Genomic DNA, 72,089 nt, shown 5'->3' with positions numbered 1-72,089 from the left:
TGGGGGAAAGAAACACAGTAGAAGAAGAATGGGTAGCTTTGAGAGATGAAATAGTGAAGGTAGCAGAGGATCAAGTAGGTAAAAAGACGGGGCCTAATAGATGTCCTTGGGTAACAGAAGAGATAATGAATTTAACTGATGAAAGGAGAAAATATAAAAATGCAGTAAATGAAGCAGGCAAAAAAGAATACAAAAGTCTCAAAAATGAGATCGACAGGAAGTGCAAAATGGCTAAGCAGGGATGGCTAGAGGAAAAATGTAAGGATGTAGAGGCGTATATACCTAGAGGTAAGATAGAGACTGCCTACAGTAAAATTAAAGAGATCTTTGGAGAAAATAGAAGCGCTTGCATTAATATCTAGAGCTCAGATGGAAACCCAGTTCTAAGCAAAGAAGGGAAAGCAGAAAGATGGAAGGAATATATAGAGGATGTATACAAGGGCGACGTTAAGGCCTCTGAGCACTTTGGGACTTAACGTCTATGGTCATCAGTCCCCTAGAACTTAGAACTACTTAAACCTAACTAACCTAAGGACATCACAAAACACCCAGTCATCACGAGGCAGAGAAAATCCCTGACCCCGCCGGGAATCGAACCCGGGCACCCGGGTGCGGGAAGCGAGAACGAAGGGCGACTTTCTTGAGGACAATATTATGGAAATGGAAGAGGATGTAGATGAAGATGATATGGGAGATATGATACTGTGTGAAGAGTTTGACAGAGCACTGAAAGACCTGAGTCGAAACAAGGCCCTGGGAGTAGACAACATTCCATTAGAAGTACTGATAGCCTTGGGAGACCCAGCCCTGACAAAACTCTACCATCAGGTGAGCAAGATGTATGAGACAGGTGAAATACCTTCAGACTTCAAGAATAATATAATAATTACAATCCCAAAGAAAGTGGGGGTTGACAGATGTGAAAATTACCGAACTATCAGTTTAATAAGCCACGGCTGCAAAATGCTAACATGAATTCTTGACAGACGAATGGAAAAACTGGTAGAAGCCGACCTCGGGGAAGATCTGCTTCGATTCCATAGAAATGTTGGAACACGTGAGGCAATACAGACCCTACGCCTTATCTTAGAAAATAGATTAAGGAAAGGCAAATCTACGTTGCTAGCATTTGTAGACAGAGAAAGTTTTTGACAATGTTGACTGGGATACTCTCTTTCAAATTCTGAAGGCGGCAGGTGTAAGATACGGGGAACGAAAGGCTATTTACAATTTGTACAGAAACCAGATGGCAGTTATAAGAGTCGAGGGGCATGAAAGGGAAACAGCGGTTGGGAAGGGAGTGAGACAGGGTTGTAGCCTATCCCTGATGTTATTCAATCTGTATACTGAGCAAGCAGCAAGGGAAACAAAAGAAAAATTCGGAGTAGGAATTAAAATCCATGGAGAAGAAATAAAAACTTTGAGGTTCGCCGATGACATTGTAATTCTGTCAGAGACAGCAAAGGACTTGGAAGAGCAGCTGAACGCAATGGACAGTGCCTTGAAAGGAGGATATAAGATGAACATCAACAAAAGCAAAACGAAGATATTGGAATGTACTCGAATTAAATCGGGTGATGATGCGGGAATTAGATTAGGAAATGAGACGCTTAAAATAGTAAGTGAGTTTTGCTATTTGGGGAGTAAAATAACTGATGATGGTCGAAGTAGAGAGGGTATAAAATGTAGACTGGTAATGGCAAGGAAAGCGTTTCTGAAGAAGAGAAATTTGTTGATATCGAGTATAGATTTAAGTGTCAGGAAGTCTTTTCTGAAAGTATTTATATGGAGTGTAGCCATGTATGCAAGTGAAACGTGGACAATAAATAGTTTAGACAAGAGGAGAATAGAAGCTTTCGACATGTGGTGCTACAGAAGAATGCTAAAGATTAGATGGGTAGATCACATAAGTAATGAAGAGGTATTGAATATAATTGGGGAGATGAGAAATTTGTGGCACAACTTGACTAGAAGAAGAGATCGGTTGGTAGGACACATTCTGAGGCATCAAGGGATCACCAATTTAGCATTGGAGGGCAGCGCGGAGGGAAAAAATCGAAGAGGGAGACCAAGAAATGAATAGACTAAACAGATTCAATAGGATGTAGGTTGCAGTAGGTACTGGGAGATGAAGAGGCTTGCACAGGACAGAGTAGCGTGAAGAGCTGCATAAGACTGCTAGACAAGTAAGCTTTTGTCCAAAAGGCCTTTTTCTGAATGATAGTGCAAACATATACACTCATTCATGCAAATGCAACTTACACACATATAATCATGGGCTTTGGCAGTCATTGTCCAATCCCAGATATTCCGTTGTTGTATAAATATTGCTTTATCTCTAGCAATTAATGTAAAAGTAATAATGATATATGTTGGTTAAGCACAGCCTATAGTATTTTTTTTTTAGTTGTAATAAGTGCCTATGCTGAGGCGAAAACGACAAGTTGGGCAGAAGAACTACACAGGAACGACAATTACATCAACAAGCAACCTCATAGGTGGAGTTTCAATATTTTCACTGAAATCCAAATCACGTTTTTATGAAATGCAGTCAACAGAGAACTTATTTTGGAATTATGAACAACTAAGTAGTATTACTCTGCATACGAAATCTGAAATTCAAGAGTATACATAGAAATACCTGGAAGTATTTATCTGAAATGTCTTACAACTCAGTCCTATGGTAGCCTAACAATGGTTTTCTGCTGTTGATAAATTTAAATCTTGTAAAGTACAGTAAATGACATGATGGACTTGTACAAGATAGTAGCCTAACCCAACCAATTCATCAATATATTTAAGCAGTGACTTTTGAGATGGACACATCGTTAAAACGGTTTGTAGAGGTTAAGTGTTTCCTCTGACTGTGTAAGATACTCAGTATTGTTCTGATTTGATTTGATCAGAAGCATGCAAAAATAATAGCAAAACTGAAGCTATGTTGTATGTTTTTGCATTAGCGGTACATTTTCTCTGTATGCAACGCTTTTATGATTGGAGTGGCCAAGATTCACTAGAATGTAGAGTACCTTCCAAAGTTCTCAGACACATCCAGTGTTTTTTTCTTTTCATTGCTAAGGCTGCAGCTTTAAGGTGTATTCTGCATAACACTGCTATGAAACGAACTGTTCTTGAAGCTTTCTTCACAAAAATTGGCATAGCTCATTAATTTTTGGATGAAAGTGATAAGAGAGTACATTTAGGAGCGCTTCTGGAAAGTGGTGTAGTGACAATTACTTTCTATTCAGCTGTCCTATGTGCTCACACCATTTTACTGATGTGGTTTGCATTTAAATGGTTTTACATGAGTCCGCTGTAGTCATTCATTTCTTAAATAACATCATTGTATTGCAATTTGTCGTTCTTAGTATTGAAAATAAAATGAAATTAAACATGTATAAGTCATATTAATTGTATTAGTTTAAAAACGATGTTGGGCACTGAATTGATATCATCATATGCAAATTTATGCATTTATTCAGAAAAGAAAGTTCATTATCCTTATTAATACGATGTACTGTTCCCCAGGCTGTCTATAATGCCGCTGCACTCTAAATACCAAAGGCTTATGCACAGTGCAAGTACTGTCACACCAGACTGTAACAAGATACCGATGCCCCTTTAATATAGCGGTCTGCTGTGAAAACTAACCAAAGCACTTTGTCTTCTTGAAGTGGATAGAACTATCAACAGTGCCTATGATGTGAAAAATCTTGTGAAACATGTCAGCTGTTTTCTGAGCACTGTGATGTACATTTATGTATCGCTGTCTTCCTTGACCTGAAGCAGTTGTGGCCCGGATTGCCGAAGGCACAAGCTAGTCATACAGAACGGCCGGTTCAAAAACGTGTGCAGCTGTCACTGAAGAGCAGAAAAGGATGTCATGAAGCGCTTCGGCAGTTTTGGGAACAATTGACCAACAGCCAGCCCCGTTATGGGGCAGCAAGGTTCTTTACACTTGATCTGTCGTTCCTGAAGAAGTTCATAACCCCACTTACAGCCCATGTCATTGTCATTGTCCAGTTAGGACTGTCTGGTGCAGGTAAGCTGCAGCACAAAGTCATTGGATGTACTTATTAAAATGGAGATAATTTGACAGTTATCATGTGTTGCAACTTCAAGTTGTTTCCATTGAATGTATTACATCAAGTCTTACATTTCTGCATTTGTTCTGACACTTAATTGATATTATAACTGTATGCATACTGCAGTCTACACCATTCAAAAGTATTATGTTTTCTGTTGCACTTTTATTTTTTATATTATGGTAGATTAGGTGTGTATACCTTAATGATTGCTGGTTGAACTCAGATCATTTTGTGTTAGGTTCCTTACATTCTGTTGCCCAGTCTATTTCATATGAGATTTGAATAGCCTTTATTCTATCAGATTTGAGTATTTTTATTGGTAGTTTTAATATATTTGATTTTATGAGTTATCAACGTTTATGGAAATATGTACACCATATTTGTATTTAATATATGATATGTTTACATATAGTACTCACACAAAAAGTTGATTAGTTTGCTAGATTCATAGTGGGACTCATAAGCTAGCATTTTACATTGCTTTAGACATCAGTAATCTATTGTTGTCACCACTGAAAATTTTTGAAATGTGGCATATTAGGAGCAATTGCATAAGTGTAAAATTTTGAATTTCGAATCCTCATCAGAGATGTGTTTAGAACAGCTAGTGCAGTTGCATAACATGCTTATTATTGAAGTAAATAAACGAGCTTACTACTGTTACTTATGGCTTAAGAGCTTCAAGTAAGATGTATGGAAAGAATCACTTCATGTGAGCATGTGCATTTAATCTGAACCACACTTTCTAAATATAAATCGACCACCATCACACTGAATTATTAAATTACATTCTACACAAGATGTATAAGTATTATGTATTTAATAAAAACTATCATTCACATTATCTCTCAAGATAGTTAAATCTTCACAATATGCTAATACCAGTTTTCACATTATCTCTCATGGTAGTCAAGTCTTTACAAAAGTTTGGAGAAAACTTACATTCACAAGCTCTGGAGTGAATAAAAACTGAACATTAAATTGTAGTATATATTATTAATAAAACTTTAAAAATTCAAACACTCTCCATTTCTCTTATGCTGTGCGACTATAATTGATAGTAGTGTACTTGTATGAAAACAGATCAAAGTTTCTGATGTAGCTAAATAATAAAGCTTACAATGTTTGCAAATATGTTCCATATGCAAAACATTTAAGTTGTTTTTTTTAAATGAAGTTGAATTGCACTGGGTGACTTTCCTATATGTACAGAAATTTCATATGCAGATACTACAGATATTTTTAAGACAATACTTCCTATTTTTTTCTCTCCATGTTTGACCAGTACTTAAGCAAGAACTTCTTATCAAAGATTTTTATTGAAAGGTAAGTATGGGGGCTGGTGCAGCCATCTGCAAGCAGATATCAGAACAAGCAACTATTTGGGAGACTTTCTGGTTTGTGTTGGCATTATGTTGTCATGTAATGGGGTACGAGGGTACATTGCCACTTTGACAATGGACTGGGGCATTTTGGATTCTCTAAAAGTGTGCTATGGTATTGTGATACAATGATTTCAGTACATTCCTGGAATGCAGATATGTACCTGAAACAAACAAAAAATTTATCTCAAACTATTTTTTATGTATCTGAAACAAACAAAATATTTATTTCGAGACTTTAGTTCTTGATAGATGTAATTAAAACTTTATGACTACAACCGTATTTGCTTGATGAGATTCAGCATTAGTGCCGTCAGCCAAGCACAGAGCAAGTATGGTGTTTCTAAGGCTATGACCCAAAGTTGCTTGATTCACTGCTGACAAATGAAACTTCTTGTGCATTTTGTTTCATTTGGGAAAAACCTGCCAGATAAAATCTTGGTGATGTGGTCATTTTATATATGAATTCCTCAGTTTGTGCTCTTTCCACTAGTCATTTGTGAGCTACAGAAATGTAGATGTAGCTCTTTAATTTGTAATTTATGTGAAAAGCGTGTACATACAACTTATCATTACCTAACAGCATTATCTGCATGTCATTTGATTTTTCTGAACTCAATGAAAAGTCACCCTGCACAATCGCTTATACACTCCTGGAAATGGAAAAAGGAACACATTGACACCGGTGTGTCAGACCCACCATACTTGCTCCGGACACTGCAAGAGGGCTGTACACGCAATGATCACACGCACGGCACAGCGGACACACCAGGAACCGCGGTGTTGGCCGTCGAATGGCCCTAGCTGCGCAGCATTTGTGCACCGCCGCCGTCAGTGTCAGCCAGTTTGCCGTGGCATACGGAGCTCCATCGCAGTCTTTAACACTGGTAGCATGCCGCGACAGCGTGGACGTGAACCGTATGTGCAGCTGACGGAGTTTGAGCGAGGGCGTATAGTGGGCATGCGGGAGGCCGGGTGGACGTACCGCCGAATTGCTCAACATGTGGGGCGTGAGGTCTCCACAGTACATCGATGTTGTCGCCAGTGGTCGGCGGAAGGTGCACGTGCCCGTCGACCTGGGACCGGACCGCAGCGACGCACGGATGCACGCCAAGACCGTAGGATCCTACGCAGTGCCGTAGGGGACCGCACTGCCACTTCCCAGCAAATTAGGGACACTGTTGCTCCTGGGGTATCGGCGAGGACCATTCGCAACCGTCTCCATGAAGCTGGGCTACGGTCCCGCACACTGTTAGGCCGTCTTCCGCTCACGCCCCAACATCGTGCAGCCCGCCTCCAGTGGTGTCGCGACAGGTGTGAATGGAGGGACGAATGGAGACGAGTCGTCTTCAGCGATGAGAGTCGCTTCTGCCTTGGTGCCAATGATGGTCGTATGCGTGTTTGGCGCCGTGCAGGTGAGCGCCACAATCAGGACTGCATACGACCGAGGCACACAGGGCCAACACCCGGCATCATGGTGTGGGGAGCGACCTCCTACACTGGCCGTACACCACTGGTGATCGTCGAGGGGACACTGAATAGTGCACAGTACATCCAAACCGTCATCGAACCCATCGTTCTACCATTCCTAGACCGGCAAGGGAACTTGCTGTTCCAACAGGACAATGCACGTCCGCATGTATCCCGTGCCACCCAACGTGCTCTAGAAGGTGTAAGTCAACTACCCTGGCCAGCAAGATCTCCGGATCTGACCCCCATTGAGCATGTTTGGGACTGGATTGAGCGTCGTCTCACGCGGTCTGCACGTCCAGCACGAACGCTGGTCCAACTGAGGCGCCAGGTGGAAATGGCATGGCAAGCCGTTCCATAGGACTACATCCAGCATCTCTACGATCGTCTCCATGGGAGAATAGCAGCCTGCATTGCTGCGAAAGGTGGATATACACTGTACTAGTGCTGACATTGTGCATGCTCTGTTGCCTGTGTCTATGTGCCTGTGGTTCTGTCAGTGTGATCAAGTGATGTATCTGACCCCAGGAATGTGTCAATAAAGTTTCCCCTTCCTGGGACAATGAATTCACGGTGTTCTTATTTCAATTTCCAGGAGTGTAGTAAGAATCCTATTCAATTAATTTGCTAGAAAATTCTAAATATTTATTTGGTTGTGCATTTACCTAATGTTTGTATTATTCTGGTGCTTAGTGACATCAGATTGGCCAAACTGGACGAGGATCACCAGGCATGTGGTGACGGCGGCCACACAACTCGTCAGTAGTGATTTGTCGATAGAGAAGAGTCCCGCAGCGCTGTAGGTGATACGTCTCGACTCCAGCTGGTGGGCGAACTTTTGGAGCCCCGTGTGGTGGTCACAGTGGCTAAATGGTGACAGTAACAGCAGCTTACTGACCAGCCGTTCCAAACGTTTCGTCTCCTGAACAACCACTTCGCAGCTGTAGACTATGCTGACTAACCGCAAAACTGACATAGCTTGCCACGGTAGGTACAACGATACAATATGCCATGTTGATTCCCCAACCCATGGTGCTCCCATGCCCAGCAAATGTGATGTCATCAAGTAAGCGTTTATTACAATGTGCACGAAACAGCATGTCATTTCCGTTACGTTCTGCACCCCATAAGCTGCATTCACGGTTCCAGCCACATCACGAAGAAGGAAATTTACGTGCTGAAAATAAACCCATGGAATACAGTCCTCAAATTTCAGCTTCATTTGGACATCAAATACAAGATTAGATCCAGTACCGGTTTCTAATCTCTGCCTGTACGGTAAAAGACTTGATTCTCCTGCACCTAGCTTCAAATCATGGCACTGAATGTAATCTCTCCAAGATATGGTGGGAAAAGACGAAATAAGGTAGTCGAGTTCATCTTCTGAAGGTATTCTGAACATCTCCAATAAATACTTATTTAACTGGCGGAATCTTCGGCGCAGTATCCAATTAAAGGTAAAAAATTGTAGGGTGGCCATATTCCTTGCAATATGACTGAAATATATAGGACACAGCAGATCTAGCTGATATCGGCGTTCTGTAAACCACATAACTGGACCGTATAACAGGGTGGGGTAACTGACAACCCCAACAGCCACTCGGCGCACTAATGAGTTAATAAGCATATATTCTGTCTCGGTATTGTCACACAGAAATGCATCTAGTGAATGTAATTTGGCGCAGAATATGTCAACGTGTCTCTGATGGAGGGCCGAGTTTCGTAGCACAATGGCAATGGCTGTAAAAACACCGAAAACCAGACTGCAGACGTGCATGTTTCTCACCAAGTTATTCCCGTTGATGTAAAGTTGCGGTATTGTTACACTTATTCCGTAGTATGCAGAGATCAGCAGCAACAATGCCACCAAAATACAATAGAATCTTCGGACAGTAGATACTGTGAACGTTGAAGTTTCTCTCGAAAAACTTAGCGGGGTAGTCGCAAGGAAGCAGCAGAAGTCAACGAAACGCCTCAGGTGTCTGAAAGCCATATGTTCGAGATCCATGGTTAGCGACGTTCCTTGAACTCAACTTCTGGCGCCCGAACGCCGACTGTACATTCTGCAATGGCACAAAGGAATAAGAATGCTGCTGTTACTTCGCATAACGAAAGTTAGACGCTATTCGGTGCATTAACAGAAACGCTTACAGAGCACACATTACCGTCAATAATTCTGTTTTGAAGTAACTATGTTCACTCGGAGAGGAGACTTGTAATATGCTGTAGTGCTATAATTCCTACGAAACTACTCCACAAATGTGACAGGAGCATGTACGTCATAACACGTTCGTTACTTGTCTCTGGAAACCGTTTCGAATGACATGCTGTTTTCGAAGGCCATATAATGTATTTTCAATCTATTCTGTCTACGTTGAAATGCCTTCTGACGACATGTCATACTTAAGTAATTGCTTCTCCCATATCCGCCGTCCGCACTCCCTTGTCAAATGGTTAGCTCCGCTGTTTTAAGATGGCGAGGTCGCGTATTTGATTCTTTCTTTCATGGACTGGCTGCCAGTTTTGTTCTAACCACTTTATCTCATCTTCATCGACACTCAAGCTGCGGAAAGGCCGTCAAATAAGAAAGATTTGCTTCAAGTACGTTACTAGCCCTTGTTACTTATTCTTGAGATCTATTCTGCTTGCATCACGTTATGGTAGTCAAATATTCAAAATTTAGTTGTAGTAACAGACAATTTTTTTAAAAATAGTAGAACTATAATTAGTTTTTGGTCAAAGAACTGTACATCAAATAACGGTAAAGGCGAAGTTTCAGTATATTGTTTTTCTTTTAACCGTAGTACTTCCGTTTAATTTTTGGAATTTTTAGCCAATCTACGTGAGGTATGTTTAGCTGTTTACTGCTTATAATTAATTAGCAACTTATATTCTTGTTTGGTTGTTATGTCACTGCCCAGCTGACAAACAGAAATTATGCGAAATGAAAGCAGCTGTCAAAAGGTGAATCAGAGATTCTTTTAACGAATTTGAAAGCAATATTTTATCTGCAGATTCTAAAAATAACCCCAAAAAATATTGGTCGTACGTAAAATCTATGAAAGCTACAAATAATTCAATACCTTCTCTTGCTGACAGTACGGGTAATTTAACGGAAGATGATAAACAGAAGGCCGAAATTTTAAAGCTAGCTTTCAAAAACTCGTTTACGGTAGAGGATTGCAGCACAATTCCTCCTTTCAATTATCGAACAAACGCAAGGATGGCTGACATAGTGTTTAGTGTATCTGGGATTGTAAAACAGTTTAGATCCTTAGACGCCAGGAAGGCATCTGGCCCACACGGAATTCCCGTAAGATTATATGTTGACTATGCTACAAATATAGCATGATTCTTATTCATCATCTATCAGAGATCGTTGGAAGAGCGGAATGTTCTAAGGACTGGAAGAAGCAGGTCATAGCAATCTATAAAAAGAGTAGAAAATCGGATGCACATAATTACCGGCCAATTTCACTTACGTCGATTTGTTGAAGAATCATGTAACATATTTTGTGTTCAGACATAATGACCTCTCAAGACTCTGAGAAGCTCATCTGCAGAAACCAGCACGGTTTTAAGAAACAGCGGTCATGCGAGACACAGCTGTCCCCCTTTGTGCATGATATACAATAGGCTCTAGATACCGGCTCCCAGGTTGATGATATAATTCTCGACTTTCGAAAGGCGTTCGACTCAGTTCCGCACTGTCGCTTGCTCCAAAAAGTGCGCGCTTACGGTCTATCCGATGACATACGCGGCTGAATATGTTTTCGAACAGACAGAAAGCATTATGTCGTCCTGAATGGGGTAACTTCAACACAAACAAGCGTAACTTCAAGTGTGCTGCAGGGCAGCGTAATAGGTCCTCTGCTTTTTACGATTTACATGAACGATCAGGTTGATGGTATTGACAGCGGCATTTGACTGTTTGCCGATGATGCTGTAGTGTATAGGAAAGTATTATCACGCGAAAGTAGTGTACAAATCAATGAGGATTTGCAGAAAATAAGTGCGTGGTGTAATGACTGGTAGTTCTCTCAATATTAGTAAATGTAACCTTCTGCGTATAACGAGGCGAAAATCCCCATTGATATACGAGCACAAAATAAATGCCCAGTCTTTTGAAGCGGTAACATCGGTCAAGTATTTGGGTGTCACTATTCGAAATGATCTCAAATGGAATGATCAGATTACACACGTAACGGGCAAGGCGAACTCTAGATTGCGGTTTATTGGTAGAATCCTGAAGCGATGCAGTTCTTCAACAAAGTAAATTGCTTACAGTACGTTAGTTCGTCCAGTCTTAGAGTATTGTTCGTCTGTATGGGATCCTTACCAGTTGGGTCTGATTAAAGGGATTGAGAAGGTCCAAAGAAGAGCAGCAAGATTCATGACTGGTACATTTATCCACCGCGAGAGCGTTACAAATCTCATTGAAAGTTCGAAGTGGGACACACTTGCAGATAGGCGACGCGCTAAACGGAAGGGGCTGCTCACTAAATTCCGAAATCCGATCTTCGCTGAGGATGTAGAGCGTATATTATTACCATCAACTTTCAAATTGCGCAATGATCACCATTCACTATTCAAAGATAAGGGAAATTAGAGCTCGTACTGAGGCGATCAGACTGTCGTCTTTCCGTCGCGCGATTCGGAAGTGGAACAGAAGGGGGCGGGGGGGGGGGGGGGAATATGACTTTGGCGCGAACTGTGCCCTCCGCCACACACCGCTTGGTGGCTTGCGGAGTATATATATGTAGACGTAGATGTAGATGTTAAAGGTAGAAGATCGGGCAAACATGGATAGCGCGAACAATATCAATTAATCTTCAGCCCATAGTTGAGAATATTGAACCTACTCTTCACGTCAATAAAAACAGCTGGAAATATTCCTAGAATACAAACACTGGGTGTATTTTTGTCTGCAGTCCTCAGACGATGTTGCAATAAAACGCATTACACTTACTGAACAGGATAATTTGAGTCACAAACCATTTTCACAAAGTATTCAACCAAGTAAATTTGTGAACGGCAAGCCAGAAGGGTGAAAGACATTTTTGATGGAGAAGAGAACATTTTAATGCAATTAAAGTTTTGAAAAACTTAGTGTTTCTCTGAAATGAAAACCAAATTGACTAATGAAGTAAGTGAAATAAAACAACCTGTATATTCGCTTTCTGAAATTGTTCGACAGTTGTCTCAGTAGGTTGCTAATTTGTCTCTTGAGCAAAAGAAAAAGATTAGTGAACAGTCTGCACAGCATAAAGATCAATTTTGTGCCAAACGTGCGACTTGGAAATCTATAAAGGGTGTGCAAATTGCTAAAGACGTAGACAAAAATTTTCAGGTCGTAGTTAACCACTTTTCAGTGGGAAAAGGTCGTTCAGAAAACATGAGTTACGCGAAATTAGAGTACAAATAAAAGAGGTAAGTGAAGAATTACACAATGTTAGGGATAGTTGCATATGATGATCAGTCCAATAGTGCACAAATGTGAACGGATGTATGTGTCTGTGCCATTGTCAGAGTGCATGTAGAATGAGCGATCATCCTCCGCCGTTAGTTTGTAACCTCAAGTGTATTGTGGAGTGTGGGCAGCGTTGAGTTACACAACTATCTCCATGGAAGAGAAGTTACTCAAACACAGGCAATATCAGATTTTTCCCAGGATAAGAAAAGCATGTACACTGTCTTATTTATCCAAGGATTGCGTGGTATACTACCTTGTTAATGCAATGGTCATCAAAAGATACGCTTCGCCGTATCATTCATAATGATTATGCTTTCTAGGCAACCAAACGATGCAAGTCTTTTTTCACTTGTGAGGTATTAGAAAAAACGTTTCTGGCCAAATGTTGTTTAAGTGTCACACAATAATGTTTCAGGAGAAAGCTCTTTAATCCAGAACAATGGAAGTTCCAACAAGGAAATTTACGAATAGTTAAACTCGAAACTGGGAGGAACTCGTGTCACATTATGTTGTTTAAGAATCCTAAAAGCAACGTTGGCCAAAAGCTGATTTATGTATTAGAGGTTAAGTTCGGAGATTTCATATCAATTCTGGACTCTGTAGATTTTATACATGAAGATACTAAAGAAACAATTACATATGCTTCAGATGAAGTCGTCGTTGCTCGAACGATCAGCGTCATAAATAAAATGCATCCTGTGACTCTAGCACTGTTCGCAGCGAAACACTTTCGAATCAAGGGAATCAGCATAAAGGCAACGGCTGTGCAATAGACTGAAAGAAAAACATCAAGAACGACAGGGCCACCCCGGTTTTATACCATCAAATAATAATGACGGCCAGAATAATCAACAAGAGTGGCAGAATGGCAATCATGTGAGAAAACAGCCACAAGTAATTACTCATTTAGTCAATGATAGTAATCGTTTGAACTGGCCCTGCAGGACAAAACTAAAAAGACTGAACGTGTTCCCAAAATGCCGGTCATGGACTGGAGTAGAAGCTGTATTGGAATTCTAAACATATTACACACAGTACGACAGCGGTACCGACAGCCAGAAGTTGGAATGCTCCGATATTAACCGATGCAATACCTATTATTCAGCTGCAAACCTACCTATCACTATCACCTTAGACATCGGCTCTGCTGTCAATTTTGTCTTGACAGATTTATCCAAATTAATATGTGAAAGACTAGAAGTACCTACCTCTCCTGTGAATAATTGTTGAGAAATTGGAGCTGTTGGCACCTGGCCGAGAAACGTGAGTGCTCAGACCCACTGTAATGTACTACTAGGAAACATAGCGATAGGGTGCAGATTCCCAATTGTAGATAGTTGGGCCGTAGCCAGCATAACCGGCCGTGGTTTCCTCAGAGAAAGGTCGCTTGACTTAACGTTTCCTTGAGCAAGTCCTATTTTATGGTCCACAGCGCCGGGATTTTTTCGGGCGTCAAAGTTAAATGGATAGCTCATCACATTTGTACAGCTACTAAGCGGCAGCCTGTGCCTACAATATTTCCTAGTACCAAGAAGCAAGGAGAGTGTATGATTTCATATTCAAGCTATTTAAGAGCGGACCAATGGTCATATTGGCTTGATTTCTTGTTATAATATGTTGATGTGCCTGAAAGAAAGCCCAGAGTAATGTTTGGATGATTGTATCACCTTAATATAGCGCTGCTCAAGATTTTCTGTCATAACTCACATCTCATGCTGAACAAAAAGACTTGCAGGAAATACAGAGATTGAAAGGATGCTATAATGGGACATCGTTGCGCTGTTCAACAGCCCATACTGTAGCCCACTGTTAATGGTGCTGAAACTCAATGGCAATTTTGGATTGATCTTGATTGCAAGGGTCATTAATGAAATAACTGTGCCTCTCCAAACTCGCCCAGAAAACTTAAAAAATCTGATACAAAAATGTGTTGTCTGATGCAGATGACTAGCACTTATCTAAATTATATGTACTGGCAATATAATCAGGAAAATGTACAGCATTTATGCATGCCAGGAGGATCTACAATTTCAAAGTGTTGCCTTTTGGTCTCAACATGACCTCAGGTTCATTCATAGCAGCACTTAGTACTGTATTTGGATGTAAGATTCGGGACCTACCTTCACGGTTCCCAGATTAAAATCAACACAGACGTGGACAGAACACATCGCTCTGCTACAGAATGCCCTAGATAAGTTCTTGCAGGCAGAAATCCAACGAGGAGCATGAAATGACTACAGTTCTTGACCATCTAATGACAAAAAAACATATACTACAATATAGTGAAAAAGAACAGTGCTGTAGCAAATTTTCGACCTCCCCACATGAGGGAACAGTTAAAAGGATCTTTTGGCCTTGTATCGTTCTATAGGAGGTTCGTTGATGGTCAGCTTCTCAATCCACAACCACTTAGAAATGTATTAAGAAAGAGTGAAAGAAATGAATGTGTAAATGTAGTCCCACATATGCTAAAAATTGCAGTGTTTTCGGAGAAAAAAGCCCGTCAAGCCTTTGTTACTTTGACAGATATAGCCTGCCAATAAGATATGACATTGACAAAGGTTTATATGGCATAGAGAAGTTCGAGGTTGGCAATGAAGTCTAAATCAGAAAACTTTGTCGCATCACTAAATCCATACAAATCATAAAATCGAATTCATCTGAGTAGGACTTACGCTCTAAGGGCACCACAAAAACTTAACTACCTTATATATAGATAACAGTAATAACAATTTGTTTTGGCACAATAGCTTGATGTAAGTCTTTCTGTTGGACTTCACTGTAGCTAATTGTGTGTCCTTAACCATCCCCAGTTATCCAACTGGAGAAAGGGGACCTATAGTTTAACATGGAATCAGGACAATGTGTTGTTCCTTGCGACTTCTCACATAGTCGACGGTGAAGGCTAGGTTTAAAAGAAGACTAAACCCACGTTGTTTGACCAAGATTCGATACCGCGATCTTTCCGTTGCAACGCACGAGCATTAACACTGGACCACCAGGCCCGACTAAATGTCTATATATTTATAATGAGTGAATTCACAAATATCGAAATATGTTACGTAAATGGCTGAATCTTTTGATTTATTGACTCACAAACTCAAACTTATACATCGCAAATGCACCGTAGGCCTTACTGTGAGAAGTAAATATCAAACTGATGCCTCAGCCCGTTCCTGAGAAAAAGGGGGAAACAGACAAACAGACAGACAGACGGACAACAAATGGGAAAAACAAGAATTTAATGTCATATAATTAAAAATTAATGTTTTCTCGATTTTTCCTCTACTTGTACAATGAAACATCTCTTCTCGTGAAATTTATTGAGTCCAGATCAACGGGAAGTTACTAATATAGAATTTGATGGGTGAGTTTATGAGTATCGAAACACGTGACATAAATGGCCATATCTTTTCGTTGCACTAATTTAGAAGCGTAAATGTTTTACAACGGTAATGCACAGTACACTACAGTATGCAACATAAATTTCAGCTTGATGCATTTACCCATTCCCGAGAAAAACAGTCGGACAGGCATACAGGCTGATGGACAACAAAGTGATTTCACAAGGGTTCCCTCTCTCAGACTGAGACAAGGAACCCAAAAAAGTGGACTTACATTTGCACATATTTTCAACATCTTCAACATCTCCTGCTTAATGACTGCGCACATTTCAACCAAAATTGATACCTATATCACTTACTGTCCGGAAAGAATTGCTGTGGCTGTTAAGATCCACCTAGCCTTGAAAACGTTTGGGGGGAAAAAGAAGTGTAGCCCAAGACGAGCGAATATCCAGACTTCATTCATCTATTATCTGAGAGTAAGAGCAGTTAGTGACTTGCAATGAACCTTACACATGAATTCAAACCTTTACGAAAGTTTTTTTCATTGACAACCACTCAGAGCGAAGGAAAGAAAAACATAATCCCTTAGCACATTTTCTCTGTTCATGCAGTAAAACCGTCGCATCCTGCATGACGTTTTAATTCATTACTTTTTTAATACTGATGGTCTTCGCAACAAACCTTGGAGACGGTATTTGCATACACCACTGAATATCACTGTACTACACATAGTTCAGCGGTTCTAGGCGCTTCAGTCTGGAACCGCGCTGCTGCTACGGTCGCATGTTCGAATCCCGCCTTGGGCATGGATGTGTGTGATGTCAGATAAGTTACGTTTAAGTAGTTCTAAGTCTATGGAATTGATGACCTCAGATGTTAAGTCCGATAGTGCTCAGAGCCATTTGAATCATATACTTCATGAGATGTGACGCATCACACGTGACTTTTAAATTTATTACTTTTTTTGCTGCTAAAGCTATTCGCAACACATTATGTGGACAGTATCATAACATGCCGCCGAATGTAATTACAAAATTGTATCATGGTATCACTTACAGTTCACGAGACTTGCGTCATAAACACTGAATGCGTAAAAAACTGCCACATCATGCAGGGTGTTTAAATTTATAACTTTCTTGCAACAAATTCCATTCACAAAACATTTAGCTGCTGCTGGACAGAGACAGGGACAGAGAGAACAGGAGGAGGAGATGACTGGGGAGAGAGGGGAGGAGAAGATGGACAGAGGGGGGCAGGAGGAGATTGACAAAAAGAGGGGGTCAGTATTCCACAACGTTCACTATCTGGGTCTCATAGTCCCTTCATGTCCTTTCACGTTGTGCAGTTGTCATCCTCTCTTCTTTCGTATTTCGGCTCTCCGTCCGCCCATTACTCCATCATTTCCTGGTCTTCCTTCGCCATTCGCATCAATCTCGATTGCAGCACACACAGGCCTCTCTGTAACATACATCTAAGACATCTCCACATTATTCAATTCTACTCACCTTTATTTACCACTGTTTCATCACGTCGAATCTCTCTTTATTAATCACACTGCTTCACGTCGCTTCTCTCCTTAAATATCACCTTTATCCACTACTATTTATCACGTCGCTTCTCTCTCTACCATCTTTATCCGCTCATTAATCATCACGTCGTTTCTGCTTGATCCTTATTCATATGACAAAAAATACATACATACACCACTCTGTCGACTCCTGTTCATGACTCATTCGACCAGTCTATTCCGTCATACTTCCTGACATCCCGCCTGAAAATTCTTATGTTCGATTTGACCCTGCACAACGTTACACACAACAAATAATTACACTATCTACCATAACTTGCCTACTTTCGATCTATCGTTAACTTTTCCATAATTTGATGTTATAAATGTGATGAAGCCCACGCGATCGTTTTCCTTTGATTGTCTCAATCAGTACAGCATTTTCATGGAAAATCCGCCTCACTCTGAATGATCCACTTTACACAGTAAAGAATTTGCTAGTTAGGAATCTGTGCTTACATGAAAATTAAATGTGTGCAGAGAATATACAAACTGGGAGAAAGGGACAGCACAAGTTCAAAAATGGTTCAAATGGCTCTGAGCACTATGCGACTTAACTTCTGAGGTCATCAGTCACCTAGAACTTAGAACTAATTAAACCTAACTAACCTAAGAACATCACACACATCCATGCCCGAGGCAGGATTCGAACCTGCGACCGTAGCGGTCACGCGGTTCCAGACTGAAGCGCCTTTAACCGCACGGCCACACCGGCCGGGACAGCACAAGTGTTAGGAACTTTGGTGCCAGTGGCCTCTTTTCCTAACACCAGATTCCGAACAACCATACGCAGCACTTCATTATAACTGTCACCACGACAATGCCATACTATAGATCAGATGGCATCTAATCTAAAAACTTCAATCACATTGCTGATGTTACCTGGAACAGCAGTGTAAATGTACCCCATGCCATACAGATCACAATGTTGACTTTTTACATTACGTGTTAAGTACCTGCAATAGTCAAATCGCACTCTTTAAACTGGACTCATTGGCATTATTACATAACATTTTAAGCAACTGGTTTTTGAGGAATGATTCCTTTTACTTTAGTATTCCAAATAAAAATTTGCAAATTTTGCTCTGAGAGACCAGCCTAACAGATTCCATTACTAGTGTTTTATTCTATGATCAGAAGTATGGTATTTGCACACCTACATGTCAGTAGAGTACGTCTGCTACATAGACAATTTTCACTGCCAGCGGCAAGTGTTTTAAGGCAACATGCTAAGGGCTAATATGTTGGATTAGTTTCTCCTATCCATCAATCCATTATGACAAGAAAGAAATGCCAGGATTCCATGCTCTCCTGTCATTCTGATAGTTTCTGCCGTTCCTATCCTCGACACTGTCTGACCTATGAGTCGTGTCTCCATTCACGATGTTGCTCTCATTACCCAATTCTTGTAACAAGTGCTGAAATGACGCAGAATCGTCTAAGCCTCTGCCTGCTATCGCTATATCTCTGCGCATTTTCACCGGCAACTTCGTTATACAGATCCTAATGAGCTCCCCAGGTTCGTATGTCACATCCAAATACCTATTTTGACTCAGCAGTTCCTGATAGCACGCCACTGGATCTCTTATACCAACTTCGTTACATTTTGGCATCATCAATATGCTTTGCTTAACCTGCTACGTTCACCCCAGAATCACTCTTCTCCGTGGTGACTACACTTTTCGACTGCAACCTAGTTACTACGGACATTACGCAAAATAAATAAATAAATATACAACTATCTTCCAGCCAAGTGGCGTTGCTGGATAGACGGCTGACTCACCTTGCTTCACTCTCAGAGTATTATAGTTTGAATCAAGCGTCTCACGGAAACATAACACGCAAAGTAATATGAAGAACATATTCGTCACAGACGCGAGTCCTCAACTGATACCATGGACGAGTACTTCTCTTTATCCTTTGTCTCATACACAGATTGAGACTCACACAGTACTCACCACGTGGAAGTACTCGTCTCTAATTTCAAGTCCTGCACACGCCATTTCTTAAATATTTCCAACTTATAGTACACACGTCAGTAATTCAGCTTAACTTTAGCACTCGGAAGTATTTCAACTTATTGCTACACGTGGTTTCATTGTGACCGTTGGTCATTTCCGAAGATTACTACGATCCCCTTAATATTACCTGCCTGACATTTAATTCTCCCCACAAAAGTTCCTGAAATAGAGAAATTATTATTCCAAACTACTCTTAAGTATTCCACAAGCATACCATTCTCTCCACTCTTTTGTCTTTACGGAGCACACCTAAGACAGGTCTTACCAACACAAGATCCAGCGCCAGAGTGCTGAAACATGGCCGTTCTTCAGGTCATCTCGCACCTCTGCCGAAGTGGGGCAGCACTTGCTACCGTATTGGTCAGCCACATTTCTGGCGCTCAAAACTCAGGTAAATTGCTTCTCTATGGTTCCAACAAAGGTGACCAAAGAACCGTCTCAAAGATGATCATATATTGCACATTCACTATCTGCGGTTAGCAGACGACCATACATTCATTCATTTCGCAGATCTCACCAAATTGGATGTAGAGATTTATTTTGTGAGAGTGCACATGTGATCAATTAAATAAATAAATTGTCATTCTTTCCTACACTGGTATCCGGCCTCGGTTTATTAAGTGAAATTGAGTTATTATTACAAAAAATATGTTTTTCTGATAAGAATAACGAAGAATGTTGTACCTATTTTCAATGTCAGGCGGTACTGTACCCTTTCAAAGTAACTTCAGTAGCAGGGTTTTGTACACCACAGGCTGCATTGATATCTCTAGTCAGATTGTAAAGAGTATCAAGTACCTTCAGTAGCTCGTCGAACTGACTACAGTTATCGCATTTCCACATCATCTCTACAAGTGAAGCCGCATTTCATTTCAGATGTATTTCTGTTCTTTTCCCGCATGATAATTTACGTGAATCTGCTATAGTTGTCTCATCGTGTATATGGAATACAGTATTTCTCCAAAAGATGTTCATCAGTGGTGATATCATGCAATCAAGCTCACCCTCTGTGGATATGTTAAGCATCTGGAGTATATATGTATTGTAAGAGGTCCGGGCAGATGTAATTTCGATGTATTGCTCATGCGCTGCCTGCGATATGCAAGGTATAAGAGAATCTCTGACCAGAGAGCAGTGTTGACTGCAGTACGAACTGTGTAGCTGTAGCAGTAAGTTGTAGCTAGTCTGCAGTCTGCTCTGGTCTGGTCTGGTGTATCGTGTTGGCTGGGCCGGTCGCGGTGCAGCGATGCCGGAGCCTGAGTATTATTGTATAAGGTAAAAAGCAGCCTCGCGCATATGTAGTAATGTCATCTCAAGTCCCATGTAAATGTTTTAAAAATCTAGTAATAATAATCCTTCTCATATAAAGTAATTTTTAACAACCATTCATTTCAATTTAAAGAATTTACTTATTTCTCCCATCCATGATCATCCCGACTGTTGCAAAAGAAAAATCAGTTGCTTCCTTTCATAAATGACAAATCTATCGGCCAGCATTGCACAGGGCTGTGCCAGAAAACATTATTTTAAGAGCAGATATATATGCGTTATCCGGCGACTTCATTGAGGTAACAATTTTTCTCTTTTTTTATTCAAAATGATCTTTCAGAGCCATGACGCAGCACTGCTGATGTCCAAAATTTACCAGGTTATATTCACAGTCAATTATTGAAAAGTTATAAGTGAGTGACAATTTAATTGAGAGGTTAGTCACATTGTATTATCAATTCAGTTGTTTAAATCATCTGCGTAGTATAACGTCAAAGGCAAAAAACTGCGGGATCACCATACTTCTTGAGACATAACACAAATGCATTGTTGTTATGGGCACAAAAATGTAACGATCGCTCCAACTAGCAATCGACACATAACAGTGGCAGTAGCAATGTATCCATTTTCGATTTTTCTTATACAGAAATGCGTCAGCCAATAAAAGTTTGCTGACTAACATGTCGACGTGCCCTTGTCTCAAAACTGAGCTTCATAACTCTGTGATAACTGCACTGCCAGAACTAGATTGCAGACCTGTAAAATACTTTAGAAGACCTTCCGTCTTGTAAACTTCTTGTGTCTATACACGTAATTCATGAAGTATTATAATGAGCAGCAGTAGAACCAAAACAATACTGCACGATTTTCCAGTCGTGGACACATGAAGTTTCCCATTCCTCTTTCTGAAGGTAAGAGGCGCAGTGCCAAAAATGTTGCTTAAAACAAGAAGAAACCGAAGTTTCACATAAATGTCTCTTCTGTTTCGAGAAACGTTCTTTGTAGCGAGTGACGGATTGTAGCAGCATTGTTAGGAAACAATGCTCCAGTTACTTTCTTAAATATTGCTCGACAGTTTAATTTGAACACCGACAAAGGACCACAGAAAATGTGTATCCAACACTGCTTATACGGGTACCAAAATAATTTACGGTAATACTAAGGACTTTTATTATTGCCAGTTTGCTTCACATCCTGTTGAAAAAATTTAGCAAGCCTGACACCGAAACGAACAGTACACAAGGATGGATCGTTTGAAACTCTGTCACTCAGTTCTGTCCAGAAAGCCTGTTACAATTTGAGTACATACAATTCAACAGCGTATTAATTCAAACAAAACGCAGTGTAATGGATTAGAACAGGATATTTTACAATGTTTCTTCTCAGAACAGCGTTGTAAAAAATTGAATTACCTAGAAAGGTGCCGATTTAGTTAGTAGAAATGTGACTTGTATTCTGTACAAATGTACATGGGGAAAGGTACAGATTTATTTCAACAAATGGTTATTACTCCTCGAAGCGACACACGCATACACGCACACACACGCACACACACACATAGCACACAAACACATAAATACACAGACATGGAGAGAGGGGGGGGGGGGGAGAAAGAGAGAGAGAGCGAGCGAGAGAGAGGCAGAGGAGGAGGCGGGGGGTGTCTAAACGTCCCGTCTACGACGAAGTCATTAGAAACGCCTCGCATCTGCCTATATCGATCTGGGGAATTCAGGAAAAGCCTTTGCCACCCAGGGCTAGGCGTGGAATCCCACTGTTCGTGAATGTACTTGTAGAGTGCTAAATACTGTAACTACACACTCGGTGCTTGTAGGGGTGAGGGAGCGAGAGAGATAGATACTGCGACATAAATCATGGAGTGTAACTCGTAAACCAATAACTAAGCCTTCATACCTCACCCAAAGCGAAGTTATTCAAGTATTCATTACATTTCCGCTATTGTAACTCCTATATTACCTACTGAGTCGAGGTAAATCGGTCACGGACTGTGCGGCTGGTCCCGGCGAAGGTTCGAATCCTCCCTCGGGCATGGGTGTGTGTGTGTTTGTCCTCAGGATAATTTAGGTTAAGTAGTGTGCAAGCTTAGGGACTGATGACCTTAGCAGTTAAGTCTCATAAAGTTTCACACACATTTGAACATTTTGAGGAAAATCGCTGCAAAATTTTCCTTAACTAATCGTAAAAAGTGTTTGAACTGTTCCTTTATTCCAGAAGCAGTTGGGTTTCAATATATGGTAACCGATTTGTCCCTGAGTTTCATCACTTACATAATATTCTGTCTCTCAGTATTCCTACATTCCATCTTCCCTATCATCAGATGTGATTACTGCGTTGGAGACGACGATGCCACATACTCTGGTGAGACAGCATTACGAGCACATGGCAGACTTTGAAAGAGGCCTAAATGTGGGACTTTGTTTGTCCAGCTGGGCGAGTGATGCGACATCGAGATTGATGGGACATTCAAGTGTGACAGTGAACCTCCGTTGGAGAGCATGGGAACATGACGGAGGGAACACAGGTCGTCAAGATTGTGGGCAACGCCGTCTAACAGTCACAAGGAAAAACTGTACCAGGCACATCTGCACCTACCATCCGAAAACAAGCAATGGACACGCTGCAGCATCCTGTGTTACTCAACACCACTGGCGGAGACTGGTGGCAGCTCTGTTACGGAGTTATCGTCCCATGCAACGCAACACAAACGGCTGCATTTGGAGTAGTGGCCTGGCCAGGAAGCACGGACTGCTGGCTGGCGAATGACGTCGCATTGTGTTCAGCACTGAACCGCCGTTCTGTACCATCCAGCATAACCATCGATGGCGATTCTGGCTGCAGCCTGGGGAGAGGCCACATTATTTAATTGTTTTGGAGAGTCATGGTGGTGTTATTCTTGGCGTCTATGTTGTGAGGAACCATCGCGTATGAATTCTGGTCACAGCTGGCAGTAACCGAGGACACTCTGATGGTACAACAATACGTCACCGACCTCCTGCTTCCTCGAGTGTTACCTCTCATTCGACAATGTAATATAGTCATTTTTCAGCAGGACCAGTGTCCCTAAGAATTGTCCGTGTGATGTTGTGTACTCCCATGGCCAGTAAGATCCCTACATTTGTTCCCAACAGAACATTGGAGGGACGAGTTCAAATTTTCAAATCTCAGCTCCATCACATGGCTAGTATCTGGAATATTATATGCCCACTCAACCTGTGAAGTATCATTTCGTTTCCTACCGCCTCCCTCTCCACTTCCACCTAATGAGAGCTTAACTTTTCCGTCAGGTGGTGTATTCTTGTAACGGAATAGCTCTTTCTCCGCGTGGTAGGTGGATTCGGCAATATATGAGGCACATCTCATTGTGGCTGGTTTACATCAAACCAAATAAAGCTTTTGCAGAATCTGAACAACAAACCAAAGACTGTACAAATGGAAGTATTTCATGTAATGTTATAGGGAGGATAAACCCCGCCGGCCGGAGTGGCCGTGCGGTTCTAGGCGCTTCAGTTTGGAACCGCGTGACCGCTACGGTCGCAGGTTCGAATCCTGCCTCGGGCATGGATGTGTGTGATGTCCTTAGGTTAGTTAGGTTTAAGTAGTTTTAAGTTCTAGGGGACTGATGACCTCAGATGTTAAGTTCCATAGCGCTCGGAGCCATTTGATAAACGCCCTCACAAGGAAGAAGTGAGATCTGTCCCCTGTCCTCTAACAATACGTGACACACCAACAGTACACTCAGTTTCTACAACCAGAAAGTCTGCAACGGTCTGACATTCCTTAGACATTCTCCCCTCTGTGGGCTACAGATTTTAGTTTAGACATTGTTTTGGGAATCGGTATTTAAGGAAGACATAGAGGATTAAATCAGAAAAACATTTTTAAAAATAGCTTCTTATTTCTCTTCTTCTCAACCCGTAGATTGGTCTACAGTAGTTCTTATTCTCTATTTTCCCCTTATGCTGTCAGCTTCATATCTTGTTTTACCTGACTAATGTACGAATGATCTTTCTCATGAATATTTCCCAGACATTTGTCCTTCTATTAATTTAACGATGAAGGGAACTTTCAGTCCCTCATTTTCTTCATTGTAAGCAACCACGGTCTTTCCTCCGCTACGTTGTTGAAGACTTCTTCACTGGTCATTCTCCTTATGAAATATTTGGAACTCTTTACAAACACTGTGCTTCGAAATGCTGCAGCCTTTTATGTTCTGGATCCCCTACTGTCAACGTCTCCGAGCTGTAAAGAGCAGTACTCCAAGCTAACGTTTTCCATACTGTTTCCTGGTATTATTTTTTGAGAATTAGTAACTTCTGCTCGTTGAATAGTGTTTTAGCTCTTTGAATTCTGCAATATTGTTGCACTGTTTTAATTTGGAACAAGGCATGAAATCTAGCTCAGACATGTCTCGATGATGTCGCCACCGCCAAAGATACATCTTTGCCTTTCCACTTTGCCACTGGTCACTGTTAGTGGCGCGGCCTTGCAAGTGTAGTACTGTTGGAGCTGAGCCTGTAAGGCCTCACTTGAACCAAGATGCAGCCAACCGCATTCTTATAACATAAGCTGTTAGGAACTGATGCTTGACGTAAGTTAATTTGGAATTCACACCTTCTTACTGGGCAACTCAACATCAGAACTAACTGTAACTACTAATGCTACTAACAGACTGTGCCACTATCCTCATATACCAATTCCTTATCCGTGCCATCCAAATTCTCCTAATTTCTGTCCCTTGAAATCTCAAAAAGACATGCATTCCCTTTCGTACCCGTCTACCTGCCCCAGTACACAAACTCATCCATTTCCCACAGCTTCTTCTCACCTTGAAGCAACTCCAGACCCAATGCATTAACGAAGCACCCAGTAATAGTAACAACTATTCAGGCGACTAATCAACAATTCATTTTTCGTGTTGCGGCACTGCACCCATATCGCATATTCCACGCGTCTTCATGCTTTACCCATCCCCTCCAGTGGGAATATCAATCAGCTCGTATACTCAATGATGCAGTCTGTCCTGAAATATTCTCTGCCTTAACGTCGTAGTCAACAATGCCCTACCTCATTCAATCCTTCCGTTCTCTCCCTTCTCCATCATCTCCCACTCCGCCCCCTACCGGTAACTATAATACGCTTCTTGCAGTTCTACGTGACCCCATTGTAGTATTCACCATTCTACCTCCTTAATGATGACACCTAAATATATTTTAACAATTATTTAACATTATTTAATGTTGTCATATCATAAAAAGCTTCAACAATGGATTTTTTTAAATATATTTTATATCATTTCTGTAATGTAATCCAAAATTTGTTATACACGTAGAACCTCCGACTATAGAGTAGTTTTACTGTCGCTAGCCCAGTGGATTTTGCTCGGCTGCATGTCCTGAGCTTAGTGGCTCTTCCCCTGTAGTTCCAAAGCGTCGACATAACAGTTTTTATAGTAAGGATGTAAGAATAAATTCCCAGTTTGACTTGGATGTATCTGGTCAAGCGTTGTCGAGAGACTGGTGTGCCATTACTCGTCTTCCGCTACGATCTATGAACTGAGACACGAAGTTGAGGTACGCTGGAATGGCGCACCTTTATCTGTTATGAAAGCCCAGTTCGTCTCGGTGCTCAGCCGGGTCAGAGCCGCTGTTGCTGACAGAGAGAGCAGATTTTTGTACTAAATTTCATACTCTGTGTACCCCTAAATTACCTACGGTTTTAATTATGTATTCTCCATAGTATTAGTATACCATATTCGTACAATAAGAGCAATTACGTTTTTCGATTTCTTTCTTGGTGCTGAATTTTCATAACCGGTAGTGTAAAATGCGTGCAATTTTATGGTCTCCGGACTTCCTATTTTCCATGTTCCACTTCCACACAGTTCCATGCAACAAACAAATATTTACAGAAGTTTCTTCCATATTTCCATACCAATAATTATCAACAGAAGAGAGTTAGTGGCCATTAATGTAAAACAGTCAGTAATACTGGAGCCACAGAGCCGCCATCTTGCCCATATTCAAAAGAATCCAGACGGTCTTAGTTTTTGCGCCATATTCAAAAGTATGTACCAAGAAAGATATTATAGAAACGATGTAAATTGCTGTATTGGCACATCTGCAATACGTAAGCTTCACCATTAGCATCACACACACACACACACACACACAAGCACACACATCACACATACACACAAAGTCGACAGGGTGGGGGCAAAGACGGTCAGTTGACAGGGTGGGGGCAATAATGGTCAGTTTACAGGGCGACCCTCATTATCCCTCCTGGGAGATTCTGATCATTTTACAGGCTGAGTACCGTAAGTCCAGATGCTACTGGCGCAGTGGGTCAGTCTAGATACTATGAATAACCCCATTACATCAAGTATGTATCTATCTCAACAAAATTGAGGTAAATTCTCCAGACATCAACATTGTTACACTAACTGTGACATATTGCCTGATAAATCAGCAACTAAGCTTACTGAGAAGAGTTCTGGACAGTTGCATCTTGTTCCAACAAGCAAAAGTGATTAGTTATCTAGTTGAGGTTTATTGACGTCAGCAAGTAAAAACGTCTTCCAACAAGCAAAACTATTAGTCAGATTCATGACGCCAGTTATAAAGGTAAGTAAATTATTTATAGCATCACAAATCATGCCACCTTAAGTGTGACATCATCATTAGAGTACACATGTGTCACAATCGAATATGGTGGACTCCAAGATGGTGCTATACATCTGAATGGCCAGTTAAATACTGATCTGTGTTTGGCTGTATACCACTTCCGTGACATCGTGGATTTCAACATCTTGGACTGTGACATCATCCAGTCAAGGTCAGTGCCTTGATGACATCATAGTAAAGTAAATGCGATGTGCGGTGTCAAGGAGAGGCTGCTGACAGTGCAAGTGACGTCATGAATGTGACTAAGCGTATTGCTTGGTGGAACAAGTCTTGACTTCCTGACATCGATAAATCAACTTGCTGACTAATCTCTTCTGCTATATGGAACAATTCACATATCACGGGAATGACTCTTAACTTGCTTTGTCAGGAATGTATGGAGAAATTCTTACAATTGGGTGCTCTATTAGCCAATTTTGCAATAACATAGCGACGTATGTGGTTAATTTCTTACAAATTTTGCTATAACATGTTGATGTATGGAGACAAAAGCTTCATGTAGTCTCCAGTGTGCAGTAGTATGCATTAGAGGCAAACATTACGAATGTTTTCTACTGCCACAGCCCTTACACAAGCATGCGGTCTCTGTAATGTTCGGACAACTTTGAAAAGTAGCTGTAAAGCATAGGAAATCTCATTTCTTATCTGTAAGAGCGTGCATTCCTACTGTTCGCTATGCTATTTCATTTGAGTCCCATGTAGTTTCCCCTGCATAACAATGCGATTTAGCATTATCAGCAAAAGATGATGAACATTTTGTACTACAAGATAAAGTTAACATCCCAGCTTAGGGTCACTATAATGTTTGGTTGCCTTGGTTTCAGGCAAATTAAGACGACTTTTTGACAAATTTGGATGTGCAAATAACACTGTGTATTTTGGTACAGATATCAAACTACACTCCTGGAAATGGAAAAAAGAACACATTGACACCGGTGTGTCAGACCCACCATACTTGCTCCGGACACTGCGAGAGGGCTGTACAAGCAATGATCACACGCACGGCACAGCGGACACACCAGGAACCGCGGTGTTGGCCGTCGAATGGCGCTAGCTGCGCAGCATTTGTGCACCGCCGCCGTCAGTGTCAGCCAGTTTGCCGTGGCATACGGAGCTCCATCGCAGTCTTTAACACTGGTAGCATGCCGCGACAGCGTGGACGTGAACCGTATGTGCAGTTGACGGACTTTGAGCGAGGGCGTATAGTGGGCATGCGGGAGGCCGTTTGGACGTACCGCCGAATTGCTCAACACGTGGGGCGTGAGGTCTCCACAGTACATCGATGTTGTCGCCAGTGGTCGGCGGAAGGTGCACGTGCCCGTCGACCTGGGACCGGACCGCAGCGACGCACGGATGCACGCCAAGACCGTAGGATCCTACGCAGTGCCGTAGGGGACCGCACCGCCTCTTCCCAGCAAATTAGGGACACTGTTGCTCCTGGGGTATCGGCGAGGACCATTCGCAACCGTCTCCATGAAGCTGGGCTACGGTCCCGCACACCGTTAGGCCGTCTTCCGCTCACGCCCCAACATCGTGCAGCCCGCCTCCAGTGGTGTCGCGACAGGCGTGAATGGAGGGACGAATGGAGACGTGTCGTCTTCAGCGATGAGAGTCGCTTCTGCCTTGGTGCCAATTATGGTCGTATGCGTGTTTGGCGCCGTGCAGGTGAGCGCCACAATCAGGACTGCATACTACCGAGGCACACAGGGCCAACACCCGGCATCATGGTGCGGGGAGCGATCTCCTACACTGGCCGTACACCACTGGTGATCGTCGAGGGGACACTGAATAGTGCACGGTACATCCAAACCGTCATCGAACCCATCGTTCTACAATTCCTAGACCGGCAAGGGAACTTGCTGTTCCAACAGGACAATGCACGTCCGCATGTATCCCGTGCCACCCAACGTGCTCTAGAAGGTGTAAGTCAACTACCCTGGCCAGCAAGATCTCCGGATCTGTCCCCCATTGAGCATGTTTGGGACTGGATGAAGCGTCGTCTCACGCGGCCTGCACGTCCAGCACGAACGCTGGTCCAACTGAGCCGCCAGGTGGAAATGGCATGGCAAGCCGTTCCACAGGACTACATCCAGCATCTCTACGATCGTCTCCATGGGAGAATAGCAGCCTGCATTGCTGCGAAAGGTGGATATACACTGTACTAGTGCCGACATTGTGCATGCTCTGTTGCCTGTGTCTATGTGCCTGTGGTTCTGTCAGTGTGATCATGTGATGTATCTGACCCCAGGAATGTGTCAATAAAGTTTCCCTTTCCTGGGACAATGAATTCACGGTGTTCTTATTTCAATTTCCAGGAGTGTATTTTGTTTAGTAACTGTATTTAAAGCTGTAGTTAGATTGGCAATAGTGCCCATGTTTGCTTTCTAATGTTGTAGAACCAATGGTTATGTATTTTGGTTTCTTTTACGTGTGGTACAAAGACTGCATTAAGCTTGTCAACTGACATTGAATCTATACCAGTAGTGCCAATAAGTTAGCAATTTCTATTTTTATGACTAATACATACAATTTAGATATGGAAATAATTAATTTGGGCGTAAATTGTGCCTTGTAAAGTGTGATATGTATATCGAATTTTAGTCATTAACAAGTGCTGTCTAACCTGTGACCTTTATCTATAGTGCCAATGTATCCCCCAAGTGTATTATTTAATTTTGCAGAAAAATTAAGTTATGACTGTATTGCCACATGTTTGTTGTATGCGAAATCTTATGTACTTTGACAAATAACACAATTTTAGTTTGGTACAAAGCTCAAATTTTCGATTTTCGTTCATGATCGGAGAACTGAAATTGATCTTCTGTACACTAAGCAGAGATCGAAATGATTAACCTGCAAATTAATGATATAAACATTATGTGTGAGCATGCACATGCTTTTCTGTGTGTGTGTGTGTGTGTGTGTGTGTGTGTGTGTGTGTCTATGTGTGTGTATTTTGCTCACAAGAAGCTTACATAGTTCACAGGTAGACATATTACAAATTACCCACTTTACATATATTCGTTTTCGGTAAATACTTTCTAACATGGCGCAAATAATTCAGATCACTGTATACTTTTTAATATGGCCAAGTTGGCGACTGTGGCTACTCTATGACTGGCTGTTACTCTTCAGAAGCCTGTAAATTACTGGGATGCGAATGGCTGTCGCATTGTAATGGCCATGACGTTCCAAGAAATGGGGTGTGACTTTCTGGAGTGTGAATGACGTCAGAAGTAAGAGGGAGTGGCTGCCTACCTGATCACGACAATGTCACTTACAAGGAGGTTGCGGCTTGTAAATCGTTTGCACCTGGCATGTGTCCAAGCCATACTAGCACTTGTACCTGACGTCAGTTCTATTGCAGGTTTTAGTGTCACATGCGAATTATATTCTGCTAGTGAGTTGCTGTCCTAATGAGAATAAAGTTGCTATTCTTCCACCTATAACCAAGAGTCACTTTTGTATTATGTTTGTGTATGCTTAATCAGTAATATACCTTGTGGCTCACACACGCCGTCCTCAATTGACGTTAATTAATTCAGGATATCACAGATGCCGAAAGTTTGCGTGAGAAGAGCAGTAAAGCGGACTCCACATCAACGTAAGACGAGAGCTTGGAAACAAACGTTTTATAGCTACAAGCGGTCCTACATCTCGTCGCTAGAAAACTTGCTCACTGTAGAACGGATGCTGGTTTCGAATCCTGGGCCCGAGAAAGGTGTCTGTGTAGAAGAATCATTGTCCCTGACCAAAAACACACGCACAAGGGTGAAAGCATATTAATTATCTGTTTCAAGGTATATCAACGCATGACAGCTAATTTATTAACTCCCCCGTGTAGTCTCTACCCAGAGATGTCACTGGGTTTAGCTTACCTATGGAATAGTTTGCACGAGAAGACATCATGCAAACACTTCCGAAAACCTCATGCTCTGTTCACATAACCTTTCTGTATGTCTAATACAGTGTTTCGCGTTGCTTTGCGCATTCTCATGTCTTTGATCATTACTGATGTTTCAGAGGGTGATTCTCACTTCAAGGGCAAGAGGGTACCCCAGACTTCAGCCCGCTTCTATTGACTTCTGCTGATGACGTGAACGAGATGTCGCGCTAGGACTCGAATCTGTTGAAATGGGTTTGAAATCGTCCACATATAGGATACGAATAGGACAAGTTCGGTATCCTTCCCTATTCATGGTTCAAATGGCTCTGAGCACTATGGTACTTAACATCTGAGGTCATCAGTCCCTTAGAACTCAGAACTACTTAACCTAACTAACCTAAGGACATCACACACATCGATGCCCGAGGCAGGATTCGAACCTGCGACCGTAGCGGTCGCGCGGTTCCACACTGAAGCGCCTAGAACCGCTTGACCACACTGGCCGGCCCCTATTCAAACAGCTGTAGCCACGAACGTTTGGAAAGTGCACGTAGTGATTGCAGTCGAACCAGGGACGACTGTATTCTACGTATCTCTGTATTGAACTGGGGACCTAGAAACGACGGAGAGGCTTCGTCTCCGCCATAGTCCTCAGTGGTACACAACCCCACAACAGGCTACAGCAGTCCACTCACCCCACCGCCGCCCCACACCGAACCTAGGGTTATTGTGCGGTTCGGCCCACAGTGGACCCCCACGGGAACGTCTCATTCCAGACGAGTGTAACGCCAATGCTTGCGCGGTAGGGGGAACCAGCCCGCATTCGCCGAGGCAGATGGAAAACCGCCTTAAAAACCATCCACAGACTGGCCGGCACACCCGCCGGGCGGATTCGTGCCGGGGACCGGCGCGCCTTCCCTCTCGGGAAGCAGTGCGTTAGACCGCGCGGCTAGCCGAGCGAGCATGACTGTATTAATATTCACAGTGCGTCCTGCAGACTTGATCTTGAGCGTTGCTGTTGCAAATTATGGATTGATCAGAAAAGATAGTGAATGACGTATAGTTAATAGCAAGACTGGAGATCATAAGAGTAGTATTGTTGTTGCTAATAGTTGAAGCACTGTCTGTCATCTACCTGAAACACTGTCTGAATTCCATTGTCAAAATACTCGTGTATTTAAAATTTTGTAGACACAATATTTTGAGTCAGTATCATGATTGGAAATCGAAGGCAACTGCAGATTAGCCTACTGCCCTTTGATTATAGTGACTACTTCCCTCGTGAAAGCAGAAGATCAAATAGCTCTTGAAGCCCAAAATCTAAAAATCAGGTGTATATATAACGACAGAAATTGCTGTTCATTTTTGGAAAACGCTATTGATGAACCAGAGAAAAGCAGGTGGCAATAGTGAGACTTTTACAGCCAGCGTTTCGTGATCCATGGTCCATACTATCTTTTAAAATATCATTGTTTTGCGCATGATGAAGTCCATATTCAACACAAAGCCAACGAATGTTCACAGTCAAGTTTCATTGACTCAGTAAGTTCAAACATTTTGCATTGACGCGTTTTCTCACTAGCAAGTTTGGCTCTGCGTTGATCTGTTCTCTCTATGTTGAATGGCTGGACCAGTTAGGTGAGTTCATTCTCACAGTCACAGTAGTTTCTAAAAAAAAAACAGCGAAGTGTTTCTACAATCTTCCTTCGTTATTAGCGTGATAAAATAATTTAAGTCTATGAAATACAATGTTGCAAAATGAACACTGAGACACACTTGTTTAAGAACTGCTTTTCAGATTCAATACTTTAATTATCTAGGAAATTAATAAACAATGTTGTACATTTGAAAGTTTTCCAATGACTGTCGTCGTCTAATTTGGTAACTATTAATATGGAAGCCCAAGTGTTGTTCCAGTAGCCGGCATATGTTTTAGTCTCAATAATATGAACGCAGAAGGTAAAAAGCATCGTGTATTTGTTGCGATTACTATATTAGCGTATGGTAAGATAACTGTCACCAGAAGGCGATGACGAGGTCACTTCTACCATTTATAAAACACACCCATGATTTACACAACATTTATTGCTTCTCCATTTGAATCCGCTGTCTACACAAAGCACTGTAGCTACAGCTATCATTACATTTACGCAATGAGTTTCATTGTGTGCAAAACTTATGTTACAAGAAGAGACCAGGATATGGATATATTTCTGGCAGATAGCCACACTCAAATTCATCGTTATTTTCCCATATGGTCTTCTGTTTACTACTACTAAAGTTCTCAGTACTCCGCAAACACCTCTTCGATATCAAAGTAATTTAGTCAGAGTACTTAATGCGCATGCGAAATCGATACCTCCTTCATCAGGTGATGTGTATCAGTTTAGTGCCCTGAAGAGCCTCAGACATTTGCCTGTAAGGTGTCACAATGAAAGTTTCCGCCGTTGGGAGGAACGCCGAGGAAAAAATTCATCAGGCAATATGGTTCTCTCTTTTGTTCTGTAAGGCAGTTGGAACTAATCCACTTTTCTTTGACAAAAGATCCAGAAAATTTGTTGTTTCCTTAACAGGGCGGCTGTACTGTATTTTTCTATGCATTTTGTACATTGTCTTTGCTCTGTGCGCTGTACTTACGAAAGTGACAGAAACTCGTTTGAGTTTCGAAGACCTGGAAAGTTATACTGACGCCTGCAATAAGCTTTTCGCAGCGTCTGCCGCTGTGATCTCCATCGCGCGTTGTTGTGCCTTGAAACAAAAACGCATTGACGTGCTCTGTGCCACAATTGTTTCTGTGGACAAATTTTTGTACGAACGGCCCATGGCGGAGTACGAGTTCGCTGCGGTACGTCTCCAGAGGAGTCTACTGCTGGTGGTCGTTTCAATAGCTGGGATCGGTGGATATTCACTGTGGGTAACTTTAGGGCAGACGTTTTTTGACATTCTGATGTTAAGTTACTTTGTGTACCTAGTTAGAAACACTGTGACTGTACAATTTTACAGCCTAAACATTGCCCTGAAGAGAAGATTCCGAAAGTTGAATGAATATTTACTTCAAATATTTAGTATACACGCAGAAGACGAATTTGCTCAGAAACTGTCATTCAGGCTGAATTGTCAATCTCATTACAATGTGATACAGAATAGGGACGAATGTTTCTTGGCCAGTGTCACAGAATATTTCAATGTTCATAGGCAAATCGGCAGTACAGATCAGGCACAGCACAGTCTCAAGGTGTTAGGGAATGCAGAAAATATTACGCTTCTAAGAAACCTGCGTGATGCACACTACCTTCTGTGTGATTTAGCCGATACTGTTAACGCTGCGTACAGCAAACAGAACCTCGTAGAATTAGTCAGTTGTTTTATTAGCATTGTGAATCACCTGTACATGACTGTTGTTGTCTCGCTCGATTTGAAGCCGCTCTTTCACGACACCTCGAGAGGGTGCACCGTGCTGATGTACTTGCTGTGGTCTGGGATGAACACGTGGCGCATCGTCAGCATGACGTGCAGCAGCGACGCGGTCATCCACGAAGCTGCGCGCACGGCTCAGCTGGTGCACAAGCTGCAGCTGCTGCTGCCGCGAGGTGGAGGCACTGGCTGTCTCGAGGAGCTGCTGCTGTTCTCCCAGCAGCTGTCGCAAAGAAAGCTCAGCTACAGCGCTGCCAGGTTCGTCTCTCTCAACACGTCGCTGCTGAAGAACTTCGTGGGCGCTGTCACCGCGTATGTTATCATTCTCGTGCAGTTCAGTCTCTCAGATGCGAAGCAGCAGCAGAACCTGGGAGGTGAATGCCTATGTTAATGAAATTTGGAGTTCTCTAGAGGTTAATACCAGTAACATTAAATATAAGTTCGAGGTATTGTAAAGTGAGCCTCACATAACGAATTCGTGACCTATCATCTCTTGTCTGTAAACGTCATCTAACTATACTTCTGATCATCAGATATGGGATTCTTTTCTCAGTTTCTTCCTCAAAATACACTCCACATCCTCTCCAACTTTGTCCGTATAGTTTTTTACTCCCTGTAGATGATATCTACTACACGTATACTACTTCGTCATTATCTTAATATTTGTTCTTTCGATATCTAACGTATATTAGATGAAAAAACTGGCAATGATACGAGGGGGGTTCAATAATGACTGTGTGGACGATGTGACTTATTCTACACCTTATTTTAGATCTATGTGACGATGCTGTGTGATTATATTTATATGTTTTGACGATGCCATTACGGCCCTATCACTTTAGGACATGGTGTAGAAAAGATCTGACGATGGTCATTATGGACTGAAACCGGTCATCGTCAAAAGAAGTGATATTGTGATCAAAGACTGGAATAAAAAACATTTCACAGTATTGGATCACTGTTCGTATACGCGATTATGTCGCAGCTGGTTACACTTACTATGTGCCTACATGTATAATTTGATGTTAATAGCTACATAATAATGTTTTGTGGTTTGAAGATTGTAGTGAAGTGTAAAGGTTTGTGTCATGTTGATAAGATTTACTACTTTATATCAAGTAATGTGTAGTATACATTATACTTAGTGCAGAGGCTAAAAATTGTTTTTGATTACGGTCAAACACGCAGATGTGTGATTATTAGAGCACTTATTTTATAATATACTCTATAGATCTTATAATTAAATTTCCCTTGAGACATTTGAATCTTATCTGTATCTTCGATAATGATGGAAGCTGAAGAAATGAATTAAAATTCGTGCCATGGCTGGGACTTCAACCTGGGTCTCCTTGCTTATTAAGCAGGAACGCTAGCCATTACATCATCTCTGCATTTTTGCAGCCTTCATCATTCTAGTATATAACATACTCCTTTCGTGTATTGAGTAATCCCTTACCTGGATACACTTTGTGGCAGAATTACTTCATAATTTATGAATGAAAAGCTCAAAATTGTATTTTCAGTACAGTAATGATTTTTTACCAGTTTTTACCTTACAAAGCCATTACCAGATTTTAACTGACTCTTTTTGTCAAAAATGGCAGAAAATACTTAGAAAACAGTAGTGTATCGGTGGGCAAGGAGACTCGCTTTGCTCTTCAACCATCTGCTGGAGGTCCTGAAAGACAAGCATATACCTGTTTCATGCAAGATGTTAGAAGTCCCATCCTCTCTTATTAATGACATTATCACCTTTATCAAAAATGTCATCATAATCACGTCACAAGCCACACTTCCCCCCCCCCCTCCTCCTTTCTGAATCCCCCTCCACTTTCCAGTCAGTATCAGTACAGTATGCAAGTGAGGCAGGCAGCTACATGAATTGTGTAAAAATGGCGCATTTTGAAGACATTTAGTATTTCGAAAAAAAATATGTAAGCTTCTCATAAACTGACATTATGATCAGAAATATTTGCCTCTCAACTGCAAAACTCTTTCTCTCTCTCTCTCTCTCTCTCTCTCTCTCTCTCTCTCTCTCACACACACACACACACACACACACACACACACACATACAAAACATACACAAACACTAACAAACACATAAAGTGCACAATGTTACATCTCTGTAAATACTGTACCACCTAACCATTAAATTTCATTTCACATCTCTGTACACATAATATTTCTACATGTGCTCATCATCATCTCTCTGATTTATGCACCTCTGTAAATTTCTTCTATCTCTCTTTAATACTTGTTTTAATAAGGCAATAACTTTATATTACAGATGAAATGAAAAGTGTTTCCGCAGCAGTTGACATCTAAGTAACTGACACCCGTTGCACTATAAGAACAATTCTTGGCTTGATAAGTTTCAAGGTTTTCGCCATAAAATTTTCTCATATGTATGTACAAAATATTTCCACATCTGTCTCATTAAATTTCATCTCTCATATGTGGCCACATAACATAAAAACAAATGTTTCCACATATGCATCATTATCATCAACACAGTATATTACATAGTGAATGAAAATAAAATACGCCAAACAAAAAATGCTAGAGATATGAATCGGATTAAAAAAATTTCATATGATATATCACCGTGACTTCAGCTCATATTACAAATCATTTGACATTTTATGATGTCATACATAGTGAAAACATTTGAATTTGATATACATCCTATTTTATCTTCAACACTTTTAGGCATCATTTATTGTAAACAGTAGGTTGTTGTCATTTGAAGACATATTTGAGATATCTCCATTAGACAGCCAAGTTTTGACTGCTGCATCTGCCTTAATAAAACCGAAACGCTGTGGAATTGCATTTTGTGGGCAGACTATATACAATATCACATATATTCAATGTAATGATCTACTGGGTTTTTATAATCAAACAGAAACAATTCACTGTAAAAATACATCCAGACCTATTATACACTCCACAAACAATGAAACTTTGAATCTGTAAAACACTCTCCCTTAGGCAAGTGTGGGATTTTGACATTCACTTTTGAAAAGGCATTTAGATCACAATCAAAACCAATGACTCTATATGTGAGAAATAAAACCTCTTCCAAATTAAACAAGGAGCCACAACAATCTTCTTTCAGAAATCTAACATTAGTATCAATTATAGTTCCACAAACCTTTCTGAATAAGATCTTACTTCTTTATGTGCACAGATTTTTCTACTAGGCACATGTTAAAAAAATTACATGTCACTATTTTCTAAATCGACTGTGTTCTTGTTGTTCACTCAACATGATAATCAGACACATTGTGCTGCTGTTGAGAAAGTCAAGTTCACAAGTTCACCAACACAGATGGTCGACATTTTTGATGGCAGATATATTCTGCAGGTCTTTCAGATGAACCAGAACCACGCGCCAAATTTGGTGTTGATGTGTACGGCATTTAACATCGGGTGGTGGTGGTGGTCATGCTACTGCTACTACTGCTACCTCATTATAAAAACCAATAGGCAGTTTGCACTGGAAAGTGCAAACTGCACTTCAGCTGAAGCCTGGGTGCTTCAAGTAATGCAACATGCAAGCTGAGGAATCTCTTCTGTCTTGTACTGTAACAAGTAATTGATTGGAAAATACAAGAAAATATACAGATTCTATTACTAGTAATATGCAGAGCATGAAGTACTCACATTTTGCGAAGAAATTGATGGATAATGACAGTGACTACAATGACATCTCTGATACTGTAGTAACAACAAAAATTACTACATCGCGTATTTCAGTGTTTGTAACACGCCACCATGACAAGTCAGCAATTTCCAATACACAAAAGAATGTGATTAGTGAGAATTAGTCAGCAAGTTCCATATTGTTGGTAAAGCATCATATTTTAAGGTTTCACACCTTTGCAAGGAACATAATCTTGGAAGAATGCAACCTCTGAAATACACACATAATCAAGGAAACTCAGTCTCAGATGTGCATGTTGAATCTCAGAAACAGGAAACATATGCACATATGCAAGGAAATCTGCATTTCTGTGCTATGGCTGACAACCGTTTCCTTTTTCCCGATCTGTAACTCACTAGTAATAATCCAAGACGCCATGCATCTCAAGCATCCACAAAATTCATAAGCAGTTGCTCACACCCTCTGCAGTAAGATATACGTTACAGCTGAGCAGTGTACACCACAGTCTGGTAAGATGCAATATTGCTGCTACAAGTCGGCCTGTATTTTCAATTCTCCTGTGAAATCGAATACGATCCCTAGTTCTCTATACCCAGAACTACTCCATCATCACAAAGACTGCGAAGGTCTGTCTGTAAACTGACTTTGCCTCTGATCCATACATTCTACATACCTGTATGAAGGGAGATGGCATTTATCTGTGATTAATTGTGCCAAATTGATGCAAGCAAATGATAGACTCTGAAGGTGAAGCTTTAATATATTTTATAAACAATATGAATTCAGGGATTACCCTGTCATGTGTATTCAGTATACAACTGCTCGCAATGCATCGTTACAACTACAATCCACATGTCATTTTCTGTGTCAACTGAAACATTTATACTTAAAGTTTACAGTAGATAGATGAACATCTGCATAAAGTGTTCAATTTTTTACGCTGGTAAGTCACGTCTACATTGCATGCATCAAAGAGATGCATTCACACTTCATGTAAAGTATTTAAGTGTGAGCACCGACACTTAGGTCTGCAACAGAGCTGGTGGTGGCAGCACCTATTGATGGTGCTACAAGTGCTGCAGATCAGCATCAGTGTGCTATAGTGCATCTGAACTTAAAGTCTGCTACTACTGACACTCAGAGAGAGGCAGCATGAGCAATGATGCTGGTGGCAACAGCAGTGACAGTGTGGGTGTGGACTGCTCCCCCTCTCCATTTGTGTAATGTTTGTTTAAATAAAGACATAAATACTGCTATATTTTCCTAGTATAACACAAGTGGTCAGCTGGAAATTAAGAGGTCAACTTAGGTGAAGCAATATGTGTGAATCTGGGGGATGGAAGCTACCGTCTTGAATTCTGTAAGTGACATGACTGCAGTAAACATCCATATGTGTCTAATTGAATAATGGTTTGGGGAAAACTAGTTAAGTAGGTCATCAAGCAAGCTCAGACTGGTTACTGCCTGTAGGGTGACAAATGTGGTAATGTATGCATAGACTCAGACTGGTAGGAAATAAACATCTCTATCGAACTAGCATACCTGGACCTTCAGGTGTGGACTGCTCCCCCTCTCCATTTGTGTAGTGTTTGTTTAAATAAAGACATAAATACTACTATCTTTTCCTAGTATAACACAAGTGGTCAGCTCGAAAATAAGAGGTCAGCTTAGGAGAAGCAATATGTGTGAATCTGGGAGATGGCAGCGACCGTCTTGAATTCTGTAAGTGACATGACTGCAGTAAACATCCATATGTGTCTAATTGAATAATGGTGTGGGCAAAACTAGTTAAGTAGGTCATCAAGCAAGCTCAGACTGGTTACTGCCTGTAGGGTGACAAATGTGGTAATGTATGCATAGACTCAGACTGGTAGGAAATAAACATCTCTATCGAACTAGCATACCTGGACCTGCAGGTGAAACTAATACCATTTGTCCTGTCTGCAAATAGCATACCATGCAGGCTTAGGCTAGCATGAGGACTGAGGAAAACACAAAAATGTGTCAACAATACACACCGCACCAGCATCCCTGGTCAGCCATCTTAGACCATCTTCTTGAATTCTGATGTCACAGCGTCTTTGCCAGTATGCAGAGGTAGTCATCTCGGATTCTGACGTCATTCAAGCCATGCTAGTAGCCATATCAGCTTACATCAGTATCACAAGTCATCCATCATGGATTTCCATCTTTGATTTCAAGAGGACACTGCACAACTTTTGGAGTTTTTGTATTTCCTACCTGAGGCAGGATTCGAACCTGCGACCGTAGCGGTGGAGCGGTTCCGGACTGAAGAGCCTAGAACCGCTCGGCCACAGCGGCCGGCGTGCTGTTCTTTCTCAGCCCAGATTTCCCACTTCAATCTGTTTGGCCCACTGAAGGATGCAATCCGCAGGGAGAGGTACGTGAATAATGGGGAGGTTATTCATGCAGCAAGGTAGAGTGATACATTGCGGGCATACAGGTACCCACAGTAAGGCGGCGTAAGATCACCGCATTGAATGATGTTGAAAAATGGGATTTTGCAGACAAAGGAGTGAGGAATAATGTGGTATATCGGAATCCTGAATACAAGCAACCTGCTTTCAGAGAAAAATGTATTGCATTATTTACTGAATGTCCCTCGTAATTCACTGTGATAGACTTTCATTTTGCTGTCACATAATATCAATGAATCTGAATAATTCTCACATACTATTTCAAACAGATGTAGTAAATTTAGATTTTTGACTCCAGGAAGGTCTTTCACCACCAGAAATTTCTCTCATTACTTATAGACAAAATTCCGTCGCAGCTTCTGTGGCAAATTAGCTGCATCTAATCAAATGTGTAATACAATGGAGGGCTATATAGACACTAAACTGTTGGATGAGAAAATATGCCAGTTACTTCGAAAAAAAAACCACCATTGCTTATAAAGCCTGCAAGTTGTTCATTCACCTACAATGACAATTTTCGAATTTATATCTATTCAGTTAACATGTACAGTATCTAAAATAATAACGCCACGTTTGGAGAAAGATTTTGTATCTTCTTGGAAAAAATATGGAATACTGACAAGATTAGTGTACTGCAATTTTGAGAAGAATATTTTCTCTTCTTCATTTTTCCATTTATATGTTGTATTTCATTCAAGTCATTTCCCTACCGTCCTTCAACTCTGGCTGCAATTTCAGCCGGAAAATTTTTGGGCTAAAACGTGCATGATACAAGGATAAAGAACGGTCCTCAAAGGCCTTTACGGTGGCAGGCCCGAATAAAACCTTGGTTAATAAGAAGCATCATTTCGAATAAAACAATCGAGGTTTCGACAGCTGAGTCCGCCATCGTCATCAGGAGCAAAAAACCACTGACTGCCAGGTCTGGGACAGTTTTCCGATAATTTAAATTAAACAGCAACGTCTGGACCTTTCCACAGATGGCCTGAGTGACACATGTGCAGGAAGGCGAGTTGGCCAAACGCTTTCGGGTGCTACCGACGAAAGACGCCTCGTGAATCGGCGCAAGTATCGAAGCCAGCTGTCGATGCAAGGCCCCGGGAGTAGACAACATTCCATTAGAAATACAGACAGCCTTGGGAGAGCCAGTCCTGACAGAACTCTACCATCTGTGGAGCAAAATGTATGAAACAGGCGAAATACCCTCAGACTTCAAGAAGAATATAATAATTCCAATCCCAAAGAAAGCAGGCGTTGACAGATGTGAAAATTGCCGAACTATCGGTTTAATATGTCACGTCTGCAAAATACTAACGCGAATTCTTTACAGACGAATGGAAAAACTGGTAGAAGCCGACCTCGGGGAAGATCAGTTTGGATTCCGTAGAAATGTTGGAACACGTGAGGCAATACTGACCCTACGACTTATCTTACATAATAGCTTATGGAAAGGCAAACCTACGTTTCTAGCATTTGTAGAGAAAGCTTTTGACAATGTTGACTGGAATACTCTCTTTAAAATTCTGAAGGTGGCAGGGGTAAAATACAGGGAGCGAAAAGCTATTTACAATTTGTACAGAAACCAGATGGCAGTTATAAGAGTCGAGGGACATGAAAGGGAAGCAGTGATGGGAAGGGAGTAAGACAGGGTTGTAGCCTCTCCCCGATGTTATTCAATCTGTATATTGAGCAAGCAGTAAAGGAAACAAAAGAAAAATTCGGAGTAGGAATTAAAATCCATGGAGAAGAAATAAAACTTTGAGGTTCCCCGATGACACTGTAATTCTGTCAGAGACAGCAAAGGACGTGGAAGAGCAGTTGAACGGAATGGACAGTGTCTTGAAAGGAAGATATAAGATGAATATCAACAAAAGCAAAAGGAGGATAATGTAATGTAGTCGAATTAAATCGGTTGATGCTGAGGGAATTAGATTAGGAAATAAGACGCTTAAAGTAGTAAATGAGTTTTGCCGTTTGGGGAGCAAACAAACTGATAATGGTTGAAGTAGAGAGGATATAAAATGTAGACTGGCAATGGCAAGGAAAGCGTTTCTGAAGAAGAGAAATTTGTGAACTTCAAGTAAAGATTTAAGTGTCAGGAAGTCGTTTGTGAAAGTATTTGTATGGAGTGTAGCCATGTATGGAAGTGGAACATGGACGATAAATAGTTTGGACAAGAAGAGTATAGAAGCTTTCGAAATGCGGTGCTACAGAAGAATGCTGAAGATTAGATGGGTAGATCACATAACTAATGAGGAGGTATTGAATAGAATTGGGGAGAATAGGAGTTTGTGGCACAAATGACTAGAAGAAGGGATCGGTTGGTAGGACATGTTCTGAGGCATCAAGGGATCACCAATTTAGTATTGGAGGGCACCCTGGAGGGTAAAAATCGTAGAGGGAGACCAGGAGATGAATACACTAAGCAGATTCAGAAGGATGTAGGCTGCAGTAGGTACTGGGAGATGAAGAAGCTTGCACAGGATAGAGTAGCATGGAGAGCTGCATCAAACCAGTCTTAGGACTGAAGACCACAACAACAACAACTGTGGGGCAAGCAAAATAGGACGCATGTTGCAGCAATGTGGACCGAGACCAGAGTTTCTACCCGCCTCGACGGTCATGAAAGACGACATAGGTCTTCGAGTTCCTCGCGTGGGTGGCGTCCCCTGTGAATGAGGTAGCATCTACATAGCTCACACTACTCGTACTGTTGCTGACCATTGCACTGAGTTTGAAAATCCAGCCCTAGCTGAACTTTTCTTGGAAAACGAACACGAAATACAAGTCGAAAAGACAGCCGTAGCTCAGTTGTCATCATATTGGGATCCCGTCATGAAGCAGGGAGCCGATATTAGTATCAAGTGCAACAATTTTAACTGAGATCACCTGTGTACGCTTATTACGGCATGAGGACGTGATTTGCTTATCGAGGGAAACCAAATACGGATACTCGACATCTGTATGGGGGCGGGAAGGACGGTTCAAAAGTGGCGCAGCTCTCACAACCTGACGTTAAGGGTCACGCAGCGGGTCAAGCTGCTGCGATCTGTCCACCTCTCCTTCCCGTTAAGCGACACTTCGGCCTTCTCTGGAAGGGTCGAAGTGCTGCTATCGAATCTACATTATCGGAACTCCTTCCCAGCCCTAGCAGTCAATGGTGTTTTGCTCGTGATGATAATGACGACGGACATAGCTATCGACAGGTTGAGTGTTTTATTTGAAGTGACGTGGCTTGCAAAGCGAGAAAATTTTACTAATCATCTGAACAGTTAAAATCGCTGAAACCTTGCATGCAATAACTACTATTATGTGATAAAAAAAATCAAAATTACTCGAACATGGATACTTCCAAATTATACAGGGTGAGTCACCTAACGTTACCGCTGGATATATTTCGTAAACCACATCAAATACTGACGAACCGATTCCACAGACCGAACGTGAGGAGAGGGCTAGTGTAATTGGTTAATACAAACCATAAAACAATGCACGGAAGTATGTTTTTTAACACAAACCTACGTTTTTTTTAAAATGGAACCACGTTAGTTTTGTTAGCACATCTGAACATATAAACAAATACGTAATCAGTGCCGTTTGTTGCATTGTAAAATGTTAATTACATCCGGAGATATTGTAACCTAAAGTTGACGCTTGAGTACCACTCCTCCGCTGTTCGATCGTGTGTATCGGAGAGCACCAAATTACGTAGGAATCTGCCAACGTTGCTCGAAAATGTCCCACTGGAAACGCGTCGACGTATGTGGTATCAGCATGATGGTGCACCTGCACATTCCGCAATTAACACTAGGCTGACCCTTGACAGGATGGTCGACGGGCGTTTCATAGGACGTGGAGGACGCATAAATTGGCCAGCCCGTTCTCCTGATCTTACACCTCTGGTCTTCTTTCTGTGGGGTACGTTAAAGGAGAATGTGTACCGTGATGTGCCTACAACCCCAGAGGATATGGAACAACGTATTGTGGCAGCCTGCGGCGACGTTACACCAGATGTACTGCGGCTTGTACGACATTCATTACGCCAGAGATTGCAATTGTGTGCAGCAAATGATGGCCACCACATTGAACATCTATTGGCCTGACATATCGGGACACACTCTATTCCACTCCTTAATTGAAAACGGAAACCACGTGTGGACGTGTACCTCACCCCTCATGGTAATGTACATGTGCGTCAGTGAAAAAGACCAATAAAATGGTGTTAGCATGTGAACGTAGTGTGCTGTTCCAGTCTCTTGTGTACCTAAGGTCCATCACCGTTCCTTTTGGATCCCTACGTAATTCGGTGCTCTCCGATACACACGATCGAACAGCGGAGGAGTGGTACTCAAGCGTCAACTTTAGGTTACAATATCTCCGGATGTAATTAACATTTTACAATGCAACAAACGGCACTGATTACGTATTTGTTTATATGTTCAGATGTGCTAACAAAACTATCGGGGTTCCATTTAAAAAAACATAGGTTTGTGTTAAAAAACATACTTCCGTGCATTTTTTTACGGTTTGTATTAACCAATTACACTAGCCCCTCTCCTCACGTTCGGTCTGTGGAATCGATTCGTTAGTATTTGATGTGGTTTACGAAATATATCCGGTGGTAATGTTAGGTGACTCACCCTGTATAATGCAGTGTGCACCAAAACTGCACTGATAAACTTCCAGAGATGGTAGTGTGGACCATAACAACAACAAAAGTCCAGTAAACATGGGCATAATAATGTACACCCTAAGAGGTATCAGCACATGTTCATTAGAAGTGTTTCACATTAGCCAAGATGAACAAGATATCCTCTTCAGAGCACATGTTTACGGGGCATATTTCTCTTGTCTTGGTCCATACGATTTCTCAAAATAATAAAACCATAGAGCTCTCAGTAGAAGCTCTGAAGGTATGTATTTCAGAGCCCATTACTGGAATTTTTTTCTTATTTTGGTCCATACTGCCACCTCTAAAGGATTTTCGGTGGAGTTCTGGTTAACTCTGTGTATTCCGTGAGGAAGTTTCACAACAGAGTGCTCTGCGTTCCATAGCGAAAGATTCGTCCTGGAAACAATAATAACGACGTTTTCCCTGGTCCATTCTGATTTTCTTCCGCATGCAGTTATGTCTCATTAGTGACTCTCTGTCACTGCAGGAGTGTATGACAGCCAGCCATACAACTGAGTTTTTGTGTGGCTCTTGCTAATAATTCAAATGGTTCAAATGGCTCTGAGCGCTATGGGACTTAACATCTATGGTCATCAGTCCCCTAGAACTTAGAACTACTTAAACCTAACTAACCTAAGGACAGCACACAACACCCAGCCATCACGAGGCAGAGAAAATCCCTGACGCCGCCGGGAATCGAACCCGGGAACCCGGGCGTGGGAAGCGAGAACGCTACCGCACGACCACGAGATGCGGGCGCTAATAATTCCATCATAATAAATACAGTAAATTAAACAAAGTTGCAGTGGCAGGAAAACATTGTTCCAGTGTCAAGATTTCTATGTTAAATGTTTCCATTATGTTTGCCTTTTTCATCATTCAATTTAAGTCGTTGAAAGCTCTTTACGGAAGGCAGTTGGCGCATTGTGCCCTAGGAGGAGTGTGGAAATGCGTTAGTCGCCATTCCTATCTCTACAGTGTACTACAAAGTAGCTGTGAGGATGAACACAGAAAGGAACATTTACCAGCAGATGTGGTTTCTCCTTGCAAAGTGTAAAATCTTTAGTACTGCTGCTCTTTCAGTCACCCAAAACAGTACAAAACTTATGTCAACCACTGCCGGGTTCTTCAATGTTTCACTGGCTCTACTGATTTCAGTTCTTGGATGTTGGGGAGTAACTGTACAAATGCGACAAGCTTACGAAACACTGAACATCCTTTTTAAGTACGCAAACATTTGTAATCTGATTCTTGGATGTATCGCAGCCTTTACGTCACTGATACGGAGCTCGTTTCTGAGACAGACGCAAGTCAATATCGTGCTCACAAAACCACTTGCAGTAGATGCATTCCTGTACATGGATGCTGAAAAGGAATACTTTGCCATTACTGCTGCAGTGCTTTGTGGAACAATTTGCCCGACCCTTCACACAACTTCTTTGTACGTTTTCTCTGTCTTTCGTTCTCAGAGTCAGTACCACTTTTATTTGTCAATACCGATATGTTTCTGCCACGTCCCAAGGAATATGGTCATTTAACGTGTTAATGTGCAGAAGATTCCAGCAGCGGAATGGATACATTCTACAGATTCTTGACGTGCGAACAGAGGATGAGCTTGTCTACATGATTACACCATTGTTGAGCATTTCCGCGACAGCTGAAGTTCCACACAGTTTTCTCACGAAATATTCGCTGTTTGCTCTCATAGAATACCGCACAAAGAAGGAGTAGTTTCCCGGATGAAACGAAAAGTGACAAGCATTGTATAATTGGTTCCAGAAAGTGAGAATAGGATATCACTACATGAATTAATGAGGGCGCATCGTCTCATTTTTGACTTGACAAGGACTGTCAGTGTAGCGTACTGTGTACAAAACTTAGCAGAAACAACAAGTTGTTTTCTGAACATCAACATCTACGTGGATACTCTGCAAATCACATTTAATTGCCTGGCAGAGGGTTCATCGAACCACCTTCACATTTCTCTATTATTCCAATCTCGTACGAAACTGATTTCCCTTATTTTATCGTGGTGATCGTTCCGCCCTATGTAGGTCGGTGTCAACAAAATATTTTCGCATTCGGAGGAGAAAGTTGGTGATTGGAAAGTTCGTGAGAAGATTCCATCGCAACGAAAAACCCTTTTTTTTAATGATTTCCAGCCCGAATCCTGTATGATTTCCGTGACACTCTCTCCCATATTTCGTGACAATACAAAACGTGCTGCCTTTCTTTGAAATTTTTCGATGTACTCCGTCAGTTCTACCTGGTAAGGATCCCACACCACGCAGCAGTATTCTAAAAGAGGACGGACAAGCGTAGTGTAGGCAGTCTCCTTAGTAGGTCTGTTACATTTTCTAAGTGTCCTGTCAATAAAACATAGCCTTTGGTTAGCCTTCCCCACAACATTTTCTATGCCGGCCGGAGTGGCTGTGCGGTTCTAGGCGCTACAGTCTGGGGCCGAGGGACCGCTACGGTCGCAGGTTCAAATCCTGCCTCGGGGATGGATGTGTGTGATGTCCTTAGGTTAGTTAGGTTTAAATAGTTCTAAGTTCTAGGCGACTGATGACCTCAGAAGTTAAGTCGCATAGTGCTCAGAGCCATTTGAACCATTTTTTGAAAATTTTCTATGTGTTACTTCCAATTTAACTTGTTCGTAATAGTAATACCTAGGTATTTAGTTGAATTTACGGCTTTTAGGTTAGGCTGATTTATCGTGTAACCGAAGTTTAAGGAGTTCCTTTTAGTACTCATGTGGATGACCTCACACTTTTCGTTATTTTTGTGTCAACTGCCACTTTTCGCACCATTTCTTCTAAATCGTTTTGGAGTTTGTTTTGATCTCTTGATGACTTTATTAGTCGATAAACGACAGCGTCATCTGCAAACAACCGAAGACGGCTGCTCAGATTGTCTCCCAAATCGTTTATATAGATAAGGAACAGCAAAGGGCCTATAACACTACCTTGGGGAACGCCTGAAATCACTTCTGTTTTACTCGATGACTTTCCGTCACTAACTACGAACTGTGACCTCTCTGACACGAAATCGCAAATCCAGTCACATAACCGAGACGATATTCCATAAGCACGCAATTTTATTACGAGCCGCTTGTGTGGTACAGTGTCAAAAGCCTTCCGGAAATACAGGAATATGGAATCGATCTGAAATCCCTTGTCAATAGCACTCAGCACTCCATGTGAATAAAGAGCTAGTTGTTTACTCTGTGTCAATAGACCGTTTCCTTCGAGGTAATTCAGAATGTTCCAACACAATATTTGTTCTAAAATCCTGCTGCATATCGACGTTAACGATATGGACCTGTAATTTAGTGGATTATTCCTACTAGCTTTCTTGAATATTAGTGTGATGTATGCAACTTTCCAGTCTTTGGGTACGGATCTTTCGTCGAGTGAACGGTTGTATATGATTGTTAAGTAAGGAGCTAATGCATCAGCATACTCCGAAAGGAAGCTAATTGGTATACAGTCTGGACCAGAAGCCTTGACCAAGCGAGTTGACTCAATGATTAGCACACTCGCATTCGGGAGGACGACGGTTCAATCCCGCGTCGGGCCACCCTGATTTAGGTTTTCCGTGATTCCCCTAAATCGCTCGAGGCAAATGCCGGGGTGGTTCCTTTGAAAGGGCACGGCCGACTTCCTTCCCCATCCTTCCCTAATCCGATGACGTTGCTGTGTGATCTCCTTCCCCAGACAACCCAACCCAACCCCAGAAGCCTTGCTTTTATTAAGTGATTTGAGTTGCTTCACTACTCCGAGGATATTTACTTCTACGTTACTCCTGTTGGCAGCTGTTCTCAATTCGAATTCTGGAATATTTACTTCGTCTTCTTTTGTGAAGGCATTTCGGAAGGCTGTGTTTAGTGAATCTGCTTTGGCAGCACTGTCTTCCATAGTATCTCCATTGTTATCGCGCGGAAACGTTTACATGACCGTTTCGTTTCTTCTGCACGTGGAATCGTCCTGGATTGGAAATTCTGTAGAACAAATTGTGTTACACTTTTTGCCATGGGCGCTGATGTCAGTGTGGCGTTTGGTCACCGTAGTGCACGGCTGTGGAGCGGTCGTTCGCGAAGCCAGCTGCACGGAGCAGCCTGTCAACAGGACGTCGCTCGGGGACAGCGGCAGCCACGCCGCCCTACAGAACTTCGGCCGCCAGCTCGACAACAGTCGAGTCAGATAGAACGCTTCGGGACTCTACTGCATTGACAAATCGCTACTGACGAGGTGTGTGGCTTCCATTACGACCTTCCTCGTGATCTTAGTCCAGTTCGCCATCCAGTAAGAGCGGTACGTAGGTAAACAAGTGTAGGTACTAACTGGGCAGCCAAAACACCATAAAGTTGAATCTATTTCCGAAAATTACTTAAGTATATAATACAACGTATATGAATTGCTTGATTAACCCATATAATAGACTTCTCTTATGTTGTAGAAAGCAGTATACTATTTCAGTGTCCAATCGACTGTGCTATGAATCTATCATACGCCAAAAATGGGGGACAGTTCGGATCCAGTATGCAATACTAAGGGCACAAACCGATCTGAACAGCTGAGTGTGCAGTGATTTTTTTTTTCCAAACGGGAAAAAGTTCCCAATCCAGTTTGGAGACCATCCAGCGAACATTGTACCGGGTGATCAAAAAGACAGTATAAATTTGAAAACTTAATAAACCACGGAATAATGTAGATAGAGAGCTAAAAATTGACACACATGTTTGGAATGACATGGAGTTTTATTAGAACAAAAAAAATAAATAAAGTTCACAAAATGTCCGACAGATGGCGCTGGACTACGCAAAACGTCAGTGACTGTGCATGATAATCGTGTATAAAAGGAGCTGTAATGAGAGAGAGAATCAGATGCGCCAGCAGTCGCAGCATGTTGACGTTACCTGAAAAGGCGCTTTTTAGTGGAGCTGTATTATCAGAATGGGGAATGTGCTAGTTCAGCGTTACGATCCTATCGCCATAGGAAGGGGATTCGAATGAGCAAAGGTCCATTGACATATGCAGCTGTGGCGCGAATGATATTGAAGTTCGAAGCCACGGGTTGTTTAGACGATAGACCCCGTAGTGGCCGACCGAGCACAAGGCGTAATGCTGCTGAGACAGTTCAGGAAGAAATGGAGACTGTAACGGGTTCGCCTATGCACGGGGAAGTCAGCACTCTTGCAATCGCACGTCGCATCGGCATTTCATACACTACTGTTTGGTTGGCACTTAGGCGTACTCTCCGATGCTATCCGTACAAAATCCATCGGCATCATGAACTGTTACCTGGCGATTTAGTGAAGCGGAGGGCATTTGTGGTTTGGGCGTTTCAAAAGATGTTGGAGGATGACGATTGGCTGAGTAACGTGTTGTGGACCGACGAAGCTCATTTCACGCTTCGACAACTGCAGATTTTGGGCTACCGAAAATCCTAGAACTGTCGTGGAAACTCAATTGGACGACGAGAATGTCACGGGCCGTTATCGGGCCTTTTTTTCTTCGAGGAAATGCGTGATTCTGGTTTTGTAACTGCTGCCGTGACTCGTGAGAGGTACGCCGATATGTTACAGAATCGCATCATCCCCAGCCTGACTGATAAACACCTGCTAGAACGTACGATGTTTATGCAGGATGGCGCTCCACCCCATATTGCTAGACGCGTGAAAGACCTCTTGCGCGCGTCGTTTGGCGATGATCGTGTGCTCAGCCGCCACTTTCGTCATGCTTGGCCTCCCAGGTCCCCAGACCTCAGTCCGTGCGAGTATTAGCTTTCCAGTTACCTGAAGTCGCAAGTGTATCGTGATCGACCGACATCTCTATGGATGCTGCTGGAAGACAACATCCGACGCCAATGCCTCACCATAACTCCGGACATGCTTTACAGTGCTGTTCACAACACTATTCCTCGACTACAGCTATTGTTGTGGAATGATGGTGGACATATTGAGCATTTCCTGTAGAGAACATCATCTTTGCTTTGTCTTACTTTGTTATGCTAATTATTGCTGTTCTGATCAGATGAAGCGCCATCTGTCGGACATTTTTTGAACTTTTGTATTTTTTTTTTTTTTTTTTTTTTTTTTTTTTTTTTTTTTTTTTTGTTCTAATAAAACCCCATGTCATTCCAAGCATGTTGTAAGTAGGCTGTTTATATTTTCTTATTGGGAACGTTACGTAGCGCTCTGTATGAAAATCACTGGCTGTGCTGTGTGCAGTCTGTGGCTAGTTTGCATTGTTGTCTGCCATTGTAGTGTTGGGCAGCGGCAGCTGGATGTGAACAGCGCGTAGCGTTGGGCAGTTGGAGGTGAGCCGCCAGCAGTGGTGGATGTGGGGAGAGAGATGGCGGAGTTTTGTAATTTGTCATGAACTGATATATATATTATGACTATTAAGGTAAATACATTGTTTGTTCTCTATTAATATCTTTCATTTGCTAACTATCCCTATCAGTCGTTAGTGCCTTCCGTAGTTTGAATCTTTTATTTAGCTGGCAGTAGTGGCGCTCGCTGTATTGCAGTAGTTCGAGTAACGAAGATTTTTGTGAGGTAAGTGATTTCTGAAAGGTATAGTTTAATGTTACTCAGGGCCATTCTTTTGCAGGGATCTTAGATAGTCAGATTGCGTTGCGCTAAAAATATTGTGTGGCCGTTTAGGCACAGTCTTGTATAAAATGTTCTAAGGGGACGTTTCAATGTGTGTCAATTTGTACCTCTCTATCTACATTATTCCGTGATTTATTCAGTTTTCAAATTTATACTGACTTTTTGATCACCCAGTACTTACTACTAGGGGCGTTCAGTAAGTAATGCAACACATTACTTTTGTCGACCAGTTTTGGTTGAAATTGTTTGGCTACATAGTGAAATATTCCTGCTTCATGCCCTGCAGTTTCGTGAAGTTCTGGTAAGTGCCACCGTTATACGTAGACTTCGACATGGCGTCCGTATCAGAGGTGCGTTCCAAGGAGAACTCTCACTGGCTTTCTTTTGGCGGAAAACCAGAGCATCGCAGATATTCCTAGGCGCTTGCAGAATGTCTATGGAGTGCTGGCGGCAAACAAAAGGGCAGTCATCCGTTGGGCGAGGCGTCTGTCATGATCGCATCAAGATCGCGAAAACCCGTCCGATATCCCGCATGCCGGTCTGCCACACACAGATGTGACTCCTTCAATGTTGGAACGTGTGGACAGTCTCCTTAGAGGTGATCGCCGGATCACACGGGGCTGCGCTCCTGAGACGAGCTATAAAACTTCACTGGACTGTTTTTCCTCATCCATCGTACAGCCTAGATCTCGCACCTCGCGGCTCCCATCTGTTTGGCCCAATGAAGGATGCACTCCACGGGAAGCAGTACATGGTTGATGGGGAGTTTATTGATGCATCAAGACGTTGGCTCCGACGTAGACCAGTACAGTGGTAACATGCGGGCATACAGGCACTCCCAATAAGATGGCGTAAGGTCATCACATTATGCGGGGATTACGGTGAAAAAGAGCGTTTTTCAGCCCAGAGTGTGGGGAATAACATGGTGTATTAAAATCTTGAAAAACGCCAACCTCCTTCCAGAAAAAAAGTGTCGCGTTACTTATTGAACGCGCTTCGTATTGAGGTAAAACGGTCACCGACAGCGCGCAGCGTCATCGACCGTAAGAAGTTTCGCCCGTCAGACGCACCATCAGATCTGTAGAAATCACTATATGTAACAACGACGCCAGATAAATTTAATCACTAAAACTCGACTTGGTAAGACAATCATTGACCTGGTGGCAACCTGTGAAGCGTTAAAAGCAACTCTCCGTACCACAGTCAAACATACAATGCGGTGAGTTGGATCTATGTTGTTCGTTGTAAACTCACTGGTCAGGTGAATGATCAAAGCACAAATGAAGAGATTGTCACATGTCAATGAGAAGGTAATTTACCGTACTGTTAGTCGACTTTTAGTGATTAACTTGATGTAATATTGTTAAGTACTGTGAATTCCCGAGATCTGATTATACTCGTGTCTGACGAGTGAAAACAGTAATTATGCACGACCTATGATTATTCATATGCAGGCAAAGGACATCCAGACCCTCATTATGTATTATGCTGACTGTTTTGAAAAATTAAATTTAATAGTACCTTTTTATTGATAAGTACTTATGGGGTTTCAGATACAGAAAAATGACACACATCAGTAGATAGAACGTCGTTCCAAGTTTCTATTCCTAATATGCGCCGAGGCGTAGCGTACTACCAGGGGAAAGGCGTGTCAGAACTTGGCCTATAATCTACCACTAAACCTATACTCTGTGAACCACTATAAAGTGCTTGGCAGAGAGTGCGCCCCATTGTACCATTTACTACAGATTTTTACCGTTCCATTAAGGTATGAAGCGCGGCAAGAAAGATTGTTCCAGTCCCTTTCTGCGTATCTTGTCTTCACGATCACTGCGAGACCAGTACATAGGGAGTTGCAACATATTCTTAGATTCATCACTTAAAGATGTTTTTACGGATATTCTGAGTAGGTTTTCACGGGATGGTTTGCGACTATCATCAAGAGTTTCCCAGCTCAGTTTTTTTTTTCTGCATCTTCGTGACACACTACACTGAATCAAACAAACCCGTGACAGTTCGTACTTCCCTTCGTGTCCGTTCAATATTCCTTCTCAGTCCCATGTGGTGCGGGCCCCACATATTTTAGAAATAGTTTAAAATACCATCGCACCAGTGTTTTTACGGCGATTCTTTAGTAGACATTTCCGTAGTATTCTTCCAATTAACCACCGTCTGCTACCTGGTGTACCTACTACTAAACCCATGTGGTCGTCCCATTTCATATCCCTGCAAATTACTACTTCTATGAGTTGACCGATTCCCGTCGTGTCTCTCTGATATTATAGTCAAACGAGACTACGTATTTTCCTGTTGTCACCACTTTGAAATCTTATCAAAATATGACTGAATATTCGCTCAATTTGTTTCATATAGCACTTCATTGCACTTAAATGCAGCATCTGCGAAAAGTCCGAGGTTATTATCATTTTCTGCAAATCATTAACATACAAAAGGAACAGCAATGTTCCGAACACACTTCCCTGGGCACATCCGAAGTTATTTCTACATCAGTTGACGACTCTCCATTCAAGATAAAACGCTGCGTCTCCCCTGCGAAAAAATATTCAATTCAGTCATAAATTTTGGTTGATACCCCGTAAGACAGTACTTTCGATAATAAACCGAAGTGTGGTACTGAGTCAAATGGTTTCGGAAATCGAGAAACACTGCATCCATTTGACTGCTTTGATCGACGTCTTTAATACTTCGTGTGAGAAAAGTACGATTTGAGTTTCACATGATCGATATTTCCGGAATCCCAGCTGGTTGACATGGGGGAGGTCATTCTGTTCGAGATACATCACTATGTTTGAGCTGAGAATATGCTCTATGATTCTACAACAAATGCATATAAAGAATTTTGAACAGTTGTCTCCTGGATCACTTCTGTTACTTTTATTGTAGATGTGTGCGCCCTGTGCTTACTTCCAACGACTGGGCACCGGTTTTTGTTACAGGGATCTACAGTACATTATAGTTAAAATAGGAGCGATATCAACAGCAAATTCAGCATACAATCTGATATGGATTCCATCATGCCCTGTATCTTATTCAAGCAATTTCTCAACACCAGTGACTGTAATATCTATTCCACTCTTCTTTTCAGTCGTACGAGAATTAAATTGAGGCAGTACTCATGATTTTCTTTTGTATAGAAGCATTCGAAAGAGAATTTAAGCACTCCTGCTTTTACATTGCTAACCTCATTTCTCGTTCCTATCTCGTGGAAGAGTGATTTGACACTGAGTTAGGTGCCACTAGCAGCCTTTACATAAGACCAGAGTGCCATTCAGTTTTGTGAAAGATCTTTCCACAATGTTGTGCTACGGTAGTCGTGAAAGATTCATGCATTCCTCTCTTGATGGAAAAACGCGTCTCATTCAACGTCTGTCTGTAAAACTGTGCCTCGTTTTACACGTATTATGCAATAGTCTCCGTTTCTTAGAAGTTTCTTTGCGGTTACTGCACACCATGGAGGCTTTCTGTAACCACGAACTGTTCTGGTCAACTATTCTTTTTAACTTGAACTATAGTCCCCCTACATGCTCGTGTCCTGAGCTAAGAATTTCATGATCCCCTTTGAGACTTTACAGTACTGCTGCTCCTTTATCTATTGTACTGAACAAATAGGTCTTTCTGTTTGTTGTAGTTGTCCTTTGTACTTTGGTAGTCATGGTTGATACAACTGCCTCGTCGTCAGTGATAGGTACCAATTGTGGTATGGACATCCTCGAAGAGGTCAGATCTATTTTTTGCAATTATATCTAATACAATTCCGAACCAAATGTTCTAGTTAGTATTTAGACAATGCTTTTAGTAACGTTTCACATCATGTCTTGTCATGCCCAGCACTTACAGAGCTTCAGTTATTCCTACTGATTGTTTGATAATTAAGGTCTCCTCCGATTATTACACTATGACTGGGGAACTTACGTACCAGCTGACTGAGGTTTTCTCTTATGTTTTCATTTACATCAAGATGTGAGTCTGATGGTCGATGGAAAGAACCAATAATAATTTCATGGCCACCCACGATACCGAGTCTCGTTCAAACACTCACTTGCATGTCAATTTCTGTTCCGGTGTATCTGAGTTTCATGCCTACTGCGACAAATACATCATTTCCTATTAGCCTGTCCTTTCGATATACACCTAAATTTACCCCAAAAACGTCAATGCCGTCACTCGAGGTTTTAATCAACTTTCAGTACCTAGCATTATGAGAGCTTTATTCTCTTCTAAGAGCGCTTTAAACTCAGGCACTTTGTTGCGAATGCTTCAGCAGTTAACCACTGGGATTTTAATACTCTCCCCTACGGGGCGGGAGGGGAGTTGGTATTTCTTTGCGTCTTGTACTGATATTTTCAGGTCTCCTACAGCTAGCATAACCTGTACTGCATGGCGAGTCATCTAATCTAAAATATCCTGGTGTGCACCCCACATAGAGATACACTCCTGGAAATGGAAAAAAGAACACATTGACACCGGTGTGTCAGACCCACCATACTTGATCCGGACACTGCGAGAGGGCTGTACAAGCAATGATCACACGCACGGCACAGCGGACACACCAGGAACCGCGGTGTTGGCCGTCGAATGGCGCTAGCTGCGCAGCATTTGTGCACCGCCGCCGTCAGTGTCAGCCAGTTTGCCGTGGCATACGGAGCTCCATCGCAGTCTTTAACACTGGTAGCATGCCGCGACAGCGTGGACGTGAACCGTATGTGCAGTTGACGGACTTTGAGCGAGGGCGTATAGCGGGCATGCGGGAGGCCGGGTGGACGTACCGCCGAATTGCTCAACACGTGGGGCGTGAGGTCTCCACAGTACATCGATGTTGTCGCCAGTGGTCGGCGGAAGGTGCACGTGCCCGTCGACCTGGGACCGGACCGCAGCGACGCACGGATGCACGCCAAGACCGTAGGATCCTACGCAGTGCGGTAGGGGACCGCACCGCCACTTCCCAGCAAGTTAGGGACACTGTTGCTCCTGGGGTATCGGCGAGGACCATTCGCAACCGTCTCCATGAAGCTGGGCTACGGTCCCGCACACCGTTAGGCCGTCTTCCGCTCACGCCCCAACATCGTGCAGCCCGCCTCCAGTGGTGTCGCGACAGGCGTGAATGGAGGGACGAATGGAGACGTGTCGTCTTCAGCGATGAGAGTCGCTTCTGCCTTGGTGCCAATGATGGTCGTATGCGTGTTTGGCGCCGTGCAGGTGAGCGCCACAATCAGGACTGCATACGACCGAGGCACAAGGGCCAACACCCGGCATCATGGTGTGGGGAGCGATCTCCTACACTGGCCGTACACCACTGGTGATCGTCGAGGGGACACTGAATAGTGCACGGTACATCCAAACCGTCATCGAACCCATCGTTCTACCATTCCTAGACCGGCAAGGGAACTTGCTGTTCCAACAGGACAATGCACGTCCGCATGTATCCCGTGCCACCCAACGTGCTCTAGAAGGTGTAAGTCAACTACCCTGGCCAGCAAGATCTCCGGATCTGTCCCCCATTGAGCATGTTTGGGACTGGATGAAGCGTCGTCTCACGCGGTCTGCACGTCCAGCTCGAACGCTGGTCCAACTGACGCGCTTGGTGGAAATGGCATGGCAAGCCGTTCCACAGGACTACATCCAGCATCTCTACGATCGTCTCCATGGGAGAATAGCAGCCTGCATTGCTGCGAAAGGTGGATATACACTGTACTAGTGCCGACATTGTGCATGCTCTGTTGCCTGTGTCTATGTGCCTGTGGATCTGTCACTGTGATCATGTGATGTATCTGACCCCAGGAATGTGTCAATAAAGTTTCTCCTTCCTGGGACAATGAATTCACGGTGTTCTTATTTCAATTTCCAGGAGTGTAGTTACTTGCGCCCCACCCTATAATGCGTAGTGCACACCTGACCCTTTTAGAGGGCCCACAGTCCTAAACCTCATGGCGCAAGTCCGGGAAGACTTAGCGTAGCTTGCTACAGAACCTTCAGTCTTTGGTTCGATCCTTCTACTAGACTCAGAACCAGGGGGCCACGATCAGTTCTGCGGACAGTACTACACAGTGTAAGATTCTTTAAAACGCTGTGAGCTTTCTCAACCCTCTCTGCAATGCTCTGGAATGATCCAAGTATGCCCTCCGAATCCAGACGGCAGGCATTGTTTGTTGCAACACGCGTCACAATCTGCAGTTGGTCACACCCAGTGGCTGCCCGAATCACAAAAGGTGACTTACCACGAAGCAGGTTATGCACAACACACACACCTTACGACAATTCTAGAAAATGTATCTTTGCAAGCGTCTGAAAATTCTCAAAAATGTACGTTTTCCATGTGAATAAATAACAAAATTAGGGAACGATAGGTTTTGAACGAAGATATTGTGGCCAAAGGTTTCTAACAAGCTCGAATCATGTTTACAATTGACGATATTGTACGTAACTTTCGTGGCTCTCACAGATGTCGCAAAAAAACAGTGTATCACGATACACACAAGTGTTGACACAGTAAATGAAAGATGTCACGAAAAAGCCAGGAACAGTAGAATATTAGACTCTAGAACTTTGAATCGGATGTATCTGGCACGCGTGGCATCACGTAAAGGAACCTTCAGAAGTTGGCTTATATTAAATAAATAAACGAGCGAACGGCAATTTTTAGCTGAATTTTTGACGTTTCCGACGTTGGCGTCCCAAGCGAATACTGCAATGTTACTTCATCACAAACAGAGCAACAAAAGTAGTCGTCAACTTGTGGCGGCTAACAATGCAACGTCAGTGGAGCGATGCGCGCGTTTTATGTCCTTCAAATCACTACATGTGTGTGAATTGTGACGTTTCAGCGACGATTTTGTACCAAAGATCAGGTGTAACCTCCAACAAAAAAGACAAACCAGCTATAAGCCTCAAGCGACAAAACAACCCAGGGTGGCATAACATATTCCGTGCGACTGACATGTGTTGCGGAAAAAAAGGAAAAAGAGAAGAAAATGGGCCAGTCAGTGCAGTTAGCAGAGAAGCTGAAGCTTGTGCAGGAATCATTTGTCAGGAGTAGGAATAAATCGACTTCACGCAAGAACAGAGACTACATATATCCAAAACCTCTGCATGTAAAACCATACCAGCTGCAGTTGTTTCACGCAATGATCACTCGGGACAATGAGTTTCTTTCTGATTTTCGTTATGTCTTGCAACTGCTATTAGAGTAAGATGGTTTTTCACCATAGCTGGTTTTAAGCGAGGAAGCCAAATTTGATGTGTCTGGAAAGGCGAGTTGTCTCAGTGTGCCTGTTGAAGCACAAAATATAAACACTAAATTGTGGAATGCACTCATGATTCACCTAAAGCTAACTTCTTCAACATTTTATGGACCACTTTTCTTTGCTGAGGAAAATGTGGGTGGTTTCATGTACACGTACATTACGTAACATTAGCTTACGGCACAATTACAGCAAGACAGTGGTGTCTTAACTTCACAACAGTACGGGTTTTCACTACACTTTTTTTTCAGACGTTTGTGATTGAGTTCCGAACTGGCACAGCATTGGACTGGACGTATTTCAAAAATGGTTCAAATGGTTCAAATGGCTCTGAGCACTATGCGACTTAACTTCTGAGGTCATCAGTCGCCTAGAACTTAGAACTAATTAAACCTAACTAACCTAAGGACATCACACACATCCATGCCCGAGGCAGGATTCGAACCTGCGACCGTAGCGGTCACGCGGTTCCAGACTGTAGCGCCTTTAACCGCACGGCCACATGGTTCAAATGGCTCTGAGCAGTATGGGACTTAACTTCTGAGGTCATCAGTCCCCTAGACTAAGAACTACTTAAACCTAACTAACCTAAGGACATCACACACATCCATGCCCGAGGCAGGATTCGAACCTGCGACCGTAGCAGCAGCGCAGTTCCAGACTGAAGCGCCTAGGACCGCTCAGCCACAGCGGCCGGCATCACGACTCTCTTCTTCAGTATCCATCATGATCACCTGACTTAACTCTATGTGCTTTCTCCTTATGGTGTTACTCCAAGACTGGGGGGTATGGAACCTCATCATCGTGTCTTCCTGTCTCCGTTCCCACATATCTGAATGAGCTGCAACGAAGGATAATTAATGCAGTCGCTGATATCGACCATGATGAGTTGGGATGTGTATGACTAGAGTTTGATTTCGGAGTCACGTCTGCTATGTCACAAACAGTGCCTGTGTTAAGCACCTGTAATGTGAGAGCTGCTCTATCCACTGATGTTGTTGTTGTGGTCTTCAGTCCTGAGACTGGTTTGATGCAGCTCTCTATGCTACTCTGTTCCCGGGTTCGATTCCCGGCGGGGTTAGGGATTTTCTCTGCCTCGTGATGGCTGGGTGTTGTGTGCTGTCCTTAGGTTAGTTAGGTTTAAGTAGTTCTAAGTTCTAGGGGACTTATGACCACAGCAGTTGAGTCCCATAGTGCTCAGAGCCATTTGAACCATTTTTATGCTACTCTAGCCTGTGCAAGCATCTTCATCTCCCAGTTCCTACTGCAACCTACATCCTTCTGAATCGGTTTAGTGTATTCATCTCTTGGTCTCCCTCTACAATTTTTACCCTCCACGCTGCCCTCCAATACTAAATTGGTGATCCCTCCATGCCTCAGAACATGTCCTACCAACCGATCCCTTCTTTTAGTCAAGTTGGGCCACAAATTTCTCTTCTCTCCAATTCTATTCAATACCTCCTCATTATACTAAAATGTAAACTTTCACGGCAGGAAATATCATGTCCATTATAATTATCCGGGCTGTTATGCCGTGGTCGGTTGATGAATGCTGTGGTGATTCCCAACGTTTCGTCTCCGACTGCGGGAGACTTCTTCAAGGGGGTCCGTAGCTTGATGGATGGTCCAACACACACACTGGCTCGCGAGCCAGTGTGTGTGTTGGACCATCCATCAAGCTACGGACCCCCTTGAAGATGTCTCCCGCAGTCGGAGACGAAACGTTGGGAATCACCACAGCATTCATCAACCGACCACGGCATAACAGCCCGGATAATTATAATGGACACCTCCTCATTAGTTATGTGATCTATCCATCTAATCTTCAGCATTCTTCTGTAGCACCACATTTCGAAAGCTTCTATTCTCTTCTTGTCCAAACTATTTATCGTCCATGTTTCACTTCCATACATGGCTAGACTCCACACAAATACTTTCAGAAACGACTTCCTGACACTTAAATCTATACTCGATGTTAACAAATTTCTCTTCTTCAGAAACGCTTTCCTTTCCATTGCCAGTCTACATTTTATATCCTCTCTTCTTCGACCATCATCAGTTATTTTGCTCCCCAAATAGCAAAACTCATTTACTACTTTAAGCGTCTCATTTCCTAATCTAATTCCCTCAGCATCAACCGATTTAATTCGACTACATTCCATTATCCTCGTTTCACTTCTGTTGATGTTCATCTTATATCCTCCTTTCAAGACACTGTCCATTCCGTTCAACTGCTCTTCCAGGTCCTTTGCTGTCTCTGACAGAATTACAGTGTCATCGGGGAACCTCAAAGTTTTTATTTCTTCTCCGTGGATTTTAATTCCTAATCCGAATTTTTCTTTTGTTTCCTTTACTGCTTGCTCAAGATACAGATTGAATAACATCGGGGAGAGGCTACAACCTTGTCTCACTCCCTTCTTAACCACTACTTCCCTTTAATGGCCCTCGACTCTTATAACTGCCATCTGGTTTCTGTACAAATTGTAACTAGCCTTTCGCTCCCTGTATTTTACCCCTAACACCTTCAGAATTTGAAAGAGAGTATTCTAGTCAACATTGTCAAAAGCTTTCTCTAAGTCTACAAATGCTAGAAACGTAGGTTTGCGTTTCCTTATTCTATTTTCTAAGATAAGTCGTGGGGTCAGTATTGCCTCACGTGTTCCAACATTTCTACGGAATCCAAACTGATCTTCCACTGATATGTATCGATTTTCAGTATGTCTTGTGGATTTCATGCAGTCGTCTTCTGAATAGCTGCTGATGTTTATGGTTAACTCTTTCTCCATTAAGCGATTGTTCCATAACTGTAATGTATTATCTCTAAAATTTATCTGCTTTTCATTAGTACATTGTATTTTTAAGGTAATACATGACAGTAGTAGGTGTTCCGCCATAAACTAAATAAATGAACAATGGTTATCCCATTTTGAGAACTTCAGTTCTTACTTCTTCGTTAATAATTCCGTATTAGATATTAATTTAGATCATATATTGCTGCTGTAATGTATTAGAGAAATTACAATTTACATAGCTGACTCTAAGAAATGGCTCAGTTAATGCAATGTAATATAGCACTTCCACTAAATTTTAATGCATTTTGAGTTCAGGAACCTATTATTTTAAAATCCAGGTTGTCTACATGTTTTATTTCGTTGGCTGACAGCACGTTTAATTATGGCTACAAAATAGGAGCAATTTTAAAATCAGAAAAATTGGCATTTAGCTGATTAGAAGAAAAGTTTCAATATTTGCTTCACTATCAAAGTGAAAATTAATGTTAAGCCTCGATTTACATCTATGGAAGAACTAGCAAGATACCTAGCACTGGCAATTCTGCCATTTTTTCCTAGACTGACGGTCTGGTAAATTAACGCCGCAATTCCTATACCAGGTATCAGAAAATTATTAAGTTCATTAAGTAAAAAGTGGATGTTCAGCGAATTTGCCTAATAAAACTGTCAGGAACAACCTACTTCAAAACCTTCACACATGTGGATGCATAACAATGCAATCGGAAATGATACAAACACTTTTCAAAAAATTACGACTATTTCCAAAATAACTGAACACTTCAGGTCTTATAGTAATGGTCAGATTTATATTGTTGTTATGTTAAGGAAAAGAAATCTGCTTTTTATATTGTTTTAGTCTACTGTAATATTGTTTCTTGATTAGAAATAATTTTAACTCAGTTACAATGTTGCATCAACAACTTTAATGGCAAGTTATTTAAAGGAATTTGTTATAATTGTAGACTCATGTTCAAAATAAAAGGTTAAGACACTGTTATTCTTCTTGCAAACGATCACCACTCTAATAATTAGAGAACTGCTACGTTGAATTCTGGATTCCTCACAATATTATTTAAGAAACCTAAAACTTGTCATCATTCTAATTTTTTCTGATATTTGTTTGATTTTAGCTCTGTATGTACAGCTACTTTGAAATTATAACTGTTGGTTCAAAAAATGGCTCTGAGCACTATGCGACTTAACTTCTGAGGTCATCAGTCGCCTAGAACTTAGAACTAATTAAACCTAACTAACCTAAGGACATCACACATATCCATGCCCGAGGCAGGATTCGAACCTGTGACCGTACCGGTCGCTCGGCTCCAGACTGTAGCGCCTAGAACCGCACGGCCACTCCGGCCGGCAACTGTTGGTTCAGAATGTTCAATTAATATAGTACCGCAAAGGTGGAACACTGCTGGTTAATCGTGCTAAAATGCAGTTAAAAATACGTCAAATACTAAAATTACTTTTCACTGATGTCACATGTAAATGAAATGGTAATGTTTTGGTTGAAGGCTTCCACTAATAAAGACAATTAATTATAAAACTTGCTACTCGATACTTTGGCTAAAAATAACTTTTAAAGTCCATGGCAGAAATCTTTTCATTTCACGTAGTTGTTCATTTCACGATTCGCATAGATGAGTCAGTTCACAATACTCCTGTAACCATTAGCACAAAAAATAGATGCTGTTAGTACTGGTCCGCGTTTCAGCCGTCTGTTCCTCATACAAAGCAGAAACATGCGAGCGCTTTCATTCCTGTAAGTTCACCAATATCTGCTCAGCTTTAAACTGATTCATCTCTTAGCACATGTCTTCATCATTCATGCATATTATTAATTGACCCCCTCTTAAATTCCAAAAGTCACCTTGTCCAAAATACGAATTACGACTTGTTCTTCCTTGTAGCGCCCCGGAACATTTGGCACACGAACTGCAAAAGTTTTCTGATTTTTTTATTTTTATTATTCTGGATTTACAATGTGAGTACATTTTTCCAGCACCTATTCTAGATTACAGTAAGTCACTAATTATTGTTCTCCACTCTTCTCTATTTGTCCATAAACCTTCAGGAATGCTGTTCTTCCTCATTGCTGACTGAACTCCCTGTTTCCATGTAGCAGGTGGTCGTCCCCTTTTTCTTCTTCCAATTGGTACCCAGTCGATTATGCATTTTGGTAGCCTTTCCTGTTCCATTCGTCTGATGTGTCCATACCATTTAAGTTGTTTGTGCTCAATGAAATCAATAATTGTCTCGTCTTGATATTCTTGCTGAACGTCTCCAGAAATCCATTTCTGTGGCTAATAATTTTGATTTCAGTTGCCATTTTGTTGTCCACACTTCTGAACCATATGTAATAATGCTCCTAACTATTGTTTTAAAAATCCTTATTTTGTTATCAGTTGTTATGTGTTTGTCCCAGAGAATTCCATTCAATAAAGAGATTGTCGTCTTTCCAGAATTTATTCTTGATCTAATTTCTTTGTCCTGTTTCCCATCATTTGTAATTTTCACACCTAAATATTTATATTCCTCAGTAGCTGTTATTGTTCCCATCCCTTCTTCTAATATTAAGTCTCCATTCACTCCACCAATTACCATGTACTTTGTTTTATTCATGTTTACATTTAGACCTGATTTTTTATATTCTTGAATCAATTTTCTGGTCATATACTCTATGTCCTCATAGTCTTGGGCTATAATCAGTTGGTCATCTGCAAATTGTAACGAGTATATTGTTCTATCATTTATTGGTATTCCCATAGCGTGACATTTTTTCTTCCAATTCTGTAAAGTTACTTCTGTATATATTTTATACAATGTAGGTGAGATGCTACATCCTTGACGTAATCCTTTTGTGACTTGGAATCCATGTGATAGATATTTACCAATTTTTATTTTTGAAATAGAATTTTTATATAAATTTTGAATTGCTTTAATTATTCTTGGATTTATTCCTATTGATATTAAAGCTTTCCATAAACTGGATAAAGGCACACTATCATAGGCTTTTTCTATATCTATGAATACTAAATGTATAGGTTGTGCCCGAACCATTTTTTTCAATAATTTGTTGTAGGCAAAAGATATGATCAATTGTTGATCTTCCAGCTCTAAAACATGCTTGTTCTTCAGCCTCCTTTTCTTTGTATTCTTGTTCTAACAAATACTTAATAATTCTACCATATAATCTACTGAAGGTATTGGTCACTGTTATTCCCCTATAATTTTTACACTCATCTTTCGCTCCTTTTTTATGTATCACTGAAATATATCCTACTTTCAAATCTTTGGGACATCTTCCCCATTTAAACATCTTTCGAAAAGGTTTCTTAACAATTCCATTAATTTCTTTGTTCCTAATTTTAATAATTCTGCAGGAATACCTCCAATGCCTGTAGCCCTTCCATTCCTTAAAGATTTTATTGCAGTTTTTACTGTCTCTATTTCCAAACGGATGTAATTCTCTGCTTGTAGATCTATCATTTCATTATATTCAGGGTTTCCCAAGTATTCTTCCCTGTTTTCTGTTAATAAACTTTTAAAATATTTTTCCCAAGAGTCATGAGTAATATATTTAATATGTGTTGTTTCTTTGGAATTCCTTCTTAAATTTTTTATAGTTTTCCATGCTTCTGTGTTTCTTTTACCACCAATATAGGATTCAATTTTTTGACATGACTGTTCCCAAACTTTGTTTTTTGCTGATTTTTTATTTTTTATTTTGGCGCTGCGAGACAATAGATTCCAGCTGAGGCAATGTGCTAATCGAGCAGACCAATGAATAGTACTGTTGAAATTACGTCAAACATTCTGGCCAGACATGTTTTCAACACTGGCCATGGACGAAACACGTAGAACGGCTAACACCAGAACACGGGGTGGCCAAGAGTGAGGTAACATCTGATGACTTGGAGCACTTGTGTGCTAGCAGCCCGTGCTCTGTGCAGGGCTGTGGAGCGAGCCAGGACAAGTTGATGAGACTGGTAATAAAATGGAACAAATGCAGTCGCACCCCCTCCTCTACCCCAATAGGACTACGCCAGAAGCGCAGCAGTAAGTGCACGAACAATCGGGGCTAGAGCTGTGCAACCAACCTGCCTGTGTGGGGAGCCAGAGAGAACGATCTGCTGGCTGCCTGCCTGCCGACCAACTTATCAAGCTTGTCGCGTAGCATCTGCCGGGCTTGTCAAACTTCACTGATGCGAGCGGCTGCTGTACAGCCAGCCGCCACCCTCTGAGCGACTTGGGCTGACGGGCTGCAAGGTGTCAGCAATCCGGCACTGGGAGGCCTAGCTACTATCCGCCTAGACGTTTTCGGCCTCTGTCCTGGTCCGCTCCTGGTGAGTGGCCGGATCCTTGCTGCTCGGCATCGGACTTTTAGTGTCTTCTACCGTACGCAAGTACACTATAAGGGGACCACCACCAAGCATAGATGGCCACTGCCAACGACGCAGAGCAATGCACATCACGGGAGCCGCTGGGTACTCAGCACATTCTGCAAACAGCTGCGTTGGGATACGTGCCGGTCGGCGACGAGCAAGGCCGTCGCTTTGTACAGTGCTGCTGGAAGTAAACACTTGTATATAAATCATACTACTGTTTCACTGTGCACCACGGCGTAAATAAGCCCTCGTCTGCACCACTTCTCTAACCCATCCCGAAGCGTAGCAGCTAGGATTAGGCCGGGTCGCTACACCTTGTGGTATGAGCAGTAAAATTAATTTCAGCGAAAATATTTCATTTAAAGCTTATGAAAGAAATGTACAAAAATTCTTACACTTTTACTCTTAAAGAATATTATAAATGTGTTTAAAGTTGCACATGTATAAAAGTAAGAATTGAAATATGTTAAATTACGATAAGGTTATTTTGGCCGCTAACAGATGGTAGATTACTTCTTATAAGAGGTTTGGGGCAGCCGAGTTGTTGTGACCACCAGCAAGTGGAGTGCAGCAGTTCAGGGGCGTACTGCTACATTTGTGGGGTAGGTTCGAAAACATGTAAGTGCTACGGAGTTGCTTCAGGAACTCAAATGGGAATCCGTGGAGGAAAGGCGACGTTCTTTTCGAGGAAAACTGTTGAAAAAATTTAGAGCACAGCATCTGAAGCCGACTGCAGAACGATTCTACTGCCGCCAACATACATTGCGCGTAAAGACTATGGAGTTAAAATACGAAATATTAGGATTCATACGGAAGCATATACACTCCTGGAAATTGAAATAAGAACACCGTGAATTCATTGTCCCAGGAAGGGGAAACTTTATTGACACATTCCTGGGGTCAGATACATCACACGATCACACTGTCAGAACCACAGGCACATAGACACAGGCAACAGAGCATCACAATGTCGGCACTAGTACAGTGTATATCCACCTTTCGCAGCAATGCAGGCTGCTATTCTCCCCTGGAGACGATCGTAGAGATGCTGGATGTAGTCCTGTGGAACGGCTTGCCATGCCATTTCCACCTGGCGCCTCAGTTGGACCAGCGTTCGTGCTGGACGTGCAGACCGCGTGAGACGACGCTTCATCCAGTCCCAAACATGCTCAATGGGGGACAGATCCGGAGATCTTGCTGGCCAGGGTAGTTGACTTACACCTTCTAGAGCACGTTGGGTGGCACGGGATACATGCGGACGTGCATTGTCCTGTTGGAACAGCAAGTTCCCTTGCCGGTCTAGGAATGGTAGAACGATGGGTTCGATGACGGTTTGGATGTACCGTGCACTATTCAGTGTCCCCTCGACGATCACCAGTGGTGTACGGCCAGTGTAGGAGATCGCTCCCCACACCACGATGCCGGGTGTTGGCCCTGTGTGCCTCGATCGTATGCAGTCCTGATTGTGGCGCTCACCTGCACGGCGCCAAACACGCATACGACCATCATTGGCACCAAGGCAGAAGCGACTCTCATCGCTGAAGACGACACGTCTCCATTCGTCCCTCCATTCACGCCTGTCGCGACACCACTGGAGGCGGGCTGCACGATGTTGGGGCGTGAGCGGAAGACGGCCTAACGGTCTGCGGGACCGTAGCCCAGCTTCATGGAGACGGTTGCGAATGGTCCTCGCCGATACCCCAGGAGCAACAGTGTCCCTAATTTGCTGGGAAGTGGCGGTGCGGTCCCCTACGGTACTGCGTAGGATCCTACGGTCTTGGCGTGCATCCGTGCGTCGCTGCGGTCCGGTCCCAGGTCGACGGGCACGTGCACCTTCCGCTGACCACTGGCGACAACATCGATGTACTGTGGAGACCTCACGCCCCACGTGTTGAGCAATTCGGCGGTACGTCCACCCGGCCTCCCGCATGCCCACTATACGCCCTCGCTCAAAGTCCGTCAACTGCACATACGGTTCACGTCCACGCTGTCGCGGCATGCTACCAGTGTTAAAGACTGCGATGGAGCTCCGTATGCCACGGCAAACTGGCTGACACTGACGGCGGCGGTGCACAAATGCTGCGCAGCTAGCGCCATTCGACGGCCAACACCGCGGGTCCTGGTGTGTCCGCTGTGCCGTGCGTGTGATCATTGCTTGTACAGCCCTCTCGCAGTGTCCGGAGCAAGTATGGTGGGTCTGACACACCGGTGTCAATGTGTTCTTTTTTCCATTTCCAGGAGTGTAGATGTTTCTCCCTCACTTTGTAAGAGAGTGAAACAGAAAGGGAATGACTAGTACTGGTACAGTAGTGTATAGTGGCTTTTGGAGTATATATGTATATGTAGATGCACAAAATGTATCTCAAAATAAAGACTTGGTACCCTTTCGCTATGTTAGTTATACGCTAATTTAAATTTGGAAACAGAATTTAAATGACTATGACAAGCACTGAAAAGCAGATACCAGGGCACGGCTGGTACGCAGCGTCGCGTTAGTGGTTACGTTGAAACTCCTGAGACTGTGTACACACTGTCGCTCTGCCGTCGTTCTGAACAGTCAGTCCCTAGCTAATGGCTGGTACCTGCAATGAACGTGTTGAAAAACCGTCGTTTCAGATGTTACAGAAAAATTTCAGCAACAGAATCCAACGGAAGGAACCGCTACTGTTTACCACTTGGATAGCGTACCCATGCTGTTTGTTCTGAAAGTTTCACGTCACTCACCCTCCGACCTTTTGCATTTCGAAAGGAGGAGTTTCAAAACATTGATGTTGAAATTATCACTCCGTCAGAATTTTCTTTTTTCTCCCTTTCTTCGGTCATGATCCACATACTAACATTTAAAACAAGAAAGGCATTATTTTGCCATACGAACGTATGCCAATAGAACAGTGCCACGTTACACTCCCAATAGAAGACATACTCAGGTGTCAGTTAGTGCCTACTGGGAATCAGAGCTGGAAGCAAGTGTCTGTAGCGAAATATGTGTTCATAATGTCCTATTATCATTTCAGAAAATCGTAATTTGGAAACTATTAGAGATAGAGACTGTAAACGTTTAACGACTCACAAACTTTTGTCCTTTGTTCTTTGTTTCAGATTTGACGTGGAATGCATCAGACACGCGAAAGATAAGGAGAAGGCGCAATGAGTCCTCTGCAGTGCAGAATCCAAATCTGTGACAACGAAACTAAGCAATTATCGACACCAGTATGGGAGGACACCATCGACAAGAATTAGCACAGTGAGATGGTTCAAAAACTTTAAAGAGACAGGCAGTGTCGTGATGGTCACACCACACAGACTCGCGCTTTCCCAATGTCATTCGATTACACTGCTGGCCATTAAAATTGCTACACCAAGAAGAAATGCAGATGATAAATGGGTATTCATTGGACAAATATATTATAATAGAACTGACATGTGATTACATTTTCAAGCAATTTGGGTGCATAGATCCTGAGAAATAGGTACCCAGAACAACCACCTCTGGCAGTAATAACGGCCTTGATACGCCTGGGCATTCAGTCAAACAGAGCTTGGATGGCGTGTACAGGTACACCTGCCCATGCAGCTCCAACACGATACCACAGTTCATCAAAAGTAGTGACTGGCGTGTTCTGAAGAGCCAGTTGCTCGGCCACCATCGACCAGATGTTTTCAGTTGGTGAGAGATGTGGAGAATGTGCTGGCCAGGGCAGCAGTTGAACATTTTCTGTATCCAGAAAGGCCCGTACAGGACCTGCAACATGCGGCCGTGCATTATCCTGCTGAAATGTAGGGTTTCGCAGGGATCGAATGAAAGGTCGAGCCACGGGTCGTAACGCATCTGAAATGTAACGTCCACTGTTCAAAGTGCCGTTCAATGCAAACAAGAGGTGACCGAGACGTGTAACCAATGGCATCTCATACCATCACGCCGGGTGATACGCCAGTATGGCGATAACGAATGCACGCTTCCAATGTGAGTTCACCGCGATGTCGTCAAACACGGATGCGACCATCATGATGCTGTAAATAGAACCTGGATTCATCCGAAAAAATGACGTTTTCCCATTCGAGCACCCAGGATCGTCGTTGAGTACACCATCGCAGGCGCTCCTGTCTGCGATGTAGCGTCAAGGGTAACTGCAGCCACGGTCTCCGAGCTGATAGTCCATGCTGCTGCAAACGTCGTCGAACTGTTCGTGCACATGGTTGTTGTCTTGCAAACGTCCCAATCTGTTGACTCAGGGATCGAGACGTGGCTGCACGACCTGTTACAGCCATGCGGATAAGATGCCTGTCATCTCGACTGCTAGTGATACGAGGCCGTTGGGATCCAGCACGGCGTTCCGTATTACCCTCCTGAACCCATCGATTGCATATTCTGCTAACAGCCATTGGATCTCCACCAATGCGAGCAGCAATGTCGCGATACAATAAACCGCAATCGCGATAGGCTACAATCCGACCTTTATCAAAGTCAGAAACGTGATGGTACGCATTTCTCCTCGTTACACGAGGCATCACAACAACGTTACACCAGGCAACGCCGGTCAACTGCTGTTTGTGTATGAGAAATCGGTTGGAAACTTTCCTCATGGTAGCATGTTGAAGGCGTCGCCACCGGTGCCAACCTTGTGTGAATCCTCCGAAAAGCTAATCATTTGCATATCACAGCATCTTCTTCCTGTCGGTTAAATTTCGCGTCTGTAGCACGTCATCTTCGTGGTGTAGCAATTTTAATGGCCAGTAGTGTAGATTTCTCTTTATTGGTGTTACTTCAAGAGTCGCGTGTACACAACACCAGCCAATGACACTGCTACCGTTCTTGCAGGAATCAGTGAAGCATTCAGGACTATTGAGACTACAATGCTGACCTGCACACGAGCAGAACTCGAATATCGCCATGAAGTTTTGCGAGCGACGAGTGGGGCCCCAAAACATAATTTTGACGTGGCGGGAAACAACAGTGAGAGATGCTGAACGTTTTACAATAAATCACGATACTCTATCTCTAACAGTTTCCAAGTTATGATTTTCTCATATAAAAGCGAGACTTTATGGACACCCTGCGATACTCCGCGGAACTGAGGTGTCCCATATACACTCCTGGAAATGGAAAAAAGAACACATTGACACCGGTGTGTCAGACCCACCATACTTGCTCCGGACACTGCGAGAGGGCTGTACAAGAAATGATCACACGCACGGCACAGCGGACACACCAGGAACCGCGGTGTTGGCCGTCGAATGGCGCTAGCTGCGCAGCATTTGTGCACCGCCGCCGTCAGTGTCAGCCAGTTTGCCGTGGCATACGGAGCTCCATCGCAGTCTTTAACACTGGTAGCATGCCGCGACAGCGTGGACGTGAACCGTATGTGCAGTTGACGGACTTTGAGCGAGGGCGTATAGTGGGCATGCGGGAGGCCGGGTGGACGTACCGCCGAATTGCTCAACACGTGGGGCGTGAGGTCTCCACAGTACATCGATGTTGTCGCCAGTGGTCGGCGGAAGGTGCACGTGCCCGTCGACCTGGGACCGGACCGCAGCGACGCACGGATGCACGCCAAGACCGTAGGATCCTACGCAGTGCCGTAGGGGACCGCACCGCCACTTCCCAGCAAATTAGGGACACTGTTGCTCCT

The sequence above is a fragment of the Schistocerca cancellata genome, chromosome 5 (genome assembly GCF_023864275.1).
Source record: "Schistocerca cancellata isolate TAMUIC-IGC-003103 chromosome 5, iqSchCanc2.1, whole genome shotgun sequence".
NCBI classification, from domain to species: Eukaryota; Metazoa; Arthropoda; class Insecta; order Orthoptera; family Acrididae; genus Schistocerca; species Schistocerca cancellata.
The sequence above is the reverse complement of the archived record's forward strand: the minus strand, read 5'-3'. Positions refer to the sequence as shown.